This window comes from Aricia agestis, chromosome Z, assembly GCF_905147365.1.
Source record: "Aricia agestis chromosome Z, ilAriAges1.1, whole genome shotgun sequence".
NCBI lineage: Eukaryota > Metazoa > Arthropoda > Insecta > Lepidoptera > Lycaenidae > Aricia > Aricia agestis.
The window spans coordinates 19,368,543-19,429,383 of NC_056428.1; the positions used below are offsets into that span (position 1 = coordinate 19,368,543).

General features: G+C 37.6%; 3 protein-coding genes and 1 pseudogene across 5 annotated transcripts; 1 reads left to right on the top strand and 3 right to left on the bottom strand.

Moving 5' to 3' along the window:
• Positions 1 to 1,988: 1,988 nt before the first annotated feature.
• LOC121738365 (peptidoglycan-recognition protein LF-like) lies at positions 1,989 to 10,636 on the top strand. Its single transcript, XM_042130355.1, has 7 exons — positions 1,989 to 2,198; positions 4,371 to 4,529; positions 4,876 to 5,402; positions 8,627 to 8,783; positions 9,313 to 9,514; positions 9,785 to 9,897; positions 10,278 to 10,636. The coding sequence occupies exons 1-7, from the start codon at positions 2,036 to 2,038 to the stop codon at positions 10,544 to 10,546; spliced, it is 1,590 nt and encodes a 529-aa protein (XP_041986289.1). The 5' UTR covers positions 1,989 to 2,035; the 3' UTR covers positions 10,547 to 10,636.
• Positions 10,637 to 15,298: 4,662 nt separating this feature from the next.
• On the bottom strand, positions 15,299 to 41,361 carry LOC121739276 (cold shock domain-containing protein E1). 3 transcript variants are annotated; one of them, XR_006037422.1, is made up of 14 exons: positions 41,314 to 41,361; positions 40,043 to 40,712; positions 37,163 to 37,539; positions 36,624 to 36,831; positions 34,931 to 35,113; positions 34,563 to 34,714; positions 33,228 to 33,360; positions 32,739 to 32,993; positions 32,160 to 32,323; positions 21,557 to 21,768; positions 20,953 to 21,129; positions 20,379 to 20,544; positions 15,770 to 16,375; positions 15,299 to 15,447 (listed from the first exon to the last, which is right to left on the bottom strand). XR_006037422.1 is itself a non-coding variant. In XM_042131640.1 (13 exons), the coding sequence occupies exons 2-13, from the start codon at positions 40,373 to 40,375 to the stop codon at positions 16,204 to 16,206; spliced, it is 2,532 nt and encodes an 843-aa protein (XP_041987574.1). In that variant the 5' UTR covers positions 40,376 to 40,712; positions 40,841 to 41,230; the 3' UTR covers positions 15,709 to 16,203. The 3 variants fall into 3 exon arrangements, 1 of the variants encoding a protein (XP_041987574.1); XR_006037421.1 differs by lacking the exon at positions 41,314 to 41,361 and adding an exon at positions 40,841 to 41,230; XM_042131640.1 differs by lacking the exons at positions 15,299 to 15,447; positions 41,314 to 41,361 and adding an exon at positions 40,841 to 41,230 and having other exon boundaries at positions 15,709 to 16,375.
• Positions 41,362 to 44,720: 3,359 nt separating this feature from the next.
• On the bottom strand, positions 44,721 to 46,650 carry LOC121739324. The gene is made up of 2 exons (XM_042131715.1): positions 45,932 to 46,650; positions 44,721 to 45,895 (listed from the first exon to the last, which is right to left on the bottom strand). Exons 1-2 carry the CDS (start codon positions 46,565 to 46,567, stop codon positions 45,197 to 45,199), a joined length of 1,335 nt encoding a protein of 444 aa, XP_041987649.1. The 5' UTR covers positions 46,568 to 46,650; the 3' UTR covers positions 44,721 to 45,196.
• A 1,380-nt stretch (positions 46,651 to 48,030) lies between these two features.
• Positions 48,031 to 49,955, bottom strand: LOC121739549 (annotated as a pseudogene).
• Positions 49,956 to 60,841: the final 10,886 nt, after the last annotated feature.

Consider the following 60,841-nt stretch of genomic DNA (forward strand, 5'->3'; position numbering starts at 1 on the left):
GCGAAAATTTTAGGAAAAAGTCATTACACATTAGGATGTGTGTAAGAGCATTTTTTGTGATTTGTATGGACGGGCGGCCGAGCTACATGAATTTTCCCAGATAAAAAAAAACGTTACTGTTTCAGCGCTTGTATTTTTACAGCGAACTCGATATAGAGTACACACTATAGTATTATCACTTTGTTTTGTAACATTATGAATAATACCGAATTCAATTTGTATCTGCTATTTTCATAAACACAATTTTTAAATCGCAATGGAGATAATAATATGACAGATGATGTATATATATAATAAATTGACAAAGCCGAGCATTTGTAGCAGGTACATAATAGTGGGTGTGTCGTGCCCGTGGCTTCGTCTTGGGTGGCGAGAGGAGCGTCGCAGAGTTTTAGTGGGTAGGGTCGCGGCACATACCATCTTCGCCGCGACGAGCCCCACATATCCGCAGCGGGAGTCCCCATCCCCTGCGTCGAATGCGTTAATGCATTTCTCTGCGTGAAAAAAAAAAAAAAAAAAAAAAAAAAAAAGGTACATAATATAAAATATTAATCAATTTCCGTGCGTCACTGCAAATGACGTTCAGTCTCTTTGACTACAATATTTGGCAATGTTGAAGTTCTCGTGATAAGGGACTTCCCCGAACGTATCTAAAAATAAACAATAATACGAAATGATCAGATTTCTAAAGATATTAATTATGTAGAGCAGTGTTTTTCAAACAATGGGTCGCGACTAGAGGGTCGCGAACCCTTTGTAGGGGGGTCACCAGTTGGAGGAATGTAGAGTAAATCTATAGAGTCTACATGATAATATTATTATGATGTCTTTTATAACTCAGAATAAAGGCGTAGAGATAGGAAGATGTATGGATGTATATTATATAGAGTTAGGGTTTACTGAATCGGTTTTGATGAAATTGGTGTATAAGAAAGATCACAGGCCAATTTAAGTAAGGACGTCAATCAAGGACATTTTCCGAGTAGTAAGTATGAGTTTCTGTAGACGCCTGTAGTTATAGTAATCGCAATGATTACTACAGGATTCATGCGTTTTGTACTGTTTTTACTCTGGAAAGCGATATGTTTTCGATCTACAAGTCTGAGACCGTCTCGATTTGATTCAATTTCGACCGATCTAGAGTAGATACACTCGAGTATTCAAATAGAAATTTCCATCCTGCAGGCTTAGCATGGTCACCATAGAAAAATTGCTTTTTACGGAAGAATAGAGATCCGCCATTTTGTCACTAAAATCTGTCAATATGTCCATTCTTTCCCGTTTCTAATGTTGTTATGCTTAGCCTGCTGATACGCAAAATGTACGGTTTCCACGTCATTTTCTTTCAGAGCAGAGGCGTATTAACATAATTTAGTCCTACTTAAACATGTTCACAAACTGTTAAGCGATGATAAGAGGAAAGCTCGGTGTTATCACTTTTAGCTAATGGGGTAATTGGCTGATAGGTACCGTGTTTTATTGATTTATTAACAAATGTTTCTGATTAACACTTAAAATAAACGCATTACATACCCACGATCTAATTTTAAATGAAAGAAGGGTCATTTACACGAATATTTTTGATTACGACTTAAAGTGACAATACCAATGTAAGTCTACAATTAATTATCTAATGCAGCAATTTATGATAACCATAGACATAATATAATTATGTCTATGATGATAACTATGAATAGGTATAAAGATGTTGTTTAACGTACCAAGACGATTTGCTGTGAAACATTTTTAGGAGTTACAACTGTCTTTATCCAAGACTCTTTTTTAATACTCAACTGTTCCTTATTACTAGACTCTACTCCCAACTCTTTAAGCTAACACCTAACCTTAAATACTATAATAGTATTTATTACCTTAAATAAAACTTTTTATTTTTTAAAACGGAAAACAAAGATAATACGACGGACGCAAAATATATCGCTATCATAATATTTGCGCAAACAATGAAGTTAGTTGCATTTGCGGCGACGTCTCGCAAAGTCGTGCGAAGCGCGCGCGCGTGTTATGTGTATTAAAAATGGCGACTAAAGATGTAGTTTTAAGTGCCCAGGGGCCCTTAGCACCCCAGGCACAGATGCCAAGTGTAGCGAACCTCAATATCAACAAGTCTTCAAGAGTCCAAATCGGTCCGAAATTCGTGACGGTCACCCAAAATGTGCAAAACGCGGAGATGGTTAAAGGTGAGGCGTTATCCTCGTAATTAAATAAACAAATATAAGGAAGACAGAAATAAATCATGAATAAATGAGTTTCAATGTGTCTGTATGAAATGATGTATCGATGAATGTTATGTTGTAGTTAAGGGAAGATGTATGGATGTTTAGATAGTGTAGTGTCTCTTCTTCTTCAAAAAAGCAAAAGCAAAAGCTTCTAAACAGATTTTGATAAAATTTAGCATGGTAGTGATTGTAAAATCTGGATTACAGGCCATTTAAAAGCATCTTAACGATTTTGACAATATGCATAGAGTGGTTCTGCTTTGGGTTTTTAATGTTAGCGGTCTTGCAGGGAATCCTCTTTGTCAAAAAGATGTTTAAAGAGTCATAACATCTAACTATATCTTTACAAACAAGTAAAATAGGTTTAATAATATTTAGTAATACTTATTGGTAGATTTTAATTAATATCTATATCATTTTGATAATATAGACATTTTGAACACCTAGCTTCAATTACCTAAGACATACCTAGTATTTACCTAAAACTAGCAATGAATAATGGTACAATAAATATAATTTGTCTCGGAACTTGTATCGTGTCTTGTTACTTCATGAGTTTGTGTCATCTAAATAAATACTTACTCATAAAGAGTAATAAAATTAACGCAAAGACAATGATAATAAAGACAAGAAGGTTATGCTTACGAATAGGTACACAATCTTAAGTTATTTTAAACTAACATAGTCTCGATTATGAATCCAGGTAGATGAACACATCAGATACAATTATTTTGATGATCGTTGTAGGTAATACCTTAATTAATTATTATTATTGATTGTTATGATAAACGAATTTCAGCGCAAATTTATCATGAGAGAGTGAAGAGGTTACAGATAGACAATGGCGTACCCAGGATTTCAGCTAGGGGGGGACTATTTTGCGCAGAGTAGAGAAGTTTAGGAAAATTGACGTTTATTTTATTTTCTAGGGGGACAGCGACCCCCCCCCCCCCTCTGCCCCTACCTGGGAACGTACGCCCATGCAGACAGACAGACGTACCTACTTTCAAAAAGGACCAGCAGAGCAATAATAATATTATGTATATAAAATAATATAATTATTCTAAAAAAACCTACGAATAATAAAAAACAGATATCAAGTGGTTTTCCGCAACGAGTCAACGGAAAACCCCATACAAAAGGTCAATCACAATATTATTACTACTCACTCAACTATCATACTTAGATTATACAAACAAAAATGATTGAATGTTTTCAATGCGGCGATGTCGAAGACTAGTTGGTATTATAGTTTAAATGACATTTACTGTAGCTACTTACAAAATACATAGATAAATTAATCACTGTGGTCTAGGGAATGCAATCTCATTCTCGCGGGATCTCGGCCTTTTTAGCAAGATTAATCTCGGACATTCTCGGACGAAAAAAAGGCGAGATCTCGCGAGTTTGACGAGAAAAACGTCTTATTCGAAGCGCGGACTGACACAGACGGAGGTTCGATCACGGAATAAAAACAAAGAGGAGCTGAACTAAGCAACTGTGCACTGTGATTTACAACTATATTATATATTATATTATAAAAAAAAGGAATTAAAATATCATTGGTTTGATGCATAAAAATCTATTGAAATAAAATTGTGAAAATTATTTTTTTCTTTCTAATACGTCTTATTAGTCAATGTTTATTACGTTTTACCTAATTTATTCAAATATTGTGATTATATTTGCAAAAAAAATCCACTAGATGCTAATCTCGCGAGATCTCGAAATTGAGGAGGTCTCGCAGTATTGTTATTCATAAACTCGCGGGATCTTGCTTGAGCCCCAATCTCGCGAGATTTGCGTTCCCTACTGTGGTCCAGTAGCATAGAGTTTCACGGGTTTTATTCCTGCGTTAGAACACCAAAACATGTCTGCAGGCAGTGCAGGCTGAGAATAGCCACAGTAGAGGTGGTTAAGTTATGTTTTAGGACAACTCCACAAAATGACAGATTGACAGAGGAACTTCATTCTACCGTTGAAGGAAACTCAGAACCTCCAGGTTCTAAAAAGTTTCAGCACGAGTGACGGCCAAGTATAAGTATTCCATACAAAGTACACGTATTTGTATGGACACCTTGCTCAGTGAAAATAGTAATAGTTTTTCCTACAAAATATCCTTTTTTGTTGCAGGTAAATGTCTATGTTTCGACTTGATATCGGGACACAGTTATGGCGGTCTCAGATGTGCCGTCGCGGTCTTCGTTTGCTGGTCTCTTATAGTGGCCACTGGTCTTTCCGTCTACTTCATATACATAGTACTACCCAGCCAAAGAACGCGATTAGACTTAGGTACATATTTCTTTTTATTACGTATTTATGCAAGCAATTTCTTCACACTGCTTTAGAAGTTCTGCTCAGCGAAATATTGATAACAAACTTGTGTATGAGCTGTGTACAAAAACGAAAAAGTAAAAGCAAACAAACGTAATTTAAAGAGTTGTGAAAAAGCAAATTGAGTTCAAACTATTTTTGAGTTCAATTCAATCTGCAATATTATAAGGTACATATTCATGTAGCTATCAATATTATCATAAGTCAATCAATTTTATATTGAAATAGAATCGCGCAAGCTATACCTAATACTCAACTAACGAAATTGCGTTCGGCCTATTAAAATAGAACTGTTTGGCTTAAGGTGTGCAAGCGGACTGGTACCTTCGGCGGCAGGACTGGCAGGCGATGCCGGCCTATGACGTGGAATACCTCAATACGCCCGTCCCCTACGCCATCCTAGGACACTCCGGCCTCAAATACTGCGATAACAAGTACGACTGCATCAACGAAATGTTGTACATCCAAAGGGACAACTTGCGTCGCGAACTCGGCGATATAGGACCTAATTTCCTTATAGCTGGCAACGGAGACTTGTTCGAAGGCCGAGGAGCAAACGTCGTGCCTGCTATGGTATCCTCATGGAACCGGAAAAGCATCGCGATCATGTTATTGGGAGACTATCGAACAGAAATACCGAAGGCAATACAGTTTGAGCGCATAGACTTCCTGCTGAAAACGCTCGTTGAAAAAGGCGCTTTGAAGGAGGACTACGTTTTGTACGGACACTGCCAAGTCAAAACCCACTTTGTGAGTCCAGGACTTAACGTGGTGAAAGAGTTAAGAAGATTTTCACATTGGAAGGACGATAATTACACCACATGCTTAACTGCTTAGACTTGGGCAATGGACAATTGATTAATATTTTAAATTTTAATTATAAATAATGAGTGTAACAATATTATCATATTAAATAAGGATCTCATTTTTATACGAATAACTAAAAAATACAATATTATTATTATAGCTAAGCTAATGATCTTCTAAAATGCCCATTATCGAATATTTAAATTGATATTATTGTGATATTTTTTGTTTGTACTCAATTGATTTCATATTCGAATTCCAATTGTAACTTTTTGCAATACAATGTCTAGTATTAAAATTAAACTGTATAGATTGTAATAGAAACTATAATAATGTGAATATTATAGTTTCTATTACAATCTATACAGTAATCATTCTCTTAATTTATAATGGGTCTACGTCTACTTTATCAACGCCACATCCATAATTTGATTCTGAAATAAAGCTTCTAGTCCCCAGTACACGGAACTAACTTTTTTCTGATACATACAAATTTACCACTTTGTGAGTGCCTTGTTTACGATGAGTCCGACAAACTTTTCTATGCGAAAAATTTCGGCGCTGCTGTGTTTTCGAATGCTTGACTCCTGGAATTGTCGATATGACGTCACCATGGCTCCTCGTACATACAACTTTCATTTTTTGGAATTTGTTTAATAAAGTTAATTTAAAAACAGTTGTCAACTTGTCCGACAAGAATCACGCTGCGTATGGAGAGTCCGACAGCCCAAGATGTCGCTATGACGTCACTATGACTCTCCGTACATACAACTTTAATTTTTTCAAATTTTAATAAAGTTAAGTACCTGGATGACCGAGCTTTGCTCGGTATAGCAAACACTCATTTACTTCGTGTTACTTAATAACGCCATCTGCTGGTCGTTAAAACAATTAGTTGCTAACAAAATAGTATTATTATTCGCCAATAGATGTCAGGAAGAGTCATATTTTTCAGTTTATCGATTATCGATAAAACACGAATAAAAAGACATTTTCTGAAAATGATTCCTAGCTAGATCGATTTATCGCCCCCGAAACCCCCTATATACTAAATTTCATGAAAATCGTTGGAGCCGATTCCGAGATTCCAATTATATATATATATATATATATATATATATATATATATATATATATATATATATATATATATATACAAGAATTGCTCGTTTAGAGATATAAGATTTAAAAACTATGGTCAACTTGTCCGACAAGAATCACGCTGCGTATGGAGTGTCCGACAGCCCAAAGATGTTGATATTACGTCACTATGGCTCTTCGTACATACCACTTTAATTTTATTCAAATTTGTTTAATAAAGTTAAATTAAAAACTGTGGTCAACTTGTCCGACAAGAATCACGCTGCGTCTGGAGTGTCCGACACTCCAAAGATGTCGCTATGACGTCACTATGACTCTCCGTACATACAACTTTAATTTTTTCAAATTTGTTTAATAAAGTTAATTTAAAAACTATGGTCAACTTATCCGACAAGAATCACGCTGCGTATGGAGTGTCCGACAGCCCAAAGATGTTGATATTACGTCACTATGGCTCTTCGTACATACAACTTTAATTTTATTCAAATTTGTTTAATAAAGTTAATGTAAAAACTGTGGTCAACTTGTCCGACAAGAATCACGCTGCATATTGGAGTTTCGACCAGCCCAAAAATGTTGATGTGACGTCATTATGTCTCCTCGTACATACAACTTTAATTTTTTGGAATTTGTTTAATAAAGTTAATTTAAAAAATGTGGTCAACTTGTCCGACAAGAATCACGCTGCGTCTGGAGTGTCCGACACTCCAAAGATGTCGCTATGACGTCACTATGACTCTCCGTACATACAACTTTAATTTTTGCAAATTTGTTTAATAAAGTTAATTTAAAAACTATGGTCAGTTGTCCGACAAGAATTACGCTGCGTATGGAGTGTCCGACAGCCCAAAGATGTTGATATTACGTCACTATGTCGAAAACGCAGCAGCGCCGAAATTTTTCGCATAGAAAAGTTTGTCGGACTCATCGTAAACAAAGCACTCACAAAGTGGTAAATTTGTATGTATCAGAAAAAAGTTAGTTCCGTGTACTGGGGACTATTCAAAGTTTCATCAAATAACATTAGTCCAATCCTTATTATTAAAATGTTTGGGATCAGCAACTTATTATATTCTAACTGATTTCACTGATTCGTAGTAAATAATTTTTGCAACAGTTTTATCAGCCAATGAGACCTACATAAATAATGATAAGAGACTAAAATAATCCTTATCAAGTGCATTCTTAGTATTTGCAGATAATGAAATAAGTTTACATTTTTGATTATCCTTTCGACGCAAAATGCACTGTGTCATTTTGCCGACGATACCTAATGCTTGGCACTGGGAATTGCAATCTTCTATCACTTCCACTTATATTTTAGAAAGCAGATTTTTACAACCCATCTGCATCTTTAGTATGGAGTGTAGATGGAGGAGAACTATCTCTGTATGTAAAAAGTGTCCGCTGAAATGCGTTAAATTAGGGTGGCGCTACGGTAGCAACAGGGTTTTTAAATCATTTAGCAGCTTTTATTTTAGCTATTTTAGGTTATATTTTTCGAAATATATTGGTATTAACCCAGTAATTCTGTGACTCGGCTATTCGGCTAACTTCAATTTATATTTTGTCACCAACGGCTACATTCATTCCATAATCCATACACTTTGCTGCAGCTAGTGCCACTCTTGTAGGATTTTTCAACTGTTATTTACTGCGTACAGCTGGACACTTTTTCAAATAAATCCCATATATTCTACCACTACTATTCCATAATCTTTAGGTACCTACTCACTACTCAATGGTTTCATCAGCTGGATAAATAAAATGAATAACTCTGTCGACTGTAAAGACCCATCACACACCATGGATTATTTTTAAATATTCGTTTCCATTAAAAAGCTGAAGGTGGGAGTATTTCTTTTCAACTTTTTTTAAGATGACGCCTGCAACTCCGTTGCGCCAAATTCGTTCATCGTGCAGGAACCTTTTCCGGGATAAAAAGTATCCTATGACGTTTCTCGGGACTCAAACTATCTCCATACCAAATTTCAGTAAAATCGGTTCAGCAGTTTAGACGTGAAGAGGTAATAGACGGACGTCTGTCCGTCCGTGTCTGTCTAGACAGACACACTTTCGCATAATATTAGTATGGATTTTTATACCTTTCGTTAATGCTTTAAAGAGATGGTGATGTATTTCCAGAGCTCCCGCTGCCTAAGTATCTGTGGAACGTAGTGAAGAACAGCTCCAGGACGGAGCGAGTCTCGTGTGTGGTGGCTCTGGTGGCGGTGGTGATTTGTGTCACCCTCATTGTATACTTCACCACGCGGCCCGAGAACACTGACGATACTGTTGATATGCGTAAGTTGAAGAGAAGCCTTGAGAGACATACACATACCAAAGTTTGCCTTAGCGTAAACACACACAGCGGCAGCGGCACCGCTGCGGCGCCGTGTGTGAACAGCCTTAGCGTCTTTGGATATGTACCATCGAAGAATTAATTGATTCTTAGTGCAAATCTACGTCATTTGGTCCGATTATGTCAATTCAATGTTAATAATTGTGATCTGTCGGCTGGGTTTTGCATAACACGACCAAATTACGTAAGTCCCTCATCTGCCTATGAATCAACTCTTCTGATAGTACTAAAGTTTAACCATCCTAAAATTATGTGGTTCCGCATCAATGATCACCTCAAATCATACTGCCCAGCCAGAAATGTAGCAATTTCCAGCTTGCTCAAAAAAGTGCTCCAAATTAACTAGTTTTGGGGATCTTTAACGAATGTCTATTCTATTACACGGTTCCTTAACAAAGTTCAGGTATTCCGTACATAATAATATAGTTCAGGTATTCCGTAACCCATTTGAAAACTTGTAGGTTGTTTCAGCGCCTCACGAATGGAACATAACGCGACAGATGTGGTTGGCCCAGCCTTACAACAACTCGGAGAGGACGACGCATTTCGACCCATTGTTTATCGTGATCGTCCAACACAGTGTGAGCAATGAGTGCCGACGATTCGTCTCATGTGCTGCCGAATTGAGGAACTTGCAGTCTTATTTCATAGACACGAAGCAGTATGATATACCGTAAGTAAAGACCTTTTGATATGTCAATCACTGTGTTGCTTGCCCATTGTTGCCGATGCGAATGCAAATTCTAAACAGATACTAACATTTTTAAGACTGACCTTGTTCATAATCAAAATCCACCCAACCTACCAGATGCTGCGAAATATATATTATATTATTTTAGCTCTGTACCTACCTGTAAAAATCTCTGGCGATATTCTTGTTTGTTGGTGTTTCACTTTCTTTATCTTCAGATATGTTTTAAGGTTTCTTTTTGTCTTCTTGCAGTTACAATTTTCTGATCGGCAATGATGGTCGCGTGTACGAGGGTCGTGGCTGGGGCGTGGTCGGCGCTCACACTTTCACCTACAACAGATGCTCTCTGGGATTGGGCTTCATCGGTAAGTGGTTTGGCATTTTAAGGATCGTTATGGATTTCAAACTTAAGCTGGACGCTGACGATTGAACAGGATATGACAAACGGCTGAAGGGTATCCAAAACTTTTCTGCCACCAGGTGTCAATTTCAAATATGAAGGATTCTCATTAGCATAAATGGTGTCAAAAATGACTTATGTGCTGAACATTCGAGACACTCCCCTTCTACTCCGCAATCTGCATGCGGTTTTAGGCTGCGTTTACAAGAACCAATAGAATCGTTGCGCTGAATGTTGTCAGGCAAATGAAGCGTTCACGCAACGCAGCTTAGCTCATCTCCGGTGGAAACGCAGCCTTAGTGGGTAAGTCGGCTTCTTCTTTTAAGCTATCTTGCTTCTTTACAGGTGATTATCGCGAAGAAATAAACCCTTTCACTCGAGTCACGGAGGCTCAACTGAACAGAACCCATATGCTGTTGGAAGACGGAGTACGACTGGGCTTCCTCAGACCAGACTATCAGATAGTTGGAGCTAAGGATCTCCAAGTAACGGCGAGTCCAGGGTCCAATTTATACAACGCACTCCGCCAGTGGCCAAACTATGACCACCAGAAAAGGTTTAGAGGTCTAAGTTGCGAACAGATATACGAGAAATATAAAAATGAGCACCTGTGATGAGTAGACTACTAGTTTATCATATCCTTAAACTATATTCTAACATTGTGTAAATTTTAAATACATAATATGATTTGTTTTGGAAGTTCATGTTGTAATATACTATTCAAAAATGCCCTTATCAATATATAAAGTAATCAGTAGCCGATTCTCAGACCCACTGAATATGCATATAAAATTGGTAAAAATCAGTATAACCGTTTCGGAGGAGTACGGTCACTAACATTGTGACACGAGAATTTTATATATTAAGAAGAAGACAAGATGGGAAAATATTATGTCGTCTTTTTCGAGCTTAAATCGCTGAACTGATTTAGATTTTCAGTACCAGATATAGTATACCGATAGTAAGTAACTTGGTTGTTGCGGCAAAATGTACAGTTACAGCGCTGTAAACAGACTACTGCGTGAAATTGCCAGCAACATTTTGTAGTTTTTAAGTCTAAGCACTTTCATAGGAAAACACTCATAATATTTTGCCGTGCTTAGGTAGTATGTGTTGTAAGGCATTTATTTTAAGGGTTCCTAGTTTAGTCTGATTCGCGTTAAGTTTCCAGTTAATCATCATTACTAGTACTAATGTCTAACTGCCGCACTTAGAGTGGAAAATTATTTATTTAAATGTAATTAACTTAAAATTTTGACATAAGCCTCATCTGTCAAACTCTTTAATAAATTGAAGGTTAATCATAATTAAATGTCTCTGAGTACGATGGTTAATTAACAGTAAGCCATTTTGACAATTACACCGATAACTTGCGACAAACTTAACGCAAGTTGACCATTATGTATATTATGTATGTCGACTAGATTTAAATATAGTTTTAACTTTTATATGCGCAAATTATAATATAAGTTTTTCAAATAAACATTAAAAAAATAATTTTCTCTTTATACTTTACATAAGACTATTTATTTTTCTAAAAGATTTACAGAGTACAAAATTATTAGCAACGAAATCGGATAAATGAATTATAAATAAAGTAACATAATAATGATAAAGCTTTTAAAAAATTACCCGATACCATTTGGGAAATCTATAATTTATAATACCGGGGTTCTAAGTGCGAGAGTCGAGAAGGTGTCAATTTGCCACATACTATCTGTAGCATATTTTGCATATTGTTATGACATAATATTATTTTTGTCAATTTGTCACATACAATCTATTGTCAAGCATATTATTATTAGAATGCTAAGTCGCATTTTGACATCTTGTCGATTGTCGCTTTGTCTAGGGGGCATAAAGTTTCAAGTTCTATTTTTTTATACTTTTTAGTGACACATTCAATTGAGACGGAGTACTGAGTGAGAGATTTTGTTGCTACTCTGAGTACATCACTCAACTCTTAATTTGTCCGATAAAACAGAGCTTCTACTGGCAAACTATTATAACCAATTCGACGCCATACAAATTCTATAGTCCGTCACAGAACACATATAAATTCGGTCATTGACATACAATAGTCTCTTTCATTCACACACGAATTTATCGCTATCCTATCGTACACCCGGGGAAATAGATAACTATTCCTATGTGAGTGAGTGTGACCTGAACGAATTTCCACGTGTTCGGTAACTCGTGCTTTATTTATTCACACCAAGTGGCTACAAAAATTCTCTCTCAGTACCGAATACAATCAGCATATCAGGTGATTAAAACGACCCATTTGATATAATGACATAGTTTATTATAAGTAATATATTACGTTTAGTTTATTGCATGACCGGCACTGTTATACCGTCGCGCTACAGCCTGTAGCATACACTACAAGGCGCCGGGAGGTCGATAAATACACAAATAAATAGGAAATAAAGAACTAAAACAATTAAAAAATGTATACAGTCGTCACTTGATTAGCTGTATATACCCTCGCTCGCCCCCCTAGCCTGCCGGCGCCTTACGAGCCGGCATACCCGAGCTAAAGTTTCCGGCATATTCCATTACCGATACCGGCATATTCGAAGTACGAGGTTCTTTTAGGCAGGACTCGAGGCGCGCTTGGCCCTATGCTAATGACTAATGCAAGTAGACAGTGATAACGAAGCGTACGGCATACGTATGTTCAAAATTCCTATAACGTCTCTTTGGAATTATTTATATTTATACATAACTTCAAACACCAGTTTACTTTCCACATACACAGATTCAAAAAGATTCGCAACTTTTTCTTCGATCAATTTCATTGAGTTAATATAATATTATGTTTTATTTCATTTAATTACATCTATATAAATCAATAAATATTATTTGTTGCTCCCCCCCCCCCCCCCCCCCCCCCTCAATGACATTTAAGATCACACTGTAGACTAGTTACTATTTCCGATAATCTTACCGACATTACACAATTTGGTCAGCTAATATGAACACACTTCATATTGCTTTACAAATTTCCTTTATAAAGTCAACGAAAACAAATCGACATCGCCGTAACGCACGAGCGTCCGTCCCGGCTTACAAAATAATATAATACCAATATTATTGCAATAAATATTTTCTCAGTCTTTGGTTACGTTTCCAGTACGTAGCACATATATTAAATGCTTTACTTTGATTAATTTAAACATAGCTTAATATAAAATGTTGTTCGTCCGCTACAAGTTACATCACTCGTAAGTCGCAACTCACTCTCGGAATTTTGAACAACGTAATGCGAAAAAGAACCTCACAACAATTTAAGCGAAACAAAATGGTATTCTAAGTGTTGTGGTCCCTAGAGGCCATCGCTTATCACGACGACGAAGTTAGAAAACAAAAATATTACATTGACATAACACTCGCTAAGTTTAAGGTAAGACACACTTGGCGAAGTACGCAACGGAGCAACGCGACAGGGCCAAATATTCTTTGTATGAAATTGTAAAAGCCCAACTGCGCTACGCGGCAGCAAAACTACGCGACATAGCACTACATCTCTATACGTGAAGTGTCGTGTCGCTCCGCAGCAGTGCAGTTTAAAGTCTAGTGCGATCTTACCTATATGGAAACAGCAGACGATACGTCGATAGTTATTTATTACTTTTTCTAACTTCATTAACGTAATTCGCGATTGCTGGCTAAGGATTCTAAATAATAGTTTTAAAATCAGCGAATCAAGACTCTATTTTATTTCATCAATTATAAAAAATCTGTTCTATGTAATTTGATATGTTCCTCGCTCGTAAAACAAATACTCGGCGAAACGACCCTCGCTCTGTGAGGTGGGACTAATAAAAATAATAACGCAACCACTAAATGCCGCTAAACAAAAAAAAAATCAGTCAGTCTCGCGACGGTGAAAGACACGTGGGGGTTGAGCTACGTCGCATAAAGCCATTATTTTCTGTCACGTAGAAACATCGTATGTTAGAGCGAGAAAGCGACTCTCTGGGTGCCAGATGTCTTTCTCGCTCCAGCAAATGGTGGTTAACGTGAGTAAAAGAGATAGATGTAGCTCAATCCTGACGCTCTGAAAGGCGTGAGTGGCGTGGGGAGAGTTGTATCGACAGAGGCGAGTAAATTGCGAACGTTTGGCGACGCGACGCGACGAGACTCGAAAGGAGAAACTCCTTTACTTTTAGAATGAGTAACGTAACTTAAAATTTCGGTGTTTAAATGAAATATAGTCCATGATTTATACAAAAGACATCTGTATGTTAGCCTATGATGAGCAAATATACCTCTGCAAATAGGTAGATGAGCATATTAGTCCTGCACAAACGTGAAGAACGGACTGACCGTGTGCAATCTTATGTTCGAGTCAATCTTACGTTTCTAAAATATTGTCATACAACAAATGTTATATTATTATCATATAACAGTATCATAAAACGTATTTAATTTTTCAATTGTCAACCTAAAGATTACAACTACTATTTTGTCAATATTTATACGTTATTTTTATATAATAAGGACTCTGAGATTTATGGTCAGTCTCCATTCTAGATTAAGTTACTTTATTAGTTTCTCAGTCAATTGATTTGTGAAGTAAAAATATCGGGAGAGTACAGGGGGCTTAGGTAACGTTTTCTTTATTGTTTTATTATTGAATGGCCTATCAAAATGGAATTGACATGACATCCACGGCATATTATCGAACGGTTATGTCAATTCCATGCATTTTTGATCGGCAATTCTATAAAGAAGCGATAAAGAAAACACGTTGGCTTAGCCGTCTCTTTATATGTCACAAACATCCTTACAAACTCCACCGAATCGCCCGCGTCGTATCACCATTGTTCGCCAAGCCGTAACAATACCATTTAACATGTACTACTCTGATTTGTCGTCTCAGTCAGTCAAACGACAATTTCTGCGAAGTATTGTCATTTTCCTGACTGATATATTATAGTCAGTCAGATAGGGTAAGATGATCTCCGAGATTTACTTACCTCTAATAATTATAAGTAGCTGACTAGGAATTGCAATCCCATATGTTAAATCTTGCAAGATTTTTTGTATCCTGCAAAACTGACATTGCAGGATCCCGTTTTGTTAACCGACTTAAAAAAAGAAAGTTATCAATTTGAGCCGTATGTATTTAATATTTCCAGAACTGCTTAGTTTTCGTATATGTTAGTCTATATCAGCGTCTGAGCAAATGTGCTAAATGTATTGTGTGTGATGTGTTTGAAAAGTGTATGTATGTATGCGTGTATGTATGTTTTGATGTTTGTGCATATCTCCGGAACTACAAGTCCGATTTTTCAAGTTAGGAAATACTACAAGTTTCAGCAAAATCGGTTCAGTGGTTTTTGAGATAGGGAATTTTAATAACGTACAATTTTGAAATAGTATTTATCTTTTTAAAATACTATTATTATAGGATTGCAATCCATAGTCACACAAGATAAGCTTTATCAACGTCAGATCTCTCACCACATCTGACCTAGGCCCATCATAAAAAACCGCTCTTACAGTGCTCCCAAAGTGATAATGCGCATACAAATTTTCGTAACTTTTCGGCAACAGTCGTATTTCCCGAGCGTCGGAAGACTTTCAGAAAAACAGCGCTTTCCAGCGACGTAGAGGCGTCTGACGTTGCTTGGTAACGTCGCGATGGCTTCCCGATGAGTTAACGACAGCGGACAGCCACCGACTATATGATATTTACTTCTATTTTCTTTGAACAAGGTGCAAAATGCAAGTTTCATAGATTCGGGTGTTTTCGTGATTACGACAATTAGCGATTAGCGAAGATTTCCATGCGCATTATTAATTTGGGAATACTATAAAGCTTTTACTTGGCATGCGAAAGTCAACCAAATTCTGCACCAACTGTGCTGTAAAGCTGTTACTAGAGTTAACTGTAGCTGCTGTCAACCGTGACTTAAGGGATCTCGATATCGAACTAGTGAAGACTCAGTTTTAGCCAAGATTGTTATTGAGTAACCCTCTACTAATAAAAATATTTACACGGCGATAAACAAGGCTATCTGTCTGGCTAGACAAGACCGTGACACACGAAGAAAGTACCTTAAATGGGCTGCTTATATATCTTTGTTGGGGCTGATTTTCCAATCGTCAGTAACTATATAAAATATAAATAAGTATCTGAGGGATGTTTCGAGAAGAATCGCTTCATTGTCATATATACCTTTAGGTGAGAGTTATATGGCGATTGAAAAGTCCGCTCGCGGGAAGATAATATGAGTATAAGAGCGGCTTAATCGGGTGTTTACTCCAGCTGCTCCGCTAGGGGGCGCCGGGGGCGGAATCCCCGGGAGCCGTCGGGGCCGCGGGGCGCCCGCAGCACCACCACGCGGGGAGCTCCGGACTCCTCCAGCGAGGCGAGGCGAAGTCTCGCTAGCAGGCGCTCCGGCCGCGCCTTGCCTTTGGCACTGCCGCTACTGTAACGGTTAAGTGGAAAATTAGCGATTGTAATGTAAACTAACTTAAAAAGATCGATTTTTGACCGAAGCCTTCAAAGATTAACTGGCAGGGTAACAGGGAAAAGTAAGTAACAGTCTCATTAAGCTGGTTTCAGACTACGCCATAATATAATAGTACATAATATCATAGTCAGTGTTATGGACACGTTCACACTATACTGTACTATATATGTTACGCTCAAAGACCGAAAACGCTCAGTGAGCGAAAAAATGGCTCACAACGCGTTGTGGTAATAGTGAAACGGTCACGACGCGAAATTCGCGTCGTGGCCCTAGTGAAAACGGCCACGACGCGTTCTGGCAATCACAGAAATACCACAAAGCGAAATTCGTGTCGTGGCTGACGTGCTATTCGACCACAACGCGTTGTGGTAATCGAGTAAAACCATGGCGCGTTCTGAGCATTTAAAAACAGCCACGACACGAATTCGTGTTGTGGCCCTAATGAAAACGGCCACGACGCGTAATCGTATGTGTTAGTTTAGTAACTAACACATACGATTATACAAAAATATATTATATTTCCTTTAGGAAACTACCTAAAGGGCAGAGTAGCTACGATTAATTTAAATTATATCCTTTTTTCCCGTTTTCGCAATCTCCGGGCTTCCGCAATTTCCATGGCGTCTTTACGCCACGTGACTGACCGAGGGTTAAGTAACTCCATAAAGTTAATATCATCAACATCTGTACGTGGGAGAGCCATGCACGAATGGGCTGGCTCGACCGGAGAAATACCACGTTCTCACAGAAAACCGGCGTGAAACAGCGCTTGCGCTGTGTTTCGCCGAGTGAGTGAGTCTACCGGAGGCCCAATTCCCTTCCCTATCCTCCCCTATTCCCTTCCCTTCCCATCCCTACCCTCCCCTATTACCCTATTCCCTCTTAAAAGGCCGGCAACGCACCTGCAGCTCTTCTGATGCTGCGAGTGTCCATGGGCGACGGAAGTTGCTTTCCATCAGGTGACCCGTTTGCTCGTTTGCCCCCTTCTTTCATAAAAAAAATATATATATGTTACGCTCAAAGACCGAAATCGCTCAATGAGCGAAAAAATGGCTCACAACGCGTTGTGGTCACAGTGAAACAGCCACGACGGGAAATTCGCGTCGTGGCTCTAATGAAAACGGCTTTGACGCGTTCTGGCAATAACAAAAATAGTATTAATACAATTAGCAATAGCATTGGCCCTGGCAGAATACCAGTGCAGCGAGCTAGCTTGCTGCGTATAGCTGAGCCTGGGCCAATTTTGACATCACACAATATATGTATTGTAGGTATTGTAGAAATATGCGCTTCAGCTGTATTATTGTTTTATTTACATGTGTTGTGTGGTGTTAAAATAAACATATTCTTATTCTTATTCTTAAAAAGACCATAACGCGAAATTCGTGTCGTGGCTGATATGCTATTCGTTTTTCTTGATTTGTTCTTGAATGATTAATCGACCATAGGTACGGAAGATTCTATTTGAATTACCATGCGTACTACAAAATATTTTTTCTTTTACTAAATCACTGCATAACGTGTTTATCATTATTATATTTTATAAAATATACATAATTCCATACTATACGTACTAATATTATTAGTTATTACTGTATGTCTGGCGCAACGTAGTTGCGGGAATCAACTAATTGTATTATATTTAAATTATATAAATAAAAATAAAGCTAAATTTTTATAATTTATTAAGATCAGATTACCCTATATTAAAAAAACAACAACAACAAACAATAACACGTTGCGCCAGACAGACAGACAGTAATAATATTAGCACGTATAATATGGAACTATGGATATTTTCAAATAATAATGAAAAACACGTTATGCAGTGATTTAGTAAAAAAAATATTGTGTAGTACGCGTGGTAATTTAAATATAATCTTCCATACCTATGGACGATTAATCAATCAAGAGCAAATCAAGAAGAAAAACGAATAGCATATCAGCCACGACACGAATTTCGCGTTATGGTCTTTTTGTGATTGGCAGAACGCGTCGTGGCCGTTTCCATTAGAGCCACGACGCGAATTTCGCGTCGTGGCTGTTTCACTGTGACCACAACGCGTTGTGAGCCATTTTTTCGCTCATTGAGCGATTTCGGTCTTTGAGCGTAACATATATATACCTAGCTAAATAGAAAAACAAAGGCCTGAGCAAGAGAGATGTCACTATCAGTAACACTGCGTGGTAGAAAGAGACGTGTGGTACATGACAGCAGCACTCTTTTTTTGACGTCTAGTCGGCACGTGCCGCACGTTGACAATTTAATCTCATAGAAATCATGTTCAACCATGCTTGTGTTATGCTAAGTACTCACATACGGTTTTGCTCGATAGTTTTACTCCAAATCGAGCAATAACCACCGTGTGGACCGCAAAACTGACAGCCCGAAGGCTCGCTCCGAGCCGGCTTGATGGAATTAAATATGTCAAATATGTCATTTCCTTCGATTCGGAGTAAAACTATCGAGCAAAACCGTATGTGAGTACTTAGACTTATGCTAAGTACTCACATACGGTTTTGCGTGTATACGTATACGTACACATATTTTTACACACAAATGAAACCAATTTCGGTTTCGTTTGACAGCTCGAGATTGTTGCTCTATTCCGCTAGGTATATTAACTTTATAAATAACTCCCGTTTCAAAACTTTAACAGTGAAGCCGCACTAGTGCGACACAACACGAGGCGACCAAACAAATTATATTACCTATTGTATACTAGCTGTTGCCCGGTGATTATAAAGTATAAATACAATTGAGTGTTTTGTGGTCGTGTCGTCAAGTGCTTGTTGGCATTTTATTGATGTCGATCAATAAGGCCAAAGTAATGGAGTTTGTTGTATGGGGGCCTCTTACATATTTGCTTCAATTTGTTTTCAGTATTTAATTTTGTTATTATGCTTTGTTCAAATCTACTAATTATGTATTTCTGTTGCCGCTATAAGGCTTAGACCAAACCTACGCGACCACGCGAGTGCGAAGCGGGAGCGTCAATATAAAACACACATTTGACAAGTTGTCAAATGTGTGTTTTGTATTGACGCCCCCGCTTCGCAGTCGCGTAGTCGCGTAGGTTTGGTATAAGCCTTATAGCGGCAACAGAAATACATAATTAGTGAATATTTCAACAGACTAGCTAGGTTGTTGAGATACAGTCTGGAGACAGGCAAATAGCGAAGTCTTAGTAATAGGGTCCCGTTTTTACCCTTTGGGTAAAGAACCCTAAAAAGGGAAAAATCATCTTAGTTATTATATTATTATCCAGACGCGGACGAAGTCGTGGGCAACAGATAGTTTTCTATACAAACCTAGTCTAAGGGCGATATCGTATTTTGCATACTCGAAATTCGAACTGATATGAAGTATCATATCACTTCGAACTCATAAAAAGTTGGAGATTATCATTTTAAGAGTTACCAAGATCCTATGAACCTATAATAGTATGTGTCTTTACCGCCTCGATTCGCCGGGTGCACTATAGATAATTTACACATATTGTGCAATATCTGCTGTCAATCACCTCTTGCTTATTTGGCGCCAAAATCATCATCCTAAGTTTGTGCATGAACCTTAAGCCAAAGATTTAAAATCTTTAAGATAATATTCCAGAATGGCTGCAAGTTTTTTTGTTTTCTATAATGTGCGACGATTTGCGCCCCCACCCGCGTCCACTTTACACGACTCAAGTCATATTCAGTGATGGTATTTTTATTTTAACGGGTTTAGCCCACCACACATTCCCACCACTGTATCTCCGGCGTCGCTAGGATTGGCGGCGGTATCCAACCACGAAAACCCTTTTATATGATCCCAGGGAGAGATGGACATGCTAAAGCAGTCTTGGGACCCGCAACGAAATTAATCAGAAGAATATAGGAGTAGGAAGAATTCCTGATTCCTTTCCCATACAAATCGGGAGACAGCACTCGCTCAGTGATGGTGTCGGTGACTCACCTGATCTTGACGACGTTGCAGGCGGAGCACTTGCCGTTGCGAGGGTTCGTGAGCATCACGAACTCCACAGTGTCGCCGGGCGCGAGCTCGCCGCTCCGCACCTCCGACATGTGGAAGAACAGCCGCCGACTGTCCTCGCACTCAGTTGATAGGAAGCCGAAACAACCTGCGAATATGTGTCAGATATGTGACAATATGTCAGTCAGACGAATACCAAATAGTTGGGGAGAAATCATACGAAAAGTTGTAACGGCACCTTTTGCTACAGATATAGATCAAGATGGATACCGCATGACCCGCGAAACGGGACTTGCGGTATCTATCTAAATCTATGTATGTGCTTTTTGCTATAGTTGTAAGCCGTGTGGTAGCGCGTGTTTCTCTCGGTCTCTCTCTCTCTTTTTTTTAAAACCTTCAAGAAGAGAGCGTATTCCCTCCTTCAAAGGCCGGCACCGCACCTGCAAGACTTCTGATGTTGCTAGTATCCATAGGCGACGGTAGTATGCTTTCCATCAGGTGACCCATTTGCTCGTTTATTTTATATAAAAAAATATCCTATTCATGCCACACTCACCTTTAATAGCGTCGACGGTTGCGCGTCGCTTCTTGCGCACTGGCACGATGTTGGTAGCGCGGCCCTCTTCATCAGCTTGGAAGGTGACCGGGTCTCCAGCTTGAAGTATCTCGCGCTTGCAAGCTAGACCCATTATGCCGAACTCGTACGACGGACCGCCTTCCACTTGTATTAGGCCTGGGAATTATTTGTATCACTGAACAGACGTCCAATCAAATCTGCATTTTTGCCGCATACTAAACTATAATACTGAATTTTTAATTTTTTTTACGAAAATCGGGTAAGGTTCAAATAAGCGGTTTTTCAAGTATAAACACAACCTTAGATCATAGGTGTTTCATAAACAATAAATTGCTCTACTGCTACTTCAGCTACTGTAAAGTTAACCTAAAGTGGCCATTAGAGAACTGCTGGTGTGCTCAACCAGCATTACAGCGGAGCTCAACCAGCCCTTCAGGGATGCTCAACCAGCCCTTCAGTGTTGCTCAACCAGCACTTCAGGGGAGCTCAACCAGCATCTTGGGTGTGCTCAACCAGCACATCAGGGGAGTTTAACCAGCGCTTTATCAACCTTTACATTAATGCCCAACTATTCTCAACTTACCGCTATACTGCTGCTGATCCGGGTTCAAAGCGCGAAGAGGTCTAGTGACTACGCCTGTCAGTTGTGGGTCCCGGGGCGCCGCAAGAGGTACGGTGCCGCGGGCTAGGGGCCTGACCGCTTCTGCGCTGGCGCACCCGCCGCCGCCGCCGCGACCAACAGTGTATTCAACTTCGCCTCCAATCTCCAGACTTTCAGGACTACCCTCCAGATTGCTGGAACAAGGTCGTGTTTATAATCTAGATGTAGCCTTTATTGCGTGGAAACTCTTTTCAAAGTAGAAACTTTAGCCTGTGAGTCAAAATGTCTGCACATAAAAAACATGAAAATTGTGATATTTTCCAGGAGTAAAACCAGGCCCACCACCAACCAACCACGTGTTAATCCAGGCTATCGGCTAAGACGCCTAACGCACGATAACGCCAAGGTCAAAGAAAAGACATGAGTCATAACGATAAAAATAAGTATTCCCAAAATTTCAGCTTCATAACAATATGTATTCTTCTGTTATGTGCCTTCAAAGTCGGATAGTCAAGTCGTTTTTAGGGTTCCGTAGCCAAATGGCCAAAAAACGGAACCCTTAGGGCTAACGCGAACGCTAAAACTAGATGAAGATGTAGTCTGTCGCTAAAAAGTAGATGTAGTCTGTGAACCGCATTTAGATTTTGATACAAAAATTGAGAAATTAGTAAAAATTTTAGGGGTCCCCATACCTAGATGAAAAAAAAATAGGTTAGATGAAAAAAATATTTTTTGGTTCAGTTGTAGGTACAACTGAACCAATTTTTTTTTCTAACCCATAATATAATATAACCTGAATAGTTTGCGAGAGACTCTTCCAAAGTGGTAAAATATGTGTCCATCAGAGTATTTTTTTCTCCGATGTTTCTATTTTTTAATGGTCCTTTACTTACCGACGAAAAAATAATACTCGTAGTCGTCATGCTTATTCTATTAAAATTTTAGTCGTTTGGACGTGATTAAGAAACAAACATACACACTTTTAAACTATCGCATGTAAGTATAATAATACTGTGATTTTGGATTAAGAACTAAAACACAGCGGCCAGTGAATCATAGAGTTCCGAAGTTCATCCTCATAACCCCACGTCTTCAATTACGCGTAGGAAATTGAACTCCGTTTCTCCGCTTCTGGCCCTTAAGTCAAGACATTTTATTTATAGCTTCTCCCATTCATGACCACCGTGCCAATTTGGGAACACTTTGTTTTTAATTGTTTATGAAAAAAATATTGACATTAGGTGAAAAAATCTTACATAACAATAAACTTGAAAGTGTTGTCGTTACGTATAAAATTAAATAGTTTCGTTAAATATTATACATTTATAGCAATATTTGGCTAAAATATGCTTTCGAATGACACGTCGAGGTAGTTACGTGTTTGTAATTATTATATTTTACACGTTAAGTATATTATCGTAAATAGACAGTATTCTTCAAATACAATAAATAATGTATTCTATAAGCACATAACAAGTTTTTTTTTCAAATCGTTTTTACCATTTTAGATTAACTGAAACGTTTCTGTACTAATTTTGGTACACTGGCTACATGTATACTAAGAAAAAATATATTTTTACATTATTATGATGAATCGCTAACGACTTTATAGTGTCACTAACAGCTACCGTGGGATTGAGGAAGCGCTAAATACGATTATCTAAGGTAGTGATGATGCCTTGGAGTAGAAATTGACCATCATTTCACTGGAATCCTGTGTATTAATTGGCAAATTAGTGGTTTTGAATCATCAAAACCACTAATTTGCCAATCAAATTTTAGCAAGGTTGACGAAATTTATCTATCAAGATAAATTTCGTCAACCTTGCTAAATTTTCAGGAGAAACTGAAGTTCATAACGTTGGTACTTTATCGGATTCTGAGGATAGCGGTCATGCATGATGAACCTGCAGCAGGCAGCGAGTTGAGCCTTACTATTATAAAATTAAGAAGTTTCTAAATTTTTTCTTGCCGTTTTGGTTTGGCTACAAATGGGTTAACACCTCTGTCATGGGTATCGCAGACACAATAGATTTTAAATTGTTAGGCGGCAGCCAGCTGCCGCTTAGAATTGATGTGTTAATAGCATCGCCGATCAAAATATTAGATTGACATATAGTTGGGGAGGGGAAGAGGGGATTTCGGGAGTAGCTTCAGCGTGTCAGATTAAGCTTGTATAGGCTTCCGACATGTGTCTAGTTATCATTGTATAGAAATTAGATTTCTCATGTGGTGCATTAATTTTTTTTTTCTTACATTGAAATGTCATCGGATCTGTCAGATTAAGATACTAGATGTTTAGTATACCTCAAAGAAGCTTTCATATAAAGCACTGACGATTCAAAGGTTTAGTAAGCCTGCAGGTACATTTTAAAATATAAAAAAGTAAAGCTTCATATTTTCCTAACTAAGCTTCGCAGATATTTTATTTTGCACTAAACTTAATTATTTTTTAATCAGTTTTATCCAATGTACAAAACCTACTAAGTCTCCATGACGCTCGAGTGACTACAAAAATAGCACCCTCCCCTCCTCTACTAATAGGCTTTCGATAATATTATGATGAAGTTGACGTTCGACGCGTGTAATGTCAATTTCATAAATTTTGATGGCGACTCTATAAAGAAGCGATAAAGTCTTGGCTAGGGGCTCAGAAATTCTATCTTGTTTCTACACGAATTATTTCCGAACATAAATACAGTCAGGCAGATCGACCGTTGGGTATGGTAAATATTCTAGAAGGTATTATACTCAGTACCTACATGGGCAACTTACCCATTTTTAAACAAGTAATTAATTAAAAAAGTATAGTACGTAGTTTACGTATACATTTTTAAATCATTACTTGTTTAAAAATGGGTAAATTGACAATATTTTCAACATTCAGTATTTGTAGTTTAGTAACGACTACAAATACTGAATGTTGAAAATATTGCCCAGGCCATCAGCGGCATCATTATAAATTAATTGACACCTCATTTGTTGTTTAAATCGATCGTTTTACGTAAGAAACTTAAAAGTTTAACCGGTACGAAAGCACATACGATGGGAGGCATGGGGGGGGGGGGGGGGGGAGAGGAGAATTTTATTATAAATTATTAAAGTACAAATAAAACTGAGTATTTCGTGAATATTTCAAGTGCCGTGCAAATGTATTGCCGTTATTGATATCGAACAGAGTAGCAAAAAAATTACGTTTGTTGTATGGGAGCCCTATAAATATTTATTTTGTTTTTAGTATTTGTTGTTATAGCGGCAACAGATATACACAATCTGTGGAAATTCCAGAAGTCTAGCTATAACGAGTTATAGTTCTTGAGTTACAGGCTAGAGTACATACAGACAGGCGGACAGACATCGAAGTCTTAGTAATAGGGTCCCGTTTTTACCCTTTGGGTACGGAACTCAAAATTGAAATTTATGAGGCGAGTCCTTCTGCCACTAATTATTTCGAATGACGTCATCACATCAGTGATAGTACTGATCAGAATACTTTTTGAGACTATCAGCATTTCAATATAAAGAGACACAGAGAGAGACATCCAATCATTCGTATCGTATCCATTAAAATAATTATATTCGAACGCGAACCCACCGGGGAACTTATTACTCGGTTGATTAATATCCGACGCGAAGGCCTCTGTACACGCATTTATGGGCATTCTACACGTTGGTTATGAGGATCGATCACAGAATCACACGAGTATTTCAAATGCCTACCTATTACCATTATTGATTACGAGCAAAAAAAGCATAAAAATCACGTTTGTATGGTACCCCCCCCCCCTTAATTATTAATTTTATTTTGTTTTTAGTATTTGTTGTTATATCGGCAACAAATATACACAATCTGTGAAAATTTCAGAAGTCTAGCTATAGGGGTTCTCGAGATTCAGCCTGGAGGCTGACAGACGTCTTAGTCTCAGCAATACGAGGGCTGCTATTTATGTATCCGGAACTGGCCACTTACAAGAACAATATTTAAAAAGTAATTACAACATTTGAAAATAGAACTCTTTGGTTGAAGAATACATTTTGTTTCATGTGACTGTCAATTATTTTTCCATTGTGGCGTCATTTTGAAAATTGCGTGTCTTCATTTGCCATGGATTTAACGCGTGAACATTTTCGTGCAATGATTTACTACGATTTTCGGCGTGGGCTAAATCAACAACAGTGCTTTATTCAACTCACCGCAACTTTTGGAGATGAAGCACCATCAAAAACCACTGTTTATCACTGGTACAGTGAGTTTAATCGTGGGCGGTCTATGCTAGCGGATGAAAATAAAGAAGGTCGCCCAAAAACAGCTGTTGTCCCACAAAATATAGATGCTGTGCGGGAACTAATAATGCGTGATCGTCATGTTACATATCGCGAGATATAGGCGTCCTTAGGCATAAGTATGACGAGCATACATAAGATATCACACGAACATTTGGCTGTAAAAAAAATATGTTCGCGTTGGATTCCGCACAACTTGACAATCGATCAATAACGGGCTCGTGTCGATTGGTGCAAAAAAATGATAAAAAATACAACCATGGTACGTCAAAAGCCGTTTATAATATCTACACAGGTGATGAATCTTGGATCTATGCATATGACCCCGAAACTAAACAACAGTCAACGGTGTGGGTGTTCCAAGATGAGCCGAAACCAACAAAAGTTACTCGTGCAAAAAGTACTTTGAAGCAAATGGTCGCCTGTTTTTTTGGAATTAATGGACATGTGGCTACAGTGCCATTAGAGAATCGTAAAACGGTTAATTCTGAATGGTATACGACCATTTGTTTACCAGAAGTCTTTGAAGAAATAAGAAAGGACAACCGACAACGCAGAATCATATTACATCATGACAATGCTAGCTGTCACACCTCAGCTGAAACAACTCAGTTTTTGGAGGGTCAAAAGATCGAATTGACTGGTCATCCGCCGTACAGCCCTGATTTGGCACCTAACGATTTCTTTTTATTTCCATACGCGAAGAACAAATTACGTGGTCAACGTTTTTCGAGCCGCGAAGAGGCTGTTGATGCGTTCAAAATGCACGTTTTGGAGATACCTCAATCAGAATGGAAAAAGTGCTATGAAAATTGGTTCCAGCGTATGCAAAAGTGTGTCGATCATCGCGGCGAATATTTTGAAAAGCAATAAAACCATATTAAATGATATATGTTTGTTTCTTTTTTTAATTCCGGATACATAAATAGCAGCCCTCGTAGGGTCTCATTTTTAGGGTTCCGTAGCCAAATGGCAAAAAACGGAACCCTTACATAGCATGCTTGTATTCGATTATTATGTATAATTATAATTGTCCATAGTGACCATTCTATATAGTTCTTTCTATTAAAGGTTATCGATGAGATCATGCTGCTATAGACAGCAACATACACTAAAAACATAATAAAAACTTCAAATACTATTTTTGTCGGAGGTTATAAATAAATAAAACATCTTTTTTAAAACCAAATTTTGAGTTTTTTTTTTCGATTCAACATTTATTTATTAACTCTTGTGAAAAAAAAGACATAAGAAAATAAGTAACAAACCATCATTATTGTTTTGTAAAAGTTTATGGAATATGAGGCATTGGCACAGTATAGCAATATTAGTCCCTACAGTAACGAAACGCCTTTGATGACGCACGATGCCGCCACCGATGACAGGTACCGAGCAGATATGCCAGGGTTGCCACGGAACGGGAAATAAAATAAAAATAAAATATTGTGCTTGTAATGCAAATGTTATCATTTAATCTGTTTAATCAGCGTGTTATATTTATTATTTACATATTATGTCGTACTGCCAGATATTTACGTGAAACTTTATTTATAAATGATTTTAGTTCTCTATTTAAAAATTTAATTAACCCATCAAGCCCCATAAGCTCACCGGTGAGGGAGACACAATAGAATAACAATAGATTTCCAAGGATCCACGAATCACGATCGAAGGATTAACAATGAAGACGCATTCGAAATTTCGAATATACAATGTGTCCCGACACCGGTGTCCGATCCTTTAATGTCATGATCTATGGCATATGTTAAAAAAATAGAGGAGGTTTTCATCATAAATAAATTCTTTACTTCAATGCTCTTAGCTCCACAAGCTTAGCTATCAAATGAGACCTTTTTTATCTTCATAGGATATTTACATAAGAAGTACTGGTCAGATTAGTGTGAAAGCCTGGGAAAAACTAAAATGGCTGCCATTTTACAACCGTGAGACAGAGAAAAAATTTGAGAGCCAATTTGTCGATAAAATATGCCATAGATCATGACATTAAAGGATCGGACACCGGTGTCGGGACACATTGTATAAAATATCCAATAATTAATCACACGTCAGGTGTAAGAGAAGCACTTCAAAACCAGGGACGTCAGACGTACCAATTTCTTGGTACACATACCAGGTTTTGGTTCTACGTACCATGTACCAAGACTACTTGGTTCTTGTACGCAAAAATACCAAGATTGGCCCTTGACCGACCAAAATACACTGACCATATAGAATAACCGGCAAATTTCAAAGATGCATGTAAAAAAACATTCCAATCAGATTTCCTTTATAATATAAAACTTTTTTATAGCAAGCAGTCTCGATAAACAGTCGTGTTGTGTGTAAAAATGTTTTTTCGAAATCTCAATTTGTTTACTTCGGACTTCTTTTCCATTGTTTGGTTAAGCAAGCGAACCCTCGTTTCTTATAAAAATCTTCGTTATGAATCATCTATTTTTTTCAGTATCTTTTACATTTTATACCCGAATTATGCAGTATAATATCAAAAAGATAATGCAGTTCAAAATGATATTTCTTCTGTGCTTTCGATGATTACTGCCCTCTATTAACAGTATACGAAATTAAAATATTAATTTTTTCCACTGGGATGCGACTTCCGACACAGTTTGTCATCAGTGTTCGCAGCGCCGGAGCGGAGCACAGGCGTACCAGTTTTCTGTCTCCGATACCAGTTTTCAGCCAGCTCGATACAAGGATTTCCAAGTGGCCGTCTAACATCCCTGGTTAAAACTCTTATTACGTGCGCGGTAAGGGCGGTCCAAAGGACAAAATGTTACACTTGGTGTGTGTACCTAGCTAGGTAGGTACTAATTAGTATGTAACAGGGTATTTGACAGATTTATTACACTTCTTACAACGTAAACAATAAAACAGAGAAGCAAATAAATGCCGCCAAGGCCAACACAATATTAGTGTAAACTGTGAGCCGATATTTATGAAAATTTAAATCCTTTGTGTTTTTTGAATCAGATTTACATCCATACACTGAACATTTATTATAATATCCCATTGTTTATAAGATAAGTTATCGTTTTACAACACAAAATTCGTAGACAACGCGCCAACGTCACCCCTGTGGGCGCAGGTATACAAACTCCGCGAGTTTGTGTACGCGGGCCCGCGCCGCCCGCTTCCCCGCGGGTACCCCTCCGTTGCTCTGCGCAAGTACATTCGTTTCACTACTGTAGGGATATGTCATATTGCTATACTTTGGCATTGGGCATGGCTTGTTAAAGTCAGCAAAAAACCAACATTTAAGAAGCTGTTAATATCTCGCACATGCAATTCAAATAAATGATTCAACTTCATAATGATTAAATTTAAACAGTTTAATGATAATAATTAGTAATTATACAAACGCTTCCGCTATTGTATTACATATTATTTGAATTAATTAATAAATTCATAATGCCGCGACTAAACACAAATTACTTAATAATCAATATGTTATTAGTATTAAACAAAATAAATAAAAACTTAAGGAATTGAAACGTTTAAAAATAACGCGATTGCCCTGCTGGAAGCAACCTGATTATACCAAAGCTAAGCAAAGAACAATTTCGATCATTTCGCCTTTTAAATATTATACTAGATGTGCTTGTGCATGGCAAGTACAAATAATAGATACATACCAGCAAATAAAACGATAAATAAAATCGCAAAGCGGTCTAATTTTATGTAGTCAAACCGATAATTCCAAAAGTGAAAACTTAAAAAAATCCTATTACTTGAATTTACTTAAAAATAAAAACAATTTGGTACTTAGGTATAACACAATTCTTGTATGAATTGTATTAATTTTTGGACTTTATATGACATGATACAAGTAAAGTCCTCATTTTTCATGTCCATACATTTTCATGTTTACGAGTAAACCAATGAACGACACTAACATGATTGAAATCAACTTTCATGCAAAGCATTATGTAATAGCCGTGCCAAAACGAATCAAGACTATTGAATTCAAACACATAATATTGGCAGTTTATCAAATACATTTGCCACGACATGAAATCGCAATGCTGTATAAGTTATAACCCCTTATATTTTTCTAGTTTACATAATATTTGAATAAATGCTGTTCCCAAATTTAAAAAATTAAAAGATAAATATTTTTCCCAGATTTTTTTTTTCATTTTCCACTGATTCTTTGCTCTTTGTTAATTATAGCCTCCCTCGATAAATGCACTATCCAGCACAAAAATATTTTTTCAACTCGAAGCAAAGAAATTGTTTAGCTTATAATCTTAGTTTTAGTAAACATTTTTAAAAATACGCAAAAGCATACCTTTTCCAAAAATACAGAGCTTAAGAAAATTATTTTCAGAGAAAAACTCGCATAGCAACATAATATGATATTTGATAACAAAATCTAGCAAAGATGAAACAAAAAACATCATATTATACAATAGAAACACAAAAAATATATTTTTAATGATCGCATATATAAGAAGGTAGTTTAAACGATATTGTTAACAAGTCAGTGATATTATAATAAATGTGAATTTGTTTAAAAAAATGTTGTGGATAATGGTTGCGTAATTAACTTAATTTTATTGTTTATTTGCGCGTTAGTGTTAAGTATGTACACAATTGTTTTCTGTCGAAAATAAAATAAAAATAAATACTTACGTAGTTTCTTGTAGTTAAAGACAATAAAATTAAATTAAGAAATTATACAAAAAAAACCCGCCAAAACAATTTTAAAAAGTAATTAAATAATATTTACTTTAAGTTTAAATAATTCCTAACTTGTGTAAAGTAATATTTTAGTTCATAATTGTTGTCACGGTGTGTCGGGGGACCGCCAAGTAAACTACAACCTACAATCGCCAAGTCGCTGATTACCTATCTCGATTCAGATCGCTGTGAATTGATCCTTAAACTTGTTATGCGAAATCAAACATCTACATTAGCGGTCCCCCGACACACCTTGACAACAATTATGGACTAAAATATTACTTTACACAAGTTAGGAATTATTTGAAAAAACGGTCCACCCGTTTGGATGCTACGATGCCACGGACAGATACACACACAGACAAACAGACAGACAGTCACGTCAAACTTATAACACCCCTCTTTTTTGTCGGGGGTTAAAATAAGGAACAGGCTAAACGAGCGTAATTTGTGGGTCGTGAGTCGCAGAATTTCAGTTGGCAGAAATTCTGCTACACTCAGTTTCATAGAAAATTCCTACTTCATTCACACGAGCGTAATTTTGTGATTCATGATTAGTATTTAAAATAATTTACGCGACCGAAATTCTGCTACTCACGACTCACAAAATTACGCTCGTTTGGCTGCACCCTAAAATACCCTCGACTTTTAGTACTCTCGATATCTTCACAAGTGGACGATCATGCGTTGTTCAGTTTATAATTGATAGGGATCGAGAATTAAACGTTTGGTAACGCGACATCGATTTTGGTTCGAGTTTGTTCGAATGGATCCTGATCGAAGCTAAATCAAAATCGACATCGGATCAAACTCGTCATCGAAATCGATCTCAAAATGTAGTCGCCATTTTCGATAGCGAAGATATCAAAAATGTATGCGATTCGACTTAACACATCGCTAACAGAGTAAAAAGAACTAACGAGTAGGCCTACTCAGAACTTCTGAGTCAGAAGAGATCTCGAAAATACGTTTGACGGTACGTCTTATCGGCCGGCGCGCGCCGTACTAATGTGCTCAGCATTGTGTGTCGAAAGTGGTACTCGCGCCCAACTCGCGTAGATTTTGTTTGAAGTCGAGGTACTCTTTAGTTCTGTCTACTCTGTCTACATTATGGCGCTTGTGAGACGTTACGTCAAATCCCACATATTTATACATCTTACTTTGCTGTTGAAACTGGCGAATGCATTTTGACAAGCAGTATTTCCGGACCTATACGACCTACATGCGTAGCATGGTCACCATTGAAACGGTTTCTTTCTACGGAAGAATAGACAAAGTGACAGTTAGACAAGACAAAATGACACTTAGACAATGGAAATCCGCCATTTTGTCGATAAAGTCTGTCGGTATGTCGATTCTTTCCCATGTCTACTGTTGATATGCTAGCCCTGCTGCAATCCTTCAAGAGAGCGTATTCTTAAAAGGCCGGCAACGCACCTGCAGTTCTTCATGTTGCGAGTGTCCATGGGCGACGGTTGCTTTCCATCAAGTGACCCGTTTGCTCGTCTGCCACCTCATTTTATAAAAAAAAACTTTACTATCCCCTGAATCGGGACCCTTAATATTGACCTGAAATAGAAGAGTTCTTTTTTATATTTACCTGAAGTGAAAGAAGACTTCCTTAGAGTGATCGGCCGTCTCTATAAACCCGAAGCTCTCTTTCAGCGCGGCGATGAATCCGCGCGCGCGCCCCGGACCCGCGCCATTCGTTGTTGCGTTTTGTAGCTGGACCGAACATGCTATCGGCTCCTTGGTACGTTTCACCTGTGGGCGTTGACATAAATATGCGTTAATGGGCATTTGTGGGTACATTTTTAGGCATTTATGACCATTTTTGACCGGCCGGCTCATAAGGCTGCCTTCACATTAAGTCGCGAGCCACGCGGCTCCATACTAAAACGAGCCATTTTAGTATAGCAGTCGCGCGGCTGCCACACTACACGCGACTTATCGTGAAGGCAGCCTTAGGAATCCATGAGGATTATCCCACCTCTCCCCGTAGACCATATATTTGTAAACAATTTTGGGTAGGGGACGTGGGAGTTTAGTGTACTAGATCTCACGTCAGAGGAGTTCTATGTATAACCGATGTTCCCAATCATTCGAAGAAGATGTAAAAGAAGGCAGCATTGTAGGACAATTATGCTTTAGTTTCTAACCAATCTGGAATTAATCTTACCTGATACAAGTCAAAAACGACCTTGTCGCCAACCCTATACTGAGTTTTCTCGCATTTCTTCATCGGTATAGTTTTCTTCGCGTTATTGATAGTTGTATTAACAGTAGGGTTGTCGCCAACGGCCGCTATGACGCCCCTTATGCCTCGTTCTATGAGCGTCTCGAACTGGACAGTGCCCGGAGTCAAGTGTTGGATTCGAGTGGCCGCTTGTCTGGTGTTACTGAAGGTAGCCGCTGGCTCGACAGTGAATTCCACCTGAAAGAAGTATTAAATGAAATTAAATAAAATGTTTTAATATTTTATATGCAGTTTTTGTACAACTGTACTGAAAAAATTGCATATTGGGGTTGGTTTCCCCGTGTTGAGACAATATATTATAACAAGCCAGCAATCAGCGTGCATTGTTGACAATGCACGCTGATCGCCTGATAATTTTCGCACGATCATAAACTTGTGCGCAGCTTTGAGCAAATAAATCATCATCATCACCTCATCCCCAACACTCAGTTTCTTCCCCAAGCGCAGGACTTCGGCGAAATGGAAAAACATGGTCTGCTCTCGTTCCACGCAGCGGATGAAGCCGAAACCGTCGCGTAGGGAACACACTACGCCTTGCTCGCGCCTGTGAAGACGATCCATACTATTATAAAGAAGATGACGCCCGCAACTCCGTTGTGCCAAAATACGTTTATCGCGCGGGAACGGTACATTTTTCCGGGATAAAAAGTTGTATCCTAAGAAAGAAAGGATCTCGGGACTCAAAGTATCAACATACCAAATTTCAGCCAAATCGGTTAAGCGGTTTGGGCGTGATGAGGTAACATACAGACAGACAGGCAGCAGACAGACAGACACACTTTCGCATTATAATATGTATAAGTATGGATGCGAAAGTTTATGTCTGTCTTTTACCTCTTTATGCTCAAACCGCTGAACCGATTTGGCTGAAATTTGGTATGGAGATACCTTAAGTCCCGGGAAAGGACATACGATACTGTCTATCCGAAAAAATGTACGGTTTCCGCGAGATAATGGAATTTTGAGGCAACAAAGTTGCGGTCTCTAGTAAAGTAGTAAAAACCATGGTCTAAATATGTCCATAGTCAGTTTAACTTATTGTAAAACTAGCGAGTTTATAAAATAACGTTCTCATTTTGGTTGAAAGAAATGTGGCACATAAAACGGCACTGTACATGTAAACAATATAATCTATTCATTTGTCATTGAATAGTAAAACGGAACTCGCGAGAAAAAAACTCACGAGTTCTGTTTTTCAATTCCGCAGACTAGCGAAGCATAATTATTTATGAAGACAAATTGACCTAAATGTAGAAAAAAAACAAAAATAGTATGAAAAGTGCTGGAATTTGAAAGCAGCAACTCTGTAAAAATATCTTTTGAATACAAATCAATTATTTCAGAATTAATCTTTGTCCAGAGGACAAATCAATATTTCTGTATCGACCTTTCTGTAGTCTCATAGACATTTCTGTGGACCCGTCTACCTTTGTGTAGACAGTGATTCCCAACATTTTTCAGTCACGGACCCCTAGAAAATAGAATTCGCCGTGCTAAGTAAGCGTGGCGATTACGAGCGATTTGCATTTAGGTATGTATGTTCAGAGATGTTCAGAGATGACACCGCGGACCCCCCTATTATACTCGCGGACCCTAGGTGAAACACTGCTCTAGGCACGTCTTTCTATGCACTTTCCCCGTGGACACATAATTCTGTAGACACGTCTTTCTGTGGATACTTTCCCCGTGGACACATTATTCTGTGGACACATTATTTCGTGGACACGTCTTTCTGTGGACACTGACCGTTCTCCGGACACGTTGAATGACTCATCCAAAAGGAAGATGTTGGTCGCGCGTTTCAGCTGGTCGCGGCGATCGGTCGCCACTTGGAACTGGACCCAGTCGCCGTGGCGCAGAGTGAACTCGCCGCACTGGTCCTTATCACCGAACGGCACCTGGTAAACAGGAGAGTTAATGAGAGGAGTATAGATAATTTTAGTCTCAGACTAAGGGATTTGACAGATTTCAATTGCGTAAGATGATATGGCAGAGCAGAGAAGAATCGTGTAAAACTTTTTAAAAGCATACAGATAAGTCACAACTCACATGGCTGTGAATAAAATAACATAAATAAGTGGGCTCTTGAAAAGTTGTTAAAAGAAATTACATACCTCAACTTCAGAATGATCGACCGCTCTGTATCGTATGCGTCCGGGCAGCGGGTCACTCTGGGCCCTAGCGGAGCCTCGTTCCAGTGGCTTCAGAACCTGCCCCCTCCACAGCTCGGGGCTCACATCCTCGAATACCACAGATCCGCTTGGCAGCTTGGTTATGTTGCAAGCTACCTCCTTGCCCTGAAATAAAAATTTCAGGTTATTTGCCAGAGTAGACAGAACTAAGGAGTACCTCGACTTCAAACAAACGGGCGAATATACGAGTTGGACGCTAATGTCAGTTTCAACATGTCTCACAATGCTAATGTAAGCCAGCCATACATGCTACGGTCTACCGGAGTGGTCCAACTGTGCAGGTAACGCATTAGTATGGCGCGCGCCGCCCGAAATGACATACTACGTCAAACGTATAAATTTCGAGATCTCTTCTGAGTTGGCCTACTCGTTATAATCTGTTAACTCTGATTTATTGTGTGAATGAGGATTTTCGATAATATCTGGGAGCACGGCAGTGCTCCAGCCAAGCTTATTAGCGAAGGCACGGCCGTAGCATACTTTTCTCGAAGCGGTTTGCGGCTTTTTCACACCCCCTTTATCTTTGAAGTTAACAAAGCTAGGGATTTAGAATTTCGGTGACTAGGAGCAAGTATTAAAAGTAGCTTAACCTCCAAATTACATAACATTTCGATAAATACTTTAATAGTTACGGATGATCAACGTTACTACATTTTGTCACTCACTGACTGACAGATCATCAAAATTCTAAGGTACTTCTAGCAGACTTAGAACCTTGAAATTTGGCAACAAGGTAGGTCGTTATCCACAATGAAAGGAAAAATTATGAAACTGGCCAAGTGCGAGTCGGACATAAGGTTCCGTACCGTAAATTTGTATGGGAGCCCCCCTTAAATCACAAGTTTATGTACTTTTTATTACTTATTATTAAAATTCAAATACAATTAAGTATTTTCTGAAATTTTCAAAAACCTTACTTTTACCATTATGGATATAGAGCAAAAAAGGGCAAAAAACGTGTTTGTTGTATGAGACCCCTAATTAATCATTTATTTTATTTTAGTTGGACGATTAGCTTATATAGCGACAAAAAAGTACATAATTTGTAAAAAATTAAAAAATCTAGCTATTGCGGTTCTCGAGATCTATCCTCGTGACACACGGTTCGACGACAGACAGACAGCGAAGTCTAGACTCATTAGGAATAGTCTCCCGTTTTCATCCTTGGGGCAAGTAAACCTAAAAACTGAAAAGTATAATATAACTTCATTAAATAAAAGAAAAGATTTTTATGTTTGTGGCTTTGCAAGAACATTAAAAATGAGTTTCAACTTCATAATAATTATTTTACGTACAAAAGGAAAAAAATTGTGTTAGCAAAGTTAACAATGAAACCAGCAAACCAGCTCTATTTAAAGTAACTTTCCGATCTTTGTCGCGGTTAGCCGTGACAAAGATCGGAGCGGTACCTTTAGAGAGGCAACTCGCTCAGCCGAAGAAAGCAGTGCCTCTCTTTGAGGGGACTAGAAAAGGTGTCCCCAAAAATATTCACTTCAACAATTTTGGGAGGTAGTGACCACGACTGTGCATCCTAGCTAGAAATGGAACCGAAGCCGAAAACGGCTAGATAGATTATAGCCTAACATTGAGAAGCATAGAGCAACAACCAACTCACATTTCTAGTTTGTATGATGAACTCGACGTCGTCACCCAAAGACAGTTCCTCTTTGACTTTGGCCTCGGAGTAATGAAAGAAGATCTCCTTGACCACATCGGCACGTTCTATAAAGCCAAAATTCTCCTTCTTGGAGCACACTACTCCGTGATACTTCACTGGGTGTGCGGGATTCTCGAAACGCACGTGACAAGCGCCTAATGTACCTCTGAAAGATAAAAATTCAGTTATTTTTAATTTAAAATAATGAATTATATTACACACAACAACCAATGTTAATTATATTTTAGTGTGCGTGTGTATCTCTTGTATAATTTACTGTAAAAGCAGCAGCGCAAAAAGAGTAACGTTTTTAATTTTATATATATGGGCATATTTATGATGTTGGGGCACTGGACTGCCAGACAGAAATTTAGTATTATCAATTAATATGATGAAAAAACATCAGATGAAATATCAAAACTTTATAAAAAAAATCTATACAAAGTAGACCTTTATAAATATATCTGCTAAAACTTAAATACTTCTATTCAATTCACCTTTGGTTAGTTGCGATCTGAAAGCTAACAGCGTCTCCAGTGTGTAAAGTCACATTGCCTTCAACATCGTCTTTAGTGTACGGCAAGAAGAAACATTCACCACGATTCTCGTAGGAGATCCGTCCGGTGCTGTCTCCCGAGCCTTCCCCTTTCACCTCGGTAGTTACCACCCCAGTCACCCTGGCCTCGCTCAACACCACCTCAGGGGCAATCTTGGTCACCGTGGATGCTATCGGTTTACCAGTCCTCCGGTCATATGTCATCTCAAATTCCACCGGGTCACCGATCTTCAGATGATCAATGTTCCCCCCAAACTGACTAAAGTGAAAGAACAGACGAGCCTGCCTCTCACAACATTGTATAAACCCGTAAGAATGCTGAAAACAAATTGTATTTAATCATCAAACAATTCCACACACGCAGCAGCTTAATAGCTGCTAGGGTTTACATAAATAAAAAATTTATCATCAGGAAAAGTACTAAGCAATAAACAAAATATTTTAATTAAACTATAATGTAATACTGACAGAAGCTAATAAAAACTAAAAATACAGGTCAAATGTTTCAGTGTTCTAAACTCCACTCGGGCTAACTTGTCGCTAGCGGCCATTGACTCCCTGTCAAAAACTTGTCATTTTCCATATAAAACCACGATTGACAATATCTGACACTTCATTGTCAATCGCGGTTTTTATTGAAAGTACAGTAAAATGAGAAATTGTTTTGTGTAGTACTGTACTACACAAAACAATTTCTCATTTTAAAACTACATAATATGATGACATTTTTTATACAGTTTGTGATAATAATATTGTTTGCTGTTATGATAATCACATTGTAATTTCAGCGAGGGTGACTCAGAAGTCAGAACGCATCTAATATAGAAGAAACAAGGAAACTTCCTGTCAATGAGTGAGTGCATTGGCCATGGGACAAATTTAAATTGATTTCGAGGTCACAGGTTCTTAAAATCGTTTCAATGATACTGCCATTAATTAATAGTATGGAATCTATCTATTATCTATTTTGTTAAGAGTTCATTTGATCTAAATAATTCGAGATGATAAAACCTAACAGTAAAACCAGCTCCTAATATTTTGCATAAGGATTTTTGAATATATCAAGATCTCTCTAGTTCCTTTATAATGTAAATCAAAGGAACTCATACTTGAGATACTTCATAGAAACTGGGTTAAGTTACATAAGCCATTAAGCAGTATCAACAGTAACTGAGAAAAAAATGTGTGTGCAATCAATACTTGCACATAAAGTTATCAAAAAATATATAAAAGGAAAAAAAATAGTATGCAATTCTTACATGTTTAGAATACAAAGTACCTGATAATACTTATTAGTAACTGTGCCCCGCGATTTATTAGAGAAAATAAATTGTGATATTTTCCTCCTAAAAAACTTAGCCTATATTAATATTAAACCAGGTTATATAAACTATTCCCCATACCAAATTTTATTAAAGATGGAGTTAAGAAAAAAGTTGTAAAATGTCTATCAAATTGATTTTTTAGTGTGACCTACATGGGAATGAAATGTGAGGTTTAAATATTAATTGTGGGAATACTAAGAAGCATGCAGTATTCATTTTTATTATAATTATTTACCAAGTGTTCAATTCTCACACACTTAGATATCATTCAACACTTTATTTTATTAAAATTATGTCAGTGTTTTCCAACCTATCTGGCGCATGTTGATATCAAAATCAGAATAATTTATATATAGGGTGTAACAAATTAATAATAACTTCTGGGCAGTGTTTGTCAAGCTGTGGGTCGTGACTCGTGACCCTGGGGGGTCGCCTCTGGCGAAAGAACCATTTCGGTTAAAAAAATATTAAGGGTGGGTTGCACCAACTTACTTCAACTTTAACTTTACTAACTTAGATCAATTGACATTTTGTTATAGTTAATAACAAAATGTCAAATGATCTATCAAATCCCTAGTAAAAATCAATAATGGATGCCATATTTAACAATAACCTTAACGCCTCTGGTGCAACCCACCCTAAAAGATTTTATATATAGTACAACAATTTTAACAAAAATATACATATTTGTTAGATGAAAAAGGGCAAATGGTTGTAATATCTTCTTTTATAAAAAAGATAAAAATAAAACAGAATGTTTTTAAGGGCCCTAGCATATGGCTACTTTTAGTACTAGAGCCCATAGAAGTAAAATAATTTAGGCATGCCTGTCTTTATATGATTTTGAAGACTGAAGTGAATATAAAACTTTATAGGCAGGTTGTAATAGGCTAATAAAAAAAAATAACAAAAAAGTTAAATCAAAGAAGCAGCAGCTAATAAGCCGATCAAATACTTGAAGATAGAAATACTTATAGGTTGAAATTTAGAATGTTTTATATCATTATTCATAAGAGTTAAAAAATTGAAGTGCAATGCAATTGAAAATGTTACACCTATTGTTATGCAGTTGAGTATAATTGCTAACAGTATTACGGGATGTGAGATATTATATGCCACAAACATTTTCAAAGTCAGTTCAAGGGTATTAAGTGTTAGTGTTTTTCACTTTAACATTTATAACATGTACATAGCAAAGCATGGCATAATAAATCAATACATGGACTACACAATATATTATACATAAACTAGCTATTTGACTGAGCTTTGCTCGGTATTCGATAAAACACGAATAAACAGACATTTTCTAAAAATGATTCCTAGCTAGATCGATTTATCGCCCCCTAAATTCTATTTTTCTAAAAGTACACTAAATTTAATGAAAATCGTTGGAGCTGATTCCGAGATTCCAATTATATATATACAAGAATTGCTCATTTAAAGATATAAGATATGTTTAGATTTGGCATTTAAGATGGGGATAAAAAGTTACTTACAAGTAATTTCTCGATGATTCCAGTTTCTCTAATAGGTGGGTGGTTCATTGAATCATATAAAGGTTGAGAGTTGGTTGAACTAGATGAGAATGTCCCAACCGAGTCTCCAATAGGGCATGTGTCCATGTTGTATGTGCTCATGGAAAATCGACTGCCTCCACCAGACTTTCCCGTATTGCTATAGTTGTCGCGAGGAGAACTAGGAAACTCGCTGCTGTAAGTTCCGTTCCTGTACGCCTGTTTCGCTTGCATGGTGGCGTGTTGAATATCTAGTATGTCACGTAACGGTGAATCTGACGGTTGGAATATTTTCCACTGAGGATTGCTTGACATTTTCTTAATTTTCGTTTTGTGTAAATAATTCAAAAAACTTCACTTGCATGTACCAAAATATCACAGAAAAAGGTGTGGTGTTCAGATTCAGGTGTTGAACAATGTCACAAAATAAATCACATTTTTTAAACTTTATCTCAGGACGAACACCAATTTTTCTCTCTCTTTACAAAATAATGACAACAAAAACCTATAGTATGCTACACTTGATCCTCAGATGTCTTCAATGCCTGCTGAGTCTGTGCTGTACAGTGCTTTTTTTATTTGTTGCGTACAACTACCCACTTTCTATTATCAAAATTAATACTTTCGCCACTGGTTGATATTTTCATTACATCTAAAACCAATACAAAAAAATTACTAACTTTGATGAAGCAGACAAATATTATACACAACAATATGAATGTGCCATTTTGACCAAAATTTGTTGTTGAGCTGCATGTGCTTTAGGTAACTTTTTCGCACCTTTTGAATTAGAAACTGTTGAAAATTATTATTTAGCTCAACTATAGTATCGATTGGTAATCACACTATCATTTTACCATTTCTTGGTCACACAAAATTCGAGAAAATCTAATCGTGTGAAATGTCCGTAGCTCAGTAGTGGTAACGTTTTTTAATACAATTACAAAATTGTAATAAACAACGCAATATTGTGCAATTAAGCTAAATTTCTACAAGCGTCCTACCGGGATATTGTACTATATTTTATTGTTATATGTGTGTCGTCCGCCCGACGGCCGACCCCTCAAGCGATTTGCAGAAATTAAAAACGCCGTTTGTCTAACAATTTCTATTCAGATAAGTACAGTATTTAGCCGAAATTGATGCATAATAATTTGTAAACTGAAAACTTTATTTGTTTATTTGTTACAAACACTTTAATATTTCAACTAATGTTACGATAACGTTTATAAAATATCGAAATTAAATCTCACCACGACACAGCACCACTGACGACATACCGCCATATTGAATGTCAACATAGTGATGCTCGACTCGAGAGTCGAGTACCTAACTCGAGTTAACTCGAGTTAACTCGAGTTGGGCGTAACTCGAACCCACTCGAGTTGAAATCTCTTTGACTCGAGTTTATAAACCACCAAAATTACATAAATAAATGATTCTATTTCAAACAATAATTTTCTTTTTTACTTACAATATTATAAATACCTAAATAGTATAAAAAAAATTAAAGTTTTGAAACAGATAAAAATATCATATTTTTAACTATTTATGCGAAGCTGAGGAAATAAACTGGTAAAAATTCAAAAACGCATTCACATTGTGAATTGTCCATCGTTAACTCGAGTTACGTAACTCGAGTTCAACCCGAGTTGCAGTATGTCAAGAAAGTCAAGGAATTAAAAAGTGGCAACATCGTAGTGTCATCCCTTTCAAATCAATCTAAGAAAAAAGGGATGACACCACGATGTTGCCACATTTTAATTTCTTCACTTTCTTGACAGACTTAAAAAATATAATGAAAACCTCCTCTATCTTTTTTAAATAAAAAAGATAGAGGAGGTTTTTTTGCATTCAAATGCCAAGTTTCCTATTGCCAAAATAACATTTTTTGATAAGTATAATATTTTTTTATTTTATTAAAATAAAACCACGCCCAGTAGAAATATAATTTAAACCCTAACCCTAAAAGTTCTTTATTATATTTGAAAGCTATACTTGTGGACTACGCTTACACTATTATAAATTTCGTGAAAATAAACATAGAAAAACCAAAGTTTAAGGAAAAAATGCATAAAATGGCTTTTTGTGAAAAATCTAGCGCATTAAACTGGTCCTTTTTTATTTAGAAAAGATAGAGGAGGTTTTCATTATATTTTTTAAGTCTGTCAAGAAAGTCAAGGAATTAAAAAGTGGCAACATCGTAGTGTCATCCCTTTCAAATCAATCTAAGAAAAAAGGGATGACACTACGATGTTGCCACTTTTAAATTTTTTCACTTTCTTGACAGACTGTACGTGAATTTTAACTCGGGTTAAATCGAGTTTTTTCCGAGTTGGCACATCACTATGTCAACGATATTTTTTGCATTCAAATGCCAAATTTCCTATTGCCAAAATAATATTTTTGATAAGTATAATATTTTTTTATTTTATTAAAATAAAACCACGGTCCACGCCCAGTAGAAATATAATTTAAACCCTAACCCTAAAAGTTCTTTATTATAATTGAAAGCTATACTTGTGGACTACGCTTACACTGTTATAAATATCGTGAAAATAAACAGAAAAACCAAAGTTTAAGGAAAAAATGCATTTAATGGCTTTTTGTGAATCTAGCGCATTACTGGTCCTTTTTTATTTGAAAAAGATAGAGGAGGTTTTCATTATATTTTTTAAGTCTGTCAAGATAGTGAAGAAATTAAAAAGTGGCAACATCGTAGTGTCATCCCTTTTTTCTTAGATTGATTTGAAAGGGATGACACTACGATGTTGCCACTTTTTAATTTCTTCACTTTCTTGACAGACATAACTTCCTTTACTTAAATATGGTCTAAAGTCGGATAGCTTAGAAGTTATTACAATCTTCTTATGAAGGGTCAGAGTAGTTACTAATCTGACCCTTCATAAGAAAATTATTGTAATAACTTCTAAACGATAGAGCTTGAAATTCTGAATCCAATGTTAATATACAATCAGTGTTGCCAACTATGGGGATTTCCCACTAAATTTAGTGGGAAAAAATAAATTTAGTGGGTTGTTTAGGGGGTAAAATATTTTGGGGATAGAAATTTTGAAGAATGGAATATTTTTTTAATAACAACCTTAACGTGGCTCGGAACTTTGCCGCGAGCGACCGCGACGGACGAAAATTCAAACGAAATACCACTTTATGACATAGGCTATATATAGGTCGCCACGTGAATGTCAGTAGAAAATGATACCTAAATTCTATATCATAAAGTAGCATTATATTTGATTTTTTGCCGGTCGCGGTCGCTCGTGGCATAGATCCGAAAGCCACCTTTAAGATGGAACTGCCGCACACGGCACAAAGCACATGTCGCTATAGTCTTTTGAGTCGTACCAGCTGACAGTAGGCTGACAGATTATTATATTTGTTGTCATTGTATGTAATGAACAAAAAAAAAAAGATTGAAGTATTTAAAAACTGCCGGCCTGTTTGTTTGTTTGGCCTGTTGAAGGTGTATTTCAGCGTTTTGAGCGCTTAGTAGAACATACCGCAAGAAATTTTAAATATTTTGATTTTTTTGGGGAGTTTTTGTTGAAATTTAGTGGGTTTTGAAGTTGCTTTAGGGGGAAAACTTTTTGAATAGTTGGCAACACTGTATACAATGTGTCCCGACACCGGTATCCGATTTTTTAATGTCATGATGTATGGCATATTTTATTGACAAACTAGCTGTTGCCCGCGACCTCGTTCGCGTCAGCAAAATGTGATAACAAAGATAATAAAAAAGAGGAAAAAATCCCCTTTTTAAGGTTCCTTTATAAAAAAAGTAAAATATATCCTCCACCTTTTTGGAAGTCGGTTAAAAAGTAGCCTAAGTTATTCCTTACTACATCAGCTATGTGCATAAAAAGTTCCGTCAAAATCGCTCCAGCCATTTCAGACATTACCCTAATAGCACATTTACATTGGTCCATGGTTGGGCCTCGGTTATTGGCTCGGTTGGCCAACAGTTAGATTTGGCACACCTGATTGCAAAGCAGCCTACGATGGCGGCCAACGATGGCCTAATGGTTGGCCCACGTAGGGCCTGCTAGATATGGTTCTACGTTGGGCCTACTGGATAGTCCCACGTAGGGCCTACTAGATATGGTTCCACGTTGGGCCTACTGGATAGTCCCACGTAGGGCCTACTAGATATGGTTCCACGTTGGGCTTACTCTGCATAGTCCCACGTAGGGCCTACTAGATATGGTTTAACGAAGGGCCAACTGAAAATTAATATGTGTAAGGCCAACATTGTTCATTGACGTAGGGCCTATCGAAGAAATTGTATGTAGGGCTAACGTAATGCTCATAATGTGGGGCCAACTTTATGTTCAGAACCATATTCCCACTGCAGGTTAAGGGTTGGATCATAATACCGGACATTGCTGTCATCCCATACAAAATGCTGTGGTCCGGTATTGTGCTCTGTATTGTAACCCAACCTTTAACCTGCAGTGAGGCTATGGTTCTGAAAATAAAGTTGGCCCCACATTATAAGCATTACGTTAGTCCTACATACAATTAAAGAGAAAGTAAATAAATTGACAAAATGCTTCATTACGAATTAAATTAATAGTCGATTGACAATACAACTTGGCCTCACACATAAACAAATGTATTTAAAAAAAAAAAACAAAAAATATAATGGTTACAGTAATTTATTTGAATTATTATGCCTAAGTATAAAAACTTCGAAGTCATAAACTACAATTAAACCAAGTAGACATACTAAACAAATAGTGGCCAAAGGAATAATTTCCTCTGACGCCTAGAGATATAAAGGCACTGAAGATAGGACAGGCATAAACAAAATATTATCTCTTATTTGCAACTGGTCAATGAAAGTGACCCTAGCATAATACCTTTTTAGCCAGACAGGAGACAAATGAAGAAACTGATACAGCAGAAAGTAAGCAAGAGATTGTAATGTTGATGCATTACAATCTCTTGCTGCATGGTGTTGCACCACTAACCGTATTGTTAGTGGTGCAACACCATGCTAACGAAAGGGAAACAGATGAATTGTTCGTCATTATTGAAACTGGGCAGTAGTAAACATTTTCTACTTATATCAGAAGGACTAAGATTCACGCTTTGTACGCAATTACTGACCATATATTATATACCCAACTTGCTGCTATGAATGGGTTCTTTGTAAAAATCAGTTTTGTTTACAAAGCAGTTGCACCTCAAAGTATAGGAACTTACATCAGTTTCCACAATAGATTTAACAATAACAATATCACCATTTGAAGTAACAAAACAGGAATCTCTTTGTGAGGTACCAATAACGTAATCATTGTAATGTATTTTTCTTATCTGTCCATTTTGTTCTTTAATAGGTTTTCTTTTAGTAATATTCTTTTTTTCAGAGTTACAATTCTCACCCATTCTTTTAGCAACCTGCTCTAATGGCATGTTATGACCACGAACCATGTTCTTTATTTTAGACATAAAATTCTCAAAGGGAAATGCCGAAAAGTTATCAAGATGGCCAAAGTTATATGCGTCATCTGCCAAATGGAGCAGATTGTGGACGTTATATACAAGAAATTCGTTGCTGTACAAATCTGACATGTATAGAACAAAACAATGTAGCAAGTCGCCGGCGTACTGTCGCCATTCATCATGTTTACAAATATTTGCAGTGCATAATATGTAAATTGCACAGTGCAATAAAAGAAAATGCGCGTACAGTGTTTTGCTTAACACACCACGTAAAACAACAGGGCCTAAATACAAAATGAAAGCTCTGAACTCCGTAGCTTTCCAATATTTGAACATATTGATAGGTCTAGGACGTCTGGAAAATTCAGTGGGATATTTATCCCGTATCACCCGTAAACGTTCTGATATTTCGCCTATTTTCGAAGCAGGCATTCTGCATTTTTTTGGTCCATTTTCTAACCAACACCTTATCAGTTTTTTTACAACCCCCAGACACACCAAGTGCATGTAATCTAAAGGTACTTGGGTTATTAACCCTACATCAAGTTCAGATAGTATACTTTTTGATTGCTGGTGCTCGTCGCCATACAATTGATTTGAAAATCCAGCATCAGTTCTAAGGCGCATATCTGATGTGTATAACCAAACAGTCCTCCCCAGATATGTACCTTCTTGCTCGCATTTCTCACACCCATACAGTGAATTGAATGACTTAATACTTTTCAAAAAAGATCGCGCTGGTGCATCTGCTATTATGCAACTCACTCGGAAGTTATAATGTTGTCCATTAACAACCAACCCATGCTTTTCTAAATGGAGACATTCATCGACAAAAGGTCTAAGATAATCATTGGCATCGTTAGGTTTTGAAGAGCCATAATAAATTCCTACAATAATTGGTTCTTTATCAATGGACTGATCTAAAATGCTTAAAATAGGCCAAAATGAATTGCTGCTACTGGAATGCACTGGTAAACCATCAACATTAAGAGTTATAGTTATGTAAAAAGTACTTCCAAATTGTGACAGTTTTCTTTGCATCAGAGGATAGTAATTTGAACATAAACCAGCAGAAGCTCTTTTTTTTAACTGATTTTCAAGCCCAAAATACACATACGAGCCTCCTGCACATAGGACAACATTAATACTCCTTGGTGTCTGTAACAAAACGCGAGCATCTTTTGGCAAACTTGGATGGTATACTTGCAATCCTTCCAGTAGATGATTGAGTGCGGAGTGTGAAATATTGTACCGTTTAGACCAATGAGTTTCTAAAATACTAGAGTAGCAATGTCTTACAAAAGATTCTCAGAAATGCGTAACCACTTTTTTGTTCAAAAGACAATGTCAAGTCATATATTCGTTATGTCATTATGTATGTGAGATATGCCTGCAGGCATCTTCGAAGTGGCAACGCGTTGCTACCGTAAACTTCCAATCTAGTTACGTTAGTAACATAGAATATCATTGGTTTAGACCAAGAAACTAGAAATGATTTTAAAACACTGTCATTTGTGTCAAACAGAAGGGGACTGTTTGGCAAATTAACATTGATAGTGACGTCATCGTCACTGTCACCGAGCATATTATTTGTATAGTTTGATTCACGAGTAAAATTACTGTTACCAACATCTACAGTATATGGTTGATTAGGTGGACTAGTTTCCCCACTGAGCCCGTTTAACTCTACAGATATTTCTTGTATCTTTAAGGCTAAATGTCTTTTCTTATTTCTAGTTGACAGCCCTGTGTAACGTTGATTATTGCTGGATAGAAGTTGGCTCAATTGTCCTGCGTCTGCTTTCTTGACCTCCATCTCTATCTTTGGAGAAGCGGAACCAGTTGCTAACCACGGTCTTTATCCCGTTTTCTGTAGCCGTTTCGGCGACTTTGTGCCGACGGAGAGCTTCTAAAATAACAAATTTATCGATTTTAGACGCGCTTTTATCCTACTATACCCTATTTTATTTAACATTAGAGAGTTACAAACTTAAATAATTAACTGCAGTTCACACTATGACGCGCAGTTAACTGCGTTCTTCATCGACCCGCGAGCCAAGTGATCCACCGTCCAGGGTAATGGTTTATATTATAAAAAACATGTCACTGGGTGTGAAAAATAAATTAAATATGAAACAAACAGACCACGGACGTGTTAAGGTCAAACGTGGACATTCGTTTACCGCCCTCTGTTATAATGTTGTATTTACGCCAACCGACGGACGCGCGACGAGCTTACACCCCCCGCACTAGCACACTGACTTTCGCTGCACGCGATCCACCGTCTGTTCATTGGACACTCGTGGCGCGGATTCTTGCCAGTCAACGTGACGCGAACGTGACAGTGTGTGTACAGGTACTAGCGCACTAGCGCGTAGGGGTCAACTCGAGCGTTCAAGTTCGACTCCGTCGTAGCGAGAAAAAAATGTTGTTCAGTTCGATTCGATTGTTTATGGTATAATATTATCGTCGCGTTAATTGAATAACACAACAACATCATACGATAATGATCCTTCCGCAGGTTCCCCTACGGAAACCTTGTTACGACTTTTACTTCCTCTAAATGATCAAGTTTGGTCAACTTCTCAGCAACGCCGACGGCCGTGAAGCCACCGCGTGTCGGTCCGAAGACCTCACTAAATCATTCAATCGGTAGTAGCGACGGGCGGTATGTACAAAGGGCAGGGACGTAATCAACGCGAGCTTATGACTCGCGCTTACTAGGAATTCCTCGTTTATGGGGGATAATTGCAAACCCCAATCCCCAGCACGAAGGAGTTTCAACGGGTTGCCCGGGCCTCTAGGCCAGGGAGAACATGCTGATTCCTTCAGTGTAGCGCGCGTGCGGCCCAGGACATCTAAGGGCATCACAGACCTGTTATTGCTCAATCTCGTGCGGCTCGAAGCCGCCGGTCCCTCTAAGAAGAATTTTAATACGTCGCCAGTGAGTTGCGCGACCGAAGTCGCGCACACCTAAATGGCGACGCCTATTTAGCAGGCTAGAGTCTCGTTCGTTACCGGAATTAACCAGACAAATCGCTCCACCAACTAAGAACGGCCATGCACCACCACCCACCGAATCAAGAAAGAGCTGTTAATCTGTCAATCCTTCCGGTGTCCGGGCCTGGTGAGATTTCCCGTGTTGAGTCAAATTAAGCCGCAGGCTCCACTCCTGGTGGTGCCCTTCCGTCAATTCCTTTAAGTTTCAGCTTTGCAACCATACTCCCCCCGGAGTCCAAAATCTTTGGTTTCCCGGAAGCTGCCCGCCGAGCCATTGTATTAACGTCGGCGGATCGCTAGATGACATATTTACGGTTAGAACTAGGGCGGTATCTAATCGCCTTCGAACCTCTAACTTTCGTTCTTGATTGATGAAAACACCTTTGGCAAATGCTTTCGCTGATGTTCGTCTTGCGACGATCCAAGAATTTCACCTCTAACGTCGCAATACGAATGCCCCCAGTTATCCCTATTAATCATTACCTCGGAGTTCTGAAAACCAACAAAATAGAACCGAGATCATATTCTATTATTCCATGCACGAAATATTCAAGCGGCATTTTGAGCCCGCTTTGAGCACTCTAATTTGTTCAAAGTAAAATTGTCGGCCCACCTCGACACTCACTGAAGAGCACCGCGATAGGATTTTGATATTGAACCGACGTTTTACCGTCGGCTCACCGACGATATGCTCCGCAAACGTGTCAGTATCACCGCGGATGCGGTGCACCGACAGCGCGGCGCACAAATGCAACTACGAGCTTTTTAACCGCAACAATTTTAGTATACGCTATTGGAGCTGGAATTACCGCGGCTGCTGGCACCAGACTTGCCCTCCAATTGTTCCTCGTTAAAATATTTAAAGTGTACTCATTCCGATTACGAGGCCTCGTAAGAGTCCCGTATCGTTATTTTTCGTCACTACCTCCCCGTGCCGGGAGTGGGTAATTTGCGCGCCTGCTGCCTTCCTTGGATGTGGTAGCCGTTTCTCAGGCTCCCTCTCCGGAATCGAACCCTGATTCCCCGTTACCCGTGACAACCATGGTAGTCACAGAAACTACCATCGAAAGTTGATAAGGCAGACATTTGAAAGATGCGTCGCCGGTACTGGACCATGCGATCGGCAAAAGTTATCCAGATTCATCAAAATAAACGACTTAGGACGCGAGGCCCTCCGTCGATTGGTTTTGATCTAATAAAAGCACTCATCCCATTGCTGGTCAGAGTTCTGATTGCATGTATTAGCTCTAGAATTACCACAGTTATCCAAGTAACTGAGTAAGATCTAAGGAACCAAAACTGATATATTGAGCCATTCGCGGTATCGCCTTAATACGGCTTGCACTGAGACTTAGCCAGGGCGCGCACGCGGCCATCGAAAGTATGGTGTGTGGTTTGGCCGCCGCGCTGGCCGCCGTGCGGCCAGGTGCGCGTGGTCTATGGCGGTTTCAAACCATACGATTTCATTTGCACCAACTTACTTTAACTATAACTGTAACTTTAACTATAACTTTATCTAACTACAATGCAAAATGTCAAATCTTTGGTTAAAGTTAAAAGTGGACGCCATCAAGACGCCATATTTAACCATAGCCATAGTGCTCGATAAGGCTTTAAATGCACGTGGCGAAAAAAGGAACTAACGCTGTCATCATACAAAAACGCCATTTTTGACAGTTCTCCTCAAGAAACTTAATTCTTGGTTCTCCTTTACCAGCAGCGCCGCAGCCCACGTTCTTAAAAAGGCCGCGGCTGCGGTTTGGCCGCTAGTGCGCGCCCGGGCTTATACCGCCGTACTTAGAAGTCAGAGACATGAAAATGAGGAGTTTGGCAGATAATGTATGATTGGGCAAAATTTTGAATTACATAATTACATTTAAGTAGGTAATTAATGTTCCACTGTGCGGCAATACTCCCCTATAAATATAAAAAAATAGAAAAAAAATCTGGGGGGCTTTAATCCATGAAGCGAGATATATAATAACAATATACTGTACATGACTGGTCCCATTTACGAAAAATGAAAATACACTATTTACGAAACGCCACCTAGCGTTGAAGCTGGTAATATCTATTACAAAAAGAGCCATCTAGTGAGGAGTAGAAGAACAAAGCTTCTAAATTATTAGTAAAACGACATCTGTCAATGAAAAAAATAACACGGAACGCTTGTTGAATAAGCGCCATCTAGTGTGGAACTGTGTAAATGTCTTATAATAATTTCTAACCTGAATATAAAACAGATGGCGCTAGTCGGTATTAGTCCTGAAATTGAGAAAATAATCAGAATTCAGAACTACGGCAAAAACACAATAGATAGAACTAACGACTGAAGTGTGTTTGAAATTTTTGCGTTTTGTCGTCACTAGGGTTGTTACCTATTTTAAAGGTTAAAACTTTTTTAATTTAAAATTAGGCATAGGGTTTTTATTTAGACTTCCGTACCCAAAGGGTAAAAACGGGACCCTATTAAGTACTGAGACTTCGATGTCTGTCCGTCCGCCTGTTCGTCTGTCTCCAGGCTGTAACTCAGGTTGTCGGTAATAGCTAGAGAGTTGAAATTTTCACATAATATTATGTATTTCCGTCGCCGCTATAACAACAAATACTATAAACAAATTAATGTAATATTTTCCCATACAACAAACATGATTTTTCAAACATTTTTGCTCGGTAGCAGATTAAGAAAATACTAGACTCGAATTCGTGATTTTAACGAGTATCTCACAATATTATTGAAGGTGAGATAAAAATTAAAAACAAAATATGAGCGAGTGAACTGCGATTGAATGCCTCCCCTCTTACTCAACTCTCTCCAGTGCACGTTTAGGTAAGTACTTGTACTATTATCAATCTGTGGTTTAGGTATGAAACTCGTGAACATTAGCGACCGATCGCTTGTAGCCGAAAGCCGAAGATGCCGTCTTCATACCCATACAAATTGCCCGGATCGGCAATAATTTGTATGGGTATGACGACGGATTTTTTGAGTTCCCAGCATTGTTCTCATAGAAAAAGTTGTTCATTTTGACGGTCTCATATTTTGATGGTTTTAAGGATTGACGTTCGAATCGGTCGTACACATTGTGATCGGCGATTCTATAAAGTAGCGATAGAGTCTAGCGTCTCTGGTTTTGTTCAAAGAGCTAAATAAGAGCTGCTGTTTCCGCTCAAATTACCGGTAATTCCGCGCGATTATGTTCGCCCACATCGATCCTCACGGCTCACCTATTTCTTTAAGAAGTTTAAAAAGTCCTTTCCTACGTAATTTGTAGGAAAGGACTTGAAATTTTGAAATTGTCTATGATAAAAAAGGTCTAAGTATTGGCAAAATAAAACACGTTCAAAAAGTTCACGGGTTATCTAGTTTGTAAATATTAAAAACCATAGTTAAATGTATGAAAAGCCACAAAACAGTTGAAAAGGATTTGGTTGCACCCATCACGGTTGCAACTAAATCCGCCCTCTATTCATAATTATTATTTTTGAGAATACTGTTAATTTTGAAACTTTAACTACTTTTATTTCAAAGAGACTCGAGCAAACAAACAATGTTACTCTAGAAAAATATTTTTAAAAAGACTTAAAAAAGGAGGTTTTCAATTCGACGCGTATCAAAGCGCACGGAAGTGCGCAGGCCAAGTTCCACTGCAGACCACGCGAATGCGCATGCCGTGCACTATTTACACGAACCGTTTCGACGCACTTTTGACCCACCTGGTAGCTCAGTGTCTATTGCGAGTGCAAACATAAAATATACCAGTTACTGTACTTAAGCAGTATACCCAATTTCATAGGTATAGTTTCAGTAGATCCTGAAATTTGTCCCTGTAAAAATAGCTCAATTTGGCACTCACTCACTCACTCACGGATCGGTAATCAAAATCTCTAGGCCACTTCCAATTGTCCTAGCGTTATGAAATTTGGCACACAGATCGTGTGTTATATTATGTAGAATAACAAAAAATTTAGAAGTTTAAGAAATCGGTCAAGCGTGAGTCGGTTCATCTACGAACTTCAGAGGACACTTCCAATAGTCCTAGAGTTATGAAATTTGGCACATAGGTTGTGTGTTATATTATGTAGATTAATAAAAAATTTCGGTCGCTGCAGAATTCCTCAGGCAGTGTCAGGTTGACATTACAAGAGGACTGCCAAAACCACTGTTTTCATCAGAAGCCCCAAAATTTTTATAGCAATGGGATCATGTCCCTACCGACAAGATGGCAAAAAGTTATAGAACAAAATGGCACCTATATACTTTAGTCAATTGTAAATCAACTATATCAAAAAACCTTCTGAATTTTTATATAAAATGCTAAGAAACTTTTTCCCCGGCCTAATATATCGCGTAAGCAATAAGTCTGCCTAACTGCCGTAATCAGAGACGATTATTAAATTTTATTAGATACATAATAGATAATTAATGTAATTAAATGTAGATTTAGGTATAAGCCCCAATCCCCATACATTATGTGTCAAACTCTTCGTTAAATTGAAGTTTGATTATCATTAAATTTTTTTCTAAGTGCGGCCTACTGTCTAAACACACTATGCCGAATTTCTACGGCGGAAATTCCGCATGATTACGTCAGCAATGTCAAACTCATACAATATAACGCGACGGAATTTCGGCATGGTGTGTCATCGGTAATTTAAAATACATTGCAGGCGGAACCAAGCCGAACTTCCGCCGCGGAAATTCGCGATTAGAGTTTAAACAATTATTGTATAGAATAATTAATCGCTCGTAACTAATTTGTAATTTTTTACGTGTATCAAAACATATTATGCATATTTTCCTTGTGTAGAGACTAGAGTCCACTGTGAAAGAGTATTTTTGTATGGAAAAAATCATGACTTCTCATAAAAATAATGAAGTCAAAAAGCTATGTCCACACTGTGCACTTTCATCTTCAATTTTCGTCATCAACTTTCATATTGGCGCATTCAATAATTGAATGCGTCAAGGAACGCAACGCCAATATTATCATTTTCGAAGTTTTGGATACGGTCAGAGGGCATGCGTGGCGGGCATGAGTCGCGGGCATGCCTCACGGGCGATGTTGACTGCGCTATAACGCAGGCACGGTGTGGACAAAGCTATTGTAAGCCTTTCAGCGCTGCTATTTATACAAATATCTCTATACAAGGAACATAATATTATAGTACAAGCTAAAAAAAGTTCCAAACCCTGAACAACAAAGTCATCTTGTCTTTGCCTGGCACAGGATCTTGGACAGTTTAATACACTGCATACATAATAATTATTATTTTCTAAGTTACCTGCTAGATGGCGCCAGCAAATCCGTTGCGCCAAAATTCGTTTATTTACTCTGGAATTTTATATATTATAAACTTCCAACCCCCCTTTTAGGGGATGGGGGGCGAAAGTTATGAGCTTATGATTTTTTTTGTTGGTTGTATACTAAACTTACATTACATACCTTTCAGCTTTCTAGCACTTCAGGAAGTAGCCAAACATTTCGATGATCATCAGTCTACTGAGCCACAGATCTATAGCTAGTTTATTCTGGATTCTTGATCCAGCTATAATGTAAAATATTGGAAAACACTTTAGGATCAATTTGGCGTGTGCTGTGACAAATGTGGTTTCTTGGGACCAATTTAGCCTGGACTGCACGTGATTTTAAACGAGCTAGATATTATGATACAAGCTGTCCCGGAAAATGTTGTTTTGCCGTATAAATGATTTCTGGTATCAATATAAAAAGTAGGTAAAAACCTATTTTCAGGCTTAGGCCTGAGAATAGGTTTGTAATGTATATGATATGAAATGTAATAATTGTATAATATGATGTATGTACCATCGAGGAAATTGATTCCTAGGCAGTTGACGGACCTACATCATTTATTTGGTCGATTTATGTGATAATAATATGTCAATTTAAGGTCTACCAGAATCTGATGGCAAAAAGTGAGAAAATAAATTGACTCCAGCAATTCCCGAGGTAATTGGAATAAAACATTTTGATCCTTTTTTCCTTATAGCGGCTTATTCTGTGTGTGAAACATGCAAATATAAAAATTTAGCCAATGATCAAGGATATTTTTTGAAAATCTAGCATCAAAATTTGAGTTTGACATAACGCGACCAATCTCCTACTTATATATTTGTTAGCGAATATACATACAAAATTTTGTTGAGCTGTTTTGGAGGCAGGAGAAGTTCGCGCATAAACTCTGTGACACGAGAATTTTATATATTAGATTGTATAGATACCTAATATGATAGATAGTAGATGAGTATCAATAGTACCATAAATTATTATTTTAGTAGATGAGTGAGCACCAATATTTCCATAAATTATTATTTAGGCTCCTAAAACCACTGGTTGGGAACCAATTCCGTAAAGTACTATCACTTTGTGCTATATTGTTGCGCTATGAGCAATACTATATCCTATTATACCGCGGGCTTCAAGCCAGAAGGGCGTATAGAAATGGAAGGCGTTTTTTTGTAAAGAAGAAAAGATCTTTAAAACTTAAAATCATAAAATTGTCTCCATGAAAGTTTAAAGTACTCCTTTTAATTATTCCAAAACTCCTAATACTGCACAAGTTACATCTAATTTCTCTTAATAAACGTCTTCTAGCTTGCAGGCCGCGATATTATAGCATAGTCTGTATGATCCTTTATGTTACCAGAATATTATGTCGTTCAAAATATATTTTTTCTTAAGGTAAAATAAATGTGAACGCACGATGCACTTGGCCTGCTTCGGCCTTCGGTAATATTACGAAGTGGTTCTAAGTTCTAACCTTGAACTGAAATTCCTGGAACTAATTTCTCGACTTATGCATTTCCCAGTAAAACATAAGATCCTCAGTCAACCGATACCCTTGACACAATATAAATACAGTTGAGTAACTCTAAGATTCTGCAAGGATACTTATTTACTACTTATTATCTTGCTCGTTTTGTACTCTCATACTGTTTAGAGACTCTTGACTAGGAGATCGTGGGTTCGATTGCCGCGTTAGATGTTATGTCTGCTGACTGACTTTTAAGCTGACTTTTAACCTGACAATAAGATTATCCATTAATTGTCGTTTGATCAAGTAAAAAGTCAGTTTACGTCTGATCTATAACCAGTCTTGTCGTTTATCCGTCCCACTGGGTTGAGACTTATTAGAGTAAGGAAAGAGACAGTGCTTTCGTGTCCGACACACGTGGGCACTATAAAATCAGTCCTGATGGCCTGGTTTAATGAAACCGGCCACCGTCGTCCGCTTTTTTAAGACCGATGTGTCAGGCACTATTTTGCTCTTTTATCTGAAATCACACTTTTATTCGCTGATTAGTGTGGTCCCTTGTGAAGAGCAAAACAATGCAGTATCCCGTTTATTCGGTCCTTCACATTATGTTATATGATTTTGCTCTTAATGTATCTGTAGTTACGCGTCTATTTGCGTCGTTTGTGATCAAATATGTAGATAAACTACTGTATGAAATATACTATACTGTGCTCTTGGCCTTGACTGGAGCTAGAAAGGAGCTGTTTATTAAAACTTTAACGTAAGCTTTAATAAGTTTTGTACCGATCTAATTAAGCTTTATGCAACCCACGTGCAGACCCTCCAAGGGCGAACATCATTAGCGCTTTTGATTCTTCTTTAATGCAATATAAAGGCTGGGTTATAATTATTATATATTATACTAGCTCTTTATTAGATATTATTAATATTATTTATTATACTAGTATACTAGCTTTTGCCTGCGGCTTCGCTCGCGTAAAGAAGTATTATTACTAACTAGAGATCGCCCAATGGTCGAAATTCGACCTTAGTTTCAACGACATTAGAACTACTACCTATATTTTGTAAAAAATAATATTGACTATAATTGTCTCTGGGACTTGGCTGATCTCAGACTGGCCATGTAAGCATTGTCTAATAGTATCTCAATAAAAAAACTATAATAATTAATTATTCGTAGCACAGCAGCAATTAAACTCATTCTTCAGATAGGATATGACTGACTACACGTACCGAGTAGAGTTTTTAAAATATGAAATAAGGGGACAAACGAGCAAACGGGTCACCTGATGGAAAGCAACTTCCGTCGCCCATGGACACTCGCAGAATCAGAAGAGCTGCAGGTGCGTTGCCGGCATTTTAAGAGGGAATAGGGTAATAGGGAAGGGTAGGGAAGGGAGTAGAGGAGGTTAGGGAAGGAAATAGGAGAGGGTAGGGAAGGAAATAGGAGAGGGTAGGGAAGAGAAAAGGGTAGGGCTTGGGCCACCGGTAAACTCACTCACTCGGCGAAACACAGCACAAGCGCTGTTTTACGCCAGTTTTCTGTGAGCCCGTGGTATTTCTCCGGTCGAGCCGGCCCATTCGTGCCGAAACATGGCTCTCCCACGAACAAAAGTGTGAGTCATAGATTACTAAATAGTTGCCACGTACCTAAGTAGAGCGCTGAGTCCGTGGCGAGATAGTGGCGACTGGCGCGACAGTGCGAGACCATAGTAAAAAGAGAGGAAGTAAGTTATCTTCATACAAAGGCACCGCGCGCGGCTTGTATGTGTGCGCCATAGTATCAATGCGTCGCCACGTACGGCACACAACAAAATCTCGGCGAGTTTTAGAGGCTGGTACCGCCGAGATTTTGTTGTGTGCCGTACGTGGCGACGACGCATTGATACTATGGCGCACACATCCAAGCCGCGCGCGGTGCCTTTGTATGAAGATAACTTACTTCCCCTCCTTTTACTATGGAAAGACAGACTGTCTCGTTAGTGTCTTGCCACTCTACTCGGTATGTGTAATTAGCCCTTTACCGATGAAGTAGTTTATAAGGCGCTTAGAGGATTAATAGGTGTTTCAAATTTCCTACTAAGTACAATGTACTTTACAGTTGGTTGAATGGTTCTAAGTACATACTGTGAGTATTACTAGTAAAATATTTACTATATTACTCGTAGTAAAAGTTTCAGCTCACAGTGACGCAATACTGAATAATGTCCAGTTTTAAGGCTTTTTGACAGAATCTGGGGTAAGTAGTGCCCCCGCCAATACGAGCCAAGCGAAGCGCACCTACCTTTTCTTGAAATATTTCGTTGTTTGTTGAACCCTCATAGGGCTTAAGATGTACCAGATAGTTCACATTTTCAGGATAATAATGGTCGCTGTTAAGCACTTGTGTACTAACCCACAATTTTTTTTGTTGTTAAATTATGAACGTAGTCTTGTTCTAAATCAACTAAAAAACATAACTGCATTCATAACTCAATACGTAATTTTTTGTGGGTTAGGACACGAATGCTTAACAGCATCCTTATAATGTCAATAATAGACTAATTAAACATACAAAGTCTCAATCGAATTGCTCGTATACTTCAGATTTTATTGATATCTAAAATACACTGATTTCGTCAACATTTTATTTTTTTTAACTTTTGGCAACGTCCTGTAGTGTTAGGAAGCTGAAATTTGGTATGTAGGTAATCTAAGTTTGATCAAAAAATTCCTAAACTTCCCTATCCCCAAAAGCGCGGGGGGGGGGGGGGATGTATATAATTATGACTTTCGCCAATTGTATAAATTAGCCCCCATACAAAATCACAATTTTTAGAGAACCCTTCGTGCTCGAGTCTAACTCGCACTTGGCCGTTTATTGTTCTTTATATTATTTTATCTTATAGAGAATAACCTTTTTATAATATTCTAGATTACGTCCGTAACTCCGTTGCGCCAAAAGTATGATAGGTTATAAATAAGGGTACTTTGAGTCCCTTTCCTGGGACTCGAAAGTATCTCTATAGCTATAAACGGTTTAGCGATTTGGGCGTGAAGAGGTAACAGACAGACAGACAGACACACTTTCGCATTTATATTAATATTAGTATATTAGTACATGGATAAATAGAAAAAAATCATTAGCTGATTGTTAATTATACACGTTTATAACATGTACAAATAATAATTTTATCACGATCAGAGGGTTCAAATAAAACACCGATTCATGATCATATAATATTAATTGGATCACAGAACTAAATTTCGTACATTTTACTACAATAAACATTTAAACTTATCCGTTTGAGCAACATCATCACATTCATCACACATACTTTTTTTCACTATCAGAAAAAAGAACCGAATAAATGCTTTTTAGGCTGATTTTATTGCTGACCTCACGCTGACCGTCGGCGCCGACACTTTAAAATATAATTAAAAAACGAATAAAAAATGTTGCAATTACAGTAAGTAGTTAATATTAAGTAAGTACATTCATATTGCTATATTTTTCTATTCATAAAAATATTTTATGAGTTAATAACAATACAGATATTATAGTTTCTTGATTAAAGGCATAAATATATAATTAATTCATCAAATATATTGCATAAAACAAGTGATATTTTATGAACAAAAATTTAACGTTAATAAAATATTTACCACCGAACAAACAAAATATTTGACATAATAAATTTACACTACATTACAATATTAACATAATTAAACTATCACAGTAGGTAAATATTAAAAATAAACGAGCTTAAAGTTAAATGCGCCAAATTCAGAATGTAAATATTATGCAAATACTATTTTGTTAAATTTTATCAACTCGTTAAAATGTGATATTTGTTAACGTTTCATAGTACGGACTTGTTAAAAATTATCATCTTGTTAGGTCGAGACTTCGAATAACTAAGATGAAAGAGGACTTTCAATTCTCACGATCTGGTTGGGTATTATTATTGTTTATTTTAGTCCGGTCCTAAATCTTATAATTTTAACTAATACCACAGAATAGATACAAAGATCCCTAATGTTAGGAAAGTACAAAAAAAAACAATATAAGCACCTACTGCAGTAGATAGCATTATCAATGTACTGCGTTCGATTTATAATAATTAATATTAATAATAATATTATAAATGCGAAAGTGTGTCTGTCTGTCTGTCTGTTATCTCTTCACGCCCAAACCGCTGGACGGATTTTGCTGGGCATGGAGATACTTTGAGTCCCGGGAAAGGACATAGGATACGTTTTATCCCGAAAAAAATGTACGGTTCCGCCGCAATAAACAAGTTTTGGCGTTTCTAATAATTATAATATTTTTAAGGGCACTGAATATGTTTTTTTTAGATGGGCCCTAGAACTTAATTTTTTGTGATTACTAAAAAGCTATTTTTTTGTGAGTAGCTACATTTTGATATGACGAACAACATTTTTATTTTCAAATATCTCGAAAGTGGTAGCTAACAGAGATAGAAAGGATTTCATACTTTGACTTGGTGACAAAAATTCAGCTGGTTAGGGTTCCGTTTCAGGGTACAGTAGTCAACCAAGTTTTGTTGATTACAGAACCCTAAAACGGAACCAGCTGATTTAAGAGTCACCTTGTCCTACAAATAAAACAATCCATATTTTAGGACCATCAATTCAAAGTATGAAATCCTTTCTATCTCTGTTAGCTACCACTTTCGAGAATTTCCACAGAGGATATTGTTGTTAGTCTTATCAAAACGAAGCTACTTACGAAAAATTTGCCTGATAGTAATCACAAAAAATTTTGTTCCTCATGCCGATTTAAACTTTTTAAATTTGCCTAATATGGTTCGTTCCACTTGTCACTACTCGCTCGATTTAGTGCGTGAGTGTTGAAAGCAGGAATATAAGTTTATATTTCTTCGTACATCATTCACATTTATGTTACTAAAATCAGCACTGACCGTTAAATCTTGTAAAACTAAACCTCAGTCTAACCTCGCTGAAAGTAAAGCGTTAATTTCTCAACTTGTACCGAGCCACATAGCGTCCGAACGGAGACGAACGGAAACGAAAATCGATAAAGTCTTAAGCCCATCTTAGGGTGTTCTAATATTTTCGTAACATAAAACACACTTAATTAAAAGGCATTTGGCAGATTTCGTTTTTAGTGTTAAAATATAGAAAAGCTGTCTTGCTAACAAACCTTTGTTAAGAAAGGCAGAACTCAATTTTGATGTGAACGTGACGTTTTATTTACGGAATATATCCCAATCTTGTTTCGTCACAAGATGACGTCACTGGTTTTGCCTCATGTACCTACTGTTTAGAGTTATATTACAATGAGGGCATTTGTGTCGATAACTGAAGTGTTACAGGATAAAAAAAAATAAACAGAAAAAAGGTGAAAAAAAGTTTAAGCAATCTTTAAGATTATGGCATCCAATAAGATAATACAATTACATTATCTTATTGGATGCCATAATCATCCATTGGATGCCATAATTACAAGATAATAAAATCAAGAGCAATCTCTTTATTTTATTATCAATAAGAAAAAAAGCTTATGTCCTA

Excerpts from the sequence above, each read along its gene's own strand:
- LOC121738365 (XM_042130355.1), top strand. The coding sequence starts at position 2,036 with ATGGCGACTAAAGATGTAGTTTTAAGTGCCCAGGGGCCCTTAGCACCC. Across the intron at positions 5,403-8,626 it reads ATTACACCACATGCTTAACT|CTCCCGCTGCCTAAGTATCT; the intron begins GCTTAGACTTGG and ends GTATTTCCAGAG. Across the intron at positions 8,784-9,312 it reads TGACGATACTGTTGATATGC|CGCCTCACGAATGGAACATA; the intron begins GTAAGTTGAAGA and ends AGGTTGTTTCAG.
- LOC121739276 (XM_042131640.1), bottom strand. The coding sequence starts at position 40,375 with ATGTCAAGCAATCCTCAGTGGAAAATATTCCAACCGTCAGATTCACCG. Across the intron at positions 35,114-36,623 it reads TCATCATACAAACTAGAAAT|GGCAAGGAGGTAGCTTGCAA; the intron begins GTGAGTTGGTTG and ends TTTTTATTTCAG. Across the intron at positions 21,769-32,159 it reads GAAGTCTTCTTTCACTTCAG|CAATCTGGAGGGTAGTCCTG; the intron begins GTAAATATAAAA and ends ACCTTGTTCCAG.
- LOC121739324 (XM_042131715.1), bottom strand. The coding sequence starts at position 46,567 with ATGCAAAGAAAACTGTCACAATTTGGAAGTACTTTTTACATAACTATA. Across the intron at positions 45,896-45,931 it reads CTTCGAAAATAGGCGAAATA|ACTGAATTTTCCAGACGTCC; the intron begins TCAGAACGTTTA and ends GATAAATATCCC.